At 45.5% G+C, this 72089-nt stretch overlaps 1 protein-coding gene across 2 annotated transcripts; it reads left to right on the plus strand.

Annotated features, from left to right (window-relative positions):
- Positions 1 to 7526: 7526 nt before the first annotated feature.
- Positions 7527 to 58097, plus strand: LOC135401330 (homeotic protein distal-less-like). 2 transcript variants are annotated; one of them, XM_064633674.1, is made up of 4 exons: positions 7527 to 8149; positions 21372 to 21443; positions 26580 to 26761; positions 56086 to 58097. In XM_064633674.1, exons 1-4 carry the CDS (start codon positions 7825 to 7827, stop codon positions 56572 to 56574), a joined length of 1068 nt encoding a protein of 355 aa, XP_064489744.1. In that variant the 5' UTR covers positions 7527 to 7824; the 3' UTR covers positions 56575 to 58097. The 2 variants fall into 2 exon arrangements, with proteins under 2 accessions (XP_064489744.1, XP_064489745.1); XM_064633675.1 differs by lacking the exon at positions 21372 to 21443.
- Positions 58098 to 72089: the final 13992 nt, after the last annotated feature.

Genomic DNA, 72089 nt, shown 5'->3' on the forward strand with positions numbered 1-72089 from the left:
GTCGTAAAGGGCGTATGTCAGATTATCGGGGGTCATATTAACGAGGGTTCACTGTATGTAGAGTGTAACGTCTAGCATTTGATCAGCTAATTCCTTCATTCATATCGTGACCCCATGTATTTGTTGGTATTCTACAGTTATTCCTTGGTATATGCCCGCGTGCTCCGACTATTGTTTTCTCAAAACATTATGAATGCATTCACTGTGACGGTATAGCATTCCCAGATATTTAGATGCCTCACGTGGGCGTCCAATATCGATCTCCACCAGCGGGGCGGATCCAGGATTCTTCGGGGGGGAGGCGTAATGCTTCTCCACATCGCATTTCAAAAATATGTAAAAGAAAAGAAACTTACGGCTAATTTTTTAAAGAAAAATCTTGTAGCAATGTTCGAAAGATCTTTCCGGGAACAGTACTGCGCGGTTGGTGTGTATTGTCAATTTGTCATCAAGTAAGGAACCTGTCTGTGAAAACAGGCGCGGTGGTCGTCGTATTGCCAACTGTAGGATGGGACAAGCGCAAGCTTGCCCACATCACGCCTCAAAAAATGAATTGTCATCAAGTAGGAGAGCTACCTATGGAGGTAGGATAGTGTGTGGGTAGTAACCATATAAGCAGGATTTTTACTTTTTGCGACAACAATGTCAGCAGGGATGACGGTAGGCTAGGAGAATATTACGCGGCGAAGTTCTGTTTCAAGGATGTGGCGCTCGATAGACGTAAGAATCACATTCTACCAGTGCCTTTTCCGACGCGATCCTTGTGAACCACACGATGGCGTAGTGGCGAAGCTTACGCTTGTCCCATCTGGCAATACGAAGGCTCCCCTCCTGCCCGGACAGGCTGCTCCTCTTTTTCATTTTATTTTTTAATGCAGACGTAGGCTCTGATAGTGGTGGTGGTGGTGGAACTGCCTGCCTTGCCGGGAAGTGACCCGGGTTCGAATCCGAGCGCCGGCTGTGCTATCTGGGTGTCTTTTCCGGCGTTTTCCTCGGTTTCCTGTGACGTCACACGATCCCCCCTCTCCCCACTGCGATAGTCGTGACGTTGCCCGCCTGAGCACGGCCGTCTGCCTCAGGGGAGGATAGTGCTTCCTGGGCCGACTTCACAGGAAACTCTGCCGATATTTGTCATAAAAGGCCCCGTCCTGAGGAAAACCCAGGGAAAACACCCGGACAGCACACTGATAGTGAAGTATGCAACGTACACCAATCAAACAGCCACCCTCTCCACCCAGAAAAAAAAAATAATAACTGACTTCTCACGTTCTATATATTTCGCTCAATTAGAACGGGGTGGTTCATTAAACTGTTGCCAATTTCTTCGATGATCGTAATCAATGAATCACGAAGCTCATTCATGCAAGCAAGCGAACACGTGAAGTGCAAATTATGCATTAGAGCCCAACCATTTAAAATATGGTGCTTTCCGGTTTAACCAACAGGCGAGTAGTGGGCACACGTGGATAGCCCGTTTCTGCTGGGGAAATGAGCTTCTCTATAGTTTCTGCATGCGATTGAGCGGCACGCTAGAGATACTATCACGGGTCATACGCATAACGTGTATATGGAAATATTGCTGTGACTGAACAATTTTATGTTCGCTGCGTGAATAGAGACGTCGCAGACCTGGGCGGGAGCTGCACGGAAAAAGGGCACGAGTGTAAGTTGGCCCCTTGACAGTCACGTAGGAAAGATTAGAGTCATGACGAACTGGAGAGCTTCACGCGATGACCCGACAAAAGTCAACTGCCTCCTGTAGTGTAAGAACCCCCACAGAATAATTATGCATTGGGTTGGGAATAATACGTAGATTGAATAATTATATTTTTACAGCGTTTCGTGTTTACGTTGATCTTATTTGTGATGCCACGTGTTGCATGCACCCTCTGTCTCGCTTGTACACCCGAAGTATCTTACGCTTTCCGTATTTAGTTTATTATACACCCGGGCTTTGTTTAGTTTGGCGTAGCGTTTGAAAGAGACCCGTGCCAAAACCACAGCGCACTAAATCACCCCAATGCCTAGAATGAAGTTGTCGGGAAATTAGGCCGTGAGTATAAGCCCTGCCCTCTTCAGACTTAGCCACAAGTTTAGACGTGAGGGCGACGCTGAAGAAGTGGATTGACAAACATGCAAATTCAACAAGTAATTCTCGAGAAAGCTAATGAGTGCCAGCGCCAGAGGTTTGAACCTGGACCCCTGATTACCGGTCATGTATAAAGTCATTCACAACCAGCTCGAGAGTCGTCGCAGTGACCACTGCTTACCTCACGCACATACGCCAAAGCAATCATTATTCTCTAGGAAATTGGACGTTCATCTTTTCAGTCAACTCAGCGTGATTCTCGCAGGACCTAATACGCTGCGAAGATGCTGCAAACACCAACAGAGAGACGGTGGCGTTGGAGACAGCTTGCCGTTGTTGGCTTCCCAACTCTGGGCATCGCCACGACTGTATAAGATGATGATGATGATGACGTGATGATGAATAGAAGACAGAAAGTGCGGTAGATAGGCTCAGTGGTTGTTCCATGAGAGACAGCTCTCTCTGAATAACGCCTCACAGCACCAAATCGCATTCCAATGGAATGTCGCTAAAAGAAACTCAAGGGTCGGTTTCTTGGTCTTCTGGGCGACTCAGGAGTCTGCTTCGAAAACGAGGTTGATAGTGTTTGCTCCCTGTTGCTGTAAGAAGGTATACCGTTATATGGAGTAACCCTGGACACCAGTGCCGTGCACTTGGCGCTCTTCTTTCGTTTCTGAGGGCCACCGGCCTCCGTCACGAGCTGTAGGGATTTCCTTCCCTCGTCGTCCTTTCATGTGAACTTTTTTGGAATGGGGTAGGGTCCTGCACTCAACGCAGAGAAACATCCCACATTATCATCATCCATTCATCTATGTTGTTGTTGTATATGGCTCTCGGTGCTTTCCACGATGGTCGTATTTAGGACCTTACTTAGATGTGCTGACCTTATTTAAATATGCTGACAATCGTCTCGAAATTGCACCTACAGCATCGGCGGTTCCTGTTCACGCTTTTCCTTTATTGCGTGGTCAGTCTTTTATCGAAGATCGTCGAAGAACTCCGTTCAGAACTAACACACTAAATAAGCTTCAGTTAACTCAAAAACTATCGTGCAGGATTGGCTCTGCAATCTGCAGTTAGCTTTTTTTTTCTCTTTTTCTTTTTTTGTCAGGTCTCTTCCCATTATGTGCCGTCCTTCCATCACCCGCTAACAAACGCTCAAGCCCCCCTATACACAATAGGAAACCCATTTGTACGGCACACATCATCGAGCCATGGACACCTCTGAATACACAGACACCCCCCCGTTACCCAGTCCCCCCGTGCTCTCTTCTCTCTCTCTCTTTCTCGGTGTCGTACATATATACGATGTCGCTTTCGTTGAAATCAGCGGGAAGAAGTGAATAACAACCCTTTAGGGCCACCGTAAAAGCGGTGAGAGTAAAGGTAGGCGAATCTACCCCGTCGAGCTAAGGGCCTCGCCTCTAATAACGAAAACATACTCTGCAAGGTGCCGGGGCAGACGTGGCAAGAACAAATGTATCTATTATCGAGCTGTAGACACAGTGGCGGCAAGTTGACAGCGCTCGTCAAGAGCAAGTGTCATTACCAGTTGAGGCTGGCCAATTACAGACAGGGAGAGCGCCTTTTTCTTCTTCTTTGTCTTCTTTCTTGGAGTTGGAGAGATGATCAGAGATGAGTAGCACGAGAGGCGAGAAGAGTTGTCGTGTGGCGGCTCCGTGTGTGGTGCGGATATCGTGGGAATGTGCGCGTCCCTCCGCGCCCAATTTTTAATTGTTTGTAATGCTCGTGTGTATTTTGTATGGCTGATTTGTTGTGCCTCAGTGCAGCGACGTTGTTGATACTGTTAACGGGTAACAAGGAGAGCGTATGATTTCATTGAGCGTTCGACCAATACAGGTTGAAACGCACCCTTGACAGCATCACACATTTTTGGGTGGAGGTGTGGTCAGCGTAAAACGATACAACACCTTGTCATTCAAATGGGTCAGTAAACAAAAGTTGCTGCTCTTCTGCTGTGTCCATGCCCGTGTTGATTCGCCACTCCTGCTGAGCCTCCTAAACTTTTGTATTCCTCGCGCGGCTTTTCGTAATCCACCAGTCTTCTACGTTAAACGCTTCTGCCCCAGCGATCCAATTACCCGATGCCAAATTCTTCTGAACTCGCTTCCCCCCACATGTGATATTTTCCACGCCTCAAGCGCATCCCTTAAACGCGACGTTATGTCTTTCCTTCATCAGTGAATTTTCAATCGTGATATTCTTTCCTTTGTTTTGCACAGTACATCGTCTCATTCCACCTTATAACTTATATGTGCTGCGCGTAATCTGTGTATTGTAGTTTTGTTGCTGATATTTCATTGCATGTACTGAGTGGTATATTTGTCTGTAAATATGTAAGTACGTATGCCGGTTATGTTTGTAATGTACCTCTGTTAGTATCCCACTGTATATGTACTATATATATGTCTGTACATAATTATTTGTGCGTTTATGTCTGTATTGTATCCACTGTGAGTTATGTGTATTGTGTGCGCCAACACCATGGCCTTAGCGGCCGTTCTTGGGCACTAATAAAAATATTATTATTATTATTATAATTGATGGTATTAAACCAAAATGAGTATATTACAAACGGGTGAATTGCACGCCTGCGTCGCTCGCGGATAACATGGACCAGAGCGGGAGTCCGCTGTTTCTACCATAATGCTACTTGTTTGGGAAGATATTTTCTTACTCCCTGTTAGCGCCGCGAAGCAACTGTGGCCATGAGCGCCGTGCAGACGCGGACAAGTGGAGAGAGGGAGGAGTGGGGGATGGGGGGGGCCGACTTCAAACGGAACTGTGCCGAAATTAATCTGGAAAGTCTGCCGAAGAAAAAAAAGAAAGAAAGAAAGAAACAGGGAAAACCTCAGAGCACAGTCAACTCACTAATTAACTTTCAATAATTAACTTTTCAATTATAAAAGCTACGAAGTTGTCCCAATGAGAACATCTGGTCCCTTCAGTCACCTGATACCGGAACAGTTTTCAGAAAAAGACATCCGTTCGACGAACCGTCCGAAAAGAAAAAAAAAATATCGTGAAGGGGAACACAATTTTTTCCTTTATTTTGTTCATTGCGCATCTTCGGAGACGCGTCTTTCCTTCACCCCCAATGTGAGAGGGTGAAGCAGCACAGTGCCGCCTCATGCGTCGAAGATGAACTTTAACTTGCGGAAGCAAAACAAAAACAAATGTACCGGGTGACTCTATCGGAATTGCCCTTTTTCTGTCTTCTTTTAATCTTTTTCCAGGACGCAAGAGGCGGTAGTGTGCACTTTCACCCTCTCATATTGTGGGTGAAGGAAAGTCGCGCCTCCGAAAATGCGCAATGAATAAAATAAGGGAAAAAAAAGGCGTTCCGTCACGATTTTTTTGCGGACGATCTATCTATCGGACTTTTGTTCTGAAAACGGCTCCGGTATCAGGTGACCAAAGGGAACCAAATGTTCTCATTGGGACAACTTCGTATCTTTTATAATTAAAAAGTTAAATATTGAACGGTAATTAAGACATTGCCTTAGGAGTTTGATACTGTCCTCCTAAGGAGTTCCCTTCAGCATATGCTATATTGCAATTGATTTCATCTCGGAAAAAGTGATGTATATGTATTTTTAAAGAACTATGTTCGCATTTACCCGGGACACCCTGTATATGTAGGGTGTTTCTTTTCAGATGCAACAAATTTTCATAAAAATGGGAGTAGCCTTAGGACGCTTTTACTTTCGTCATTGAATTACTCACGGGCCTGCTACTAGGAAGCCGTATTTATTCTCAATTGGGGGATTAATTAACAGAGATATTTCAACAAAAATTTTAATTATTGACTTTAGAGAGCACACTGCAATTGTAATATTAAATCCTGATCTTCACATGGTGCGCTCGAACCACTGACGAAGCACGAAAGTAATCGCAGCGCGCACCACAGACCTGGTTTTCTTTTAAATAATCAATCAATCAATCAGACCTAATTATTTTAGCTCTGCCGTCTGTTGCGCACCTCAAGCGGTCGGCAAAAGAGCGACAGTGACGTCGATATCTCCGCCCTCACTTAGCGTCACAGAAAAACGTAATGTTTCACGATCTTTATTTTGTTTTCTTTTTCTTTTTTGCTTGCAAAGAGCTCCGGCAGGGTGAAATGACTGATGCGGCAAGCGACTGTGAACACATGAAGCAACGAAAGGAAGAAAAAAAAATATATATCGCGAAACATACCGCGATAAGGGTTTGCCAACATCACGTATGACGTTAAGTGAGGGCGGAGATATCGAAGTCACCGTCGCCTCTGTTGGCGACCACTTTCTGTTTCCAGCGGACGGCCGAGGCGAAATACTTAAGTCTATAGCACGCGCTGAGATTACTTTAGTGCTTCATCAGTGGTCCGAGCGCATCATGTGAAGATAAGGTTTTAATATTACAATTGCACTGTGCTCCCTAAAGTCAGTAATTAAAAAGTTGATTAAATTATTTCTGTTAACTAACTGAGCAAACTGAGGTTTCCTAGTAGCAGCCCCGTCGAGTACTCCAATGACAAACTTAAATGCGCCCTTTAGGCAAGTCCCCTTTTTATGAAAATCTGTTGCAGATAAAAGGAAACACCTTATATATATCTCCTCGGTAGAAGTAATAAGTTCTGTATTCCTTCGACGTGACGCCAGTCACAAGTTTCCTTCGTCTGCGTTACCTTTAGGTGTTCACTGCTAGAAATTGAGGTCTGATAACTTAAATGTTGCAGTGCACAGTAAGGAGTATAGTGTTTATGCTTCTCGATAACACTAACTTCTAGAACTTATATCATCCAAAGGTTCTCGCGAGTTACCTCAGACACGTCCTTCGACTTCCGCACGCAACACCTAAAGCGAGTTTTCCACCGAGCACTGGAGCGGAAAATTCGGCCTCGACGAAAAAGGAATGCACTCAAACTATAGAGGGTCGAAACGCTGGAAGCGAGGCACGGCCAGATCGGAGTGGTTCTACCCTGTGCACTCTCCAACTTCAAACAAACAAAGCAGAGGCAACGTGACACGTTGGGGTTTGAGCATCTCCTTCTACAGACAGTGGGTACCGGCCGCATGCACGCACCTTCGCTAGCGCTTTTTCCACAGAAAGAGGCGGGGCGCTTCCGACGTTAGCGCGCTTCTTTTCAAACCGCGCTGGAAAAGAGAAAGAAAAAAAAAGGGTGCGTATATCCATCCATAGAGCGATATTTGCGGCGGCGGACCAATGCAGCCGGCGCAGCTTGCGTCCCGGCTTGGGCGGTGCTTGTCTGGCGCAGCCACCACCGCTTTGGTCCTGCCCTTTTCCTCCTTCTCTCCTTTCCTCTCCACCCTCCCCCCCCCTCGCGGAGGAAGGTGAGGGGAAGCCTCAGAGCAGCGGAGGCAGCAGCCGATTCACGATCCACCAAGAAAAACTCGAATGCCTCTCAGTTGAGCCGGAGAGGCCTCAGTAGCCAACACGTGCCGCCAGGACTTTCCCTGAAGCTAGTCGCGTGCTGTCCGCCCTGGTGTCTTGTTTTGTAACTAATTGCTCGCTGGTCGCTGGTCGTGGTGCGTGGGTCTCGACCGTGTGTGTGTTTTGTTCCTGTTGTGTTGTGCGGTGAAACGTCGTGGCCGGTGTCCGCACGGACCCGGGTGAGCGTGCCGGGTCGTCGTCATTTACTTGGCCAGTAGTGCAAGGACCCGGCCTCCACCACGCTGAACTTCACGGACTTCTCGGCCACCTACCCGACGAGCATGTCGTCGGGAGGTGCAGCCGATCCGCTGGACTCAGAAGTGGTGTCCAGCAAGTCCGCCTTTATGGAGCTGCAGAGCCAAGGGCTCGGTGGTGCTCCCGGACCTCACCAACCGTACCCCCTTCGTTCTCCGTACCCGGGCCCTCCGGGGCAAGGTCATGATGGTGCGGGGGGTTTCCAGCAAGCCCCCCGGGGGCTAGGGGCTTACCCATTCCCCATCAACAACGGACCTCTGCATAACTCTTACGCCACTCATCCGACGCATCCGTACCTCAGCACGTATCCGGGAGGACCGTGTGGTCCGTGCCCTTCGCCTCCTCGGGACGGTGAGTACCGATTCCTTCTCGCGGTGCCGCGTGGGGCCAAAGCGGATGGCCTCGGCAGTTCTTGTCTGCCTCCCGCCGACGGTTTTCCTTGTACGGCGGCCCGACGAGGCTTGCTTGCTTTCTTGCCCGCTCACTCACGCACTGGCTTCCCTTCTCCTTTCTCTTGACGTCTCGTCGTAACAAGCGGATCGCGCATAGACGGAGCCAAGGAAATTCGAAATACGGTTTAGGGTTCGCGTTTACTATAACAAGACAACAACAAACGCTCGGCACAACGCTGCACTGAAGTCTCATTGAGGTTCTTCCACGTGCTGAGCTTGAGGAGCGCAAGCAGATATCTAGTACATGATTTGTTAAAGGAAAATTTATTAAACTCAAGGACGGACATGATTTAGGCGCACATTGAATACGATAATTGAAGTGATCGCTTGTCACGATTTGATTTTTACTCGCATTTATGTAAAGGTGTTGAGAGCTTGAAGTCACGTTGTTAAGAAAGTGCTACAGATTAACATCTCAAACTACCTATAGGTTAATCTTTAATAAGCGCACAAAACTTCCCCAAGGTAATGAACAGAAGGGAGAGCGTCAAATCACTATCCACTATATAGTGTCGCCTCACACACCTGGTAACAAGAAGATACGACGACAGAAAAATAGGCGATGTCAAGTTGCCGGTGATGAGTAGATAAAAGTGTGATATTAAAATGTTTGGAGCAACTTATTTATTTACACATGGTAACAAGACTTTCGCGCACGAGACTGCACTTCTTCAGGAAGCACTGCACTTCTGAAGAAGTGCAGTCTCGTGCACGAAAGTCTTGTTACCATGTGCAAATAAATAAGTTGCTCCTACCTTTTAATATCACTCTTTGATCTACACCTGGTAACCTTCAAGAGCGAAGAGACTTTGCAAGATATCACCAGGATTAAGTTCTCACAAAATGAATCGGGAATAATTTGGAACCCCTTTCCTTTTGCATGACATAATCCAAAACTTCCTTCGGGGCTCCTTTCCGCTTCTCACGACCATGTCTGGAAACACAGTGGCACTGTTTACGAACGCTCGCAGCCATTCTCGACATGAACCCAAGCGTACAGCACTGGGCCAAGGAAACTCCTGCTAGCCGAAGCGTTGCGATGCTAATCGTACTTTCCCCTCCTCACTATTCGACACGCCGTTATAGCTAGAAACTTTTCTCTTCGTTGTCGTTCTTCCAATGCTGGCCACCCCTTGTTTGTGCATCGTCTTTGTGCCCTCTTCTCAATCGTAAAGGCTTTCTTCGCTGCCACTCTACTCTGTCCTTGAGAAGGGATACTTGTCAAAGAGAGATTATTAAGACGACGTGCCGGACGCGCGCAGGATTCCGTGGCTTTTTGTAACACTCCAATCAAAGCCGTGGCTGCCTGTTATTTCTTTACCCTAGTCTGTTTAAGCTCTCCCATATATAAAGGGCGAAAAGAATTTTAGTCACCGTGATACGCGCGAAGTTAATCCCGTTAGTATAGGTAAGTGAGTGTACACGGTGAAAGTCTCGAGGATGCCACAATGAGACGCTTCCTCTCGTACAGTGTTTGGTATTGTTGTGGAATCCCATGGAATGGGATGTTGGAGAATTTCGAAGGACATAATAGGAAGGTGACGAGTGACTTAAACCTTGGGGGTTGGAGGCTTATGGCGAAGGAAACGTTACTTGCGTGAAATTTTGTGCACTCTCGATGAAACAAGAAGCGTTACCACTATTTCACCTTCAGGTATGTGCAAAAACTGCGAGACACGGACTAACAGACACAAACACAACAAGTCCTCGTTGAGAACCTCGTTGTGTTTGTGTCTATTTGTCCGTGTCTCTCTGTTTTTGCACCTTCCTAATCGTGCACCAGTTAGTCTACGCACTCTCCTTGTTATTTTACCCTTTATTCTCCATATTCTTCTTCATACATTCAGCCATATATCCATGAGACGAGTGCTGCACAGTGTAAATTGAGTGCTAATGTCCGCCAATACGGAACGCGTTCCTTAATTGTTATTGCATAAGGGAGCGAACTGGCTTGGACTAGCTGCCTTCCAGTATTACGCCTGTGCTAAGAATGAACGGATAAACGGGTAATAAAGTCATAGCGGAATGTGACTTGAAAACTGTGCGCCCCCTTCTATATACATTCCCTATACATAAACCTTGCACGCAACGAGGCGTTCTTTCATCCTTTCTGTTTCATAACATTCTGCACGGGATTCCGCGCGTGAAACAGCGCGTGACAATATTGTCGCAGCGACTGAATGAACCGCTGTTGTACACAACTCTTGTTTCCTTCATTCTTTTTATTTACTCTTACGTTACTTTTCCTTTCTGCCAGTAAACCGTAAACCACATGAAACGATGCTCCTGATGATGATGACCCTTTAGAGAGCGTGCCGTCCCCCCTCCATCTAATGACGATGCATCAACCTCATCGGAGCATTTTAAATGGTGGACACACAATTACCTGCGCGCGTGTAAAAGGCCTGTCATTCAGGGATGATTATTTAAGGGCGACGCGGGCCACGCGTAATTGCCGTCTTCCTGAAAAGGTGTATAGGCTCTACCCTTTTCAAGGGCCTGTGACATCACTTTCACCTTTACGAGAAGAAGGATAATGTAACAGTGTGCCGTAATACAAACACACTTTTATACGGAGACGCTTATCCGGTCTTTCGGCTTGTGGGAGTATATATACTCCGAGCGACGAGAGATAATTTGTGCAATTTGGATGTCAACGATGTGTAGTAAAAGCCGCAATTGTGACGTTGCGGCGTTGCAGCTTGTGTGCCGTCGGGTATACTTTTGATCTACTACCGGTAATGTGAGTATTTAGTTTTCTTCGGTGCATTCGTATGTTTAGGGAGCGTGAATTTTATTCTTCTTCATTCGGACTTGAGACGTACGCGATAGGTTGTGTATCTAATAAAGTACAAATTTATTTTATCTTTTCGCAAATATTTTTTGTCATAAATCTTGCCTTCATTTCGAATCCGAGAAATACTCCAATTGTGTTTATGCTGAAACTTAACGTGCGATTGCTACACACAGGGTTCCTGGTTTACGGCATTTGCTGGCAAGTGCCGTATAACAATCGCCGGATCTGTTTTTGCAAATCAGGTATTCCCCCCCCCCCCACCGCCTCAAAAGTGAAAAAAAAAAAACAAAACAAAAAAAACACACACACACACACATATGAGAATAGAGCACCTAAACTTGCGAGCTGTAATTCAAGTATGTATACATCGACAGCGATGGGAAGTGTTGGAGAGCCATTTCTTTCTCGTCTTTACATAAGGGTTAAAAAAGAAATTCAAATTTTGTATGACGAAATATTCTCAGTTGTCATGCGCATTGTCTGTCCTATCGAAAATGTGTGCTGTGAACCCGAAGGAACCCGTTGCTGTATCGGATAACGGCATGGTGGTTGCGCGAACGTGTAGTATATAACAAGTGCTACGCGTTTGTGATCTCCATATTTTTGTTTCATATCCAATCCAATCCAAAGAATCCAAATTTTGCGTTTTCCGCATCCAAAAAAAAAAAAAAAGAAAGAGAGAGAGAAAAAAAGAAAAAAAAAAGATTGTTCCCTTCAATTGGGTTCTGCGGTAAATATAGAGAGGGCTACTAGTTTCTTTTTTTTTTTTTTTTTTCGTAATATAGTACGACCATCCGAATTCGTGCATTTATTTTTAGATTAAATATCACAGCCGCAAACATCGATTTTTCTATGCCAAATAGATACCAATAAACACACGCCAAATTTGCGTAAAATTATCACCGGTAGCCAGAAAACCTAGCTCTGTAACGAAAACAAAGACGCTGTGCAAGACTAAAAACACGAAACCCAATACACTGCGGAACAAAGTGTAATTGCTTCCTATAGTTTCATGAACACATCCAAGCCTTATGCACATAACGCATGCGAAAAACAAAACTTCATGAATACATACTAGCACACGTTCACGAAGTCCACGTGCGAGGTCTAATTACGTTCTCCTTTCCCCGATCTTACGTAACTCTCCTGGGAGACAAACCAGGACGTGTTGCAGTACCCGACGACACCCCATGAATCTCGTCACATCGCCTACATGCGAACATGAATTTTCAACGCGGTATAGCGCTCGAGAAAGAGGTCAACCTTTAATCAAAGTCCATCGGGCGGACTTTTTGTTTTTGTTTTTTTTGTTTGTTTTTCTTTGCACTGAAACCACCGGCTGTTCCGGCGAAACAACCTTCGTCCGGGACCGCGCAAAGACAATAGCCTGTAGAACAACAACGAAGGGGCTACAAGAAAAAAGAAACAGAAAAAAGAAAAAGAAATTGAGTACGAAAAGGAGGTGTTATTTAACATTGTGTGCCGATGCAAAACTATGCAGTATAGACTGTATAGAATGTGGAACGGTTGCACCAGGGACGCCGAAGGAGGGGTGGTATAGCGAGGCAGCAGGCGGCGGAGGAGCACGATTATTGGAACAATTAATTACGGACTGATTGTCGGACTATAATTATTTGATTAAGAAGCGCTGTTTATCAAGCTGCCTCGAAGCCCGGCGAGCGCTAAAGCATTTTCGCTCTAACATCGTGGCGAAGTAAAATGATTTGTGTGAGGCAGGGGTATGTAGCCGCGTCTGTGGTCAACACTCATCAACGCCTACAGCAACCGCCGGTTCCGGTGCTGCGGGCCCGCATCGGGTGCCGGTCATGTGGAGCACTTGAATCGAAGAGAATGGAATTGAAGTAGAAAGAAAAAAAAAAAGGAAGCGTAGGTGGCACTGGTGCGACCAGGTGCCAGGTGGACTGGTACCCAGGACGCTTGACGTGTGAAAGCACAGAATGATTTAAAAGATTATTTCAGAGTATTTGAGTTTGTTAGGGGTCGTTCGTACGAATCGTTGCTGAAGTAATAGTGTCTTTCGCGAACTTTATTCGTTATTCTAATCGAAGGCTGCATGAATCTTGAAAATAGTTCATTTTGTATAGCAGCAACTGTATAGTGCGACTGCGTTCAATAATGAGCTTTAGTGCGTCGTACGCTATTGCTTCTGGGTACGTAAAGGGGGAGGGGTATGTTTATTACGAAAGAAAAAAAAAGAGGCAGGCAAAAAGGAAAGGGATATAAGGGATAGAGTTATGATTCTGCGCACTGCGCGAAGCACTCTTTATGTCTTGCGCGTGCGCTAAAACCACCAACGGTATCCCTATCGGACGCAAGGGCGATAGCGTATGCACTTGAACTCTCTATTCGACTAACTATTCCAATAAAATGGCAGTAATAAGACCAGATCGAAAGTGAGTGAAGAACGCACCGCAATATAGCTCAATACGAGGATGGACTCGTTTATATCTACACTCTACGAAAAAAAGGAGTATTTTTACTCCTTTTGGGGACTAAATGCATCGCCACAAAAAATAGTCCCTTTCGGGAGTAAATGTACGGGAGTAAATGAATGTCACAGAGTGGAGACTGCATTTCAAGCGCTGTTGTAAGAGTCCCAAGTACATAATTCGTGTGCATGCATGAAAATACTGTGAAGCAAACCGTCAACCGCGATATATCGAGTGATATAAAATCTCGCGCCATACATAGGGCACAATTTGCGAAGAAAGATGCGCCGACTGTTTCTTACTCTGTGTGGCTGGAAAATTGCTACGTCGGCTGAGTTATACAGCCTTATGCCGTTCAAATTGACCAAGGGCACATATTTACGTAGTCTGTTGCATTCAGGAGACCATTCGCGAAGTTCAGTGACAATTTGCAGTCCTGCGGGAGTAAATGGCGGGACTAAATGTCGGTTTAGGGGACTAAAACGGGGAGCAATTGCAGACTAGGAGAGTAGAAGCTGCAATTACTCCCCATTTTACTCATTTTATTCTTAGAGTGTACAAGATGCCCGTCTATATGAACGTACAACGTGATTGCGTGCATACATACATTCAAGGTGCACCCATTAAGGATAAGCGCACTAAGCTAGTTCTTAATATCGATATGCGACGTCTGGTCTCTAGCTCTTGCTCTTTGTGGCACCTTCACTCCATAATCCACGTACCGCTTATTTGGCGTTGCTACGCGGCTGTGGAACGAAACATGGCACGGGCTGTGAAGCACACAATGCATATCTTGTAGTCGAGACATATTTTCGAACGGAAACCAATATACCGAACACTGCACGCCATAAAGGTGGCATGTCTCGAATGAAAACCAACGTCCCCCCTTTTCAGCCCTTCGTTTTTAGTCATATTTGGCGTATACGATCGTGTTGGTGTTGACTTTTTATCGGGCTGTTTGTTTGTCTGGTGTGGCGTCATGCTGCTCGAGGAGGATGGCGCATCCTAGGAATCAGACTTCCTCACGAACTCTCCGTTCCAGTAATAATAATGATGGTTTATTGAAGGATAATAAGAATTGGGAGTTTACGTCGTGAGACAACTGAGGTTTATTGAAGGAAAGTCGAGGCAAAACAGTGTAGGAGACTTTACTTGACAACAGACAAAAACAAACACTAAAGACAGTCAGAGCAGAATAAAGAGAGAAAAAATGCCCCAAACTCCTTCCAATACAGTTGGTTATCATTTATTGTTTACCGAAACAAGCTATCTGACGGTGTGCGCAATATACTGTAAACAAATGGACACTTACTGACAGAGCACCCCGCTGTGTCATAAAACAACCCATTAGCACCCACTATACGAACACAAAGATAGCTGGTGCGATACCCAGAAGCTTTAGGTAAGAGTATACGCGAGCAGCATACGACGTAACAAGTTTGGGAGCCGTATGCGATATCAAGATAGCGAAGGAAATGGGTTAGTTTTCCGAGCACGTTTGCCAGAAGCCTGCATGTGCACTGGTTCGTTACCTGTCTTCTTCTGCTTTGCTCTCTGCCCGGGCGCTCCCTTTCTACTAATGACGAATCGTCTCTAACATGTTATTTGTTAACAATAGTATTATCCTGTACACAAATAATTTTCTTCACCAAGCGCGAATTATTCACGTGCACAAATAGTTTCCTTCAGCAAGTGCTAATTATTCGTGTACACAAATAGGTTTTCTTCAGCAAGTGCGAATTATTCACGTACACAAATAGTTTTCTTCAGCAAGTGTAAATTATTCGTGTACACAAATAGTTTTCTTCAGCAAGTGTAAATTATTCGTGTACACAAATAGTTTTCTTCAGCAAGTGCAAATTATTCATGTACACACATAGTTTTCTTCAGCAAGTGCGAATTATTCACGTACACCAATAGATTTCTTCAGCAAGTGTGTATTATTCATGTACACAAATAGTTTTCTTCAGCAAGTGCGAATTATTCAGGTACACAAATAGTTTTCTTCAGCAAGTGTAAATTATTCGTGTACACAAAAATAGTTTTCTTCAGCAAGTGCGAATTATTCATGTACACAAATAGTTTCCTTCAGCAAGTGCGAATTATTCATGTACACACAGTTTTCTTCAGCAAATGCGAACTATTCACGTACACCAATAGTTTTCTTCAGCAAGCGCGAATTATTCATGTACACCAATAGTTTTCTTCGCCAAGCGCGAATTATTCATGTACACAAATAGTTTTCTTCAGCAAGTGCGAATTATTCACGTACACAAATAGTTTTCTTCAGCACGTGCGAATTATTCATGTAGTAAACGCAGCAAACAAAAAACAAAAAAACATACGGAACACGAAGACTGGAGTAGACGGGTAGAAATCCAGCGAACCGGTAGGGAAATGTGGAGGGAATTGCCTCAGGACGAGAGACGCCGATATTTCGAACAAAGACCGTTCTTCTTCTTTGTTCGAAATATCGGCGGGTCTCGTCCTGAGGCAATATTTCCTCCATAAGAAGACTGAAGGATGGCTGAGTGTTCGACTCTTGTTCCGTACGTTTTTTCTTGCTGCCTTTACTACATGAGTGAAACCAACCTCCCCGCATCAACACGGTAGTTGCGAATTATTCGTCTCGATTTATTGTCCGAATAGCTGAGGAACTGCAGTATTTAATCGATGATTATGCGTGAATTTCTGACAGAAAAATTACATGTTGCAAAGGTTACCAGGTTGCCAAGGTTCTTAAAAGCCTCTTTGTTTGCTTGCTTTGTGTCATCATCATGGCCATCTATGTGTTGAATACACTTATGTGAGCTACTGAAAGACGCCGATTGCCTAAATTGACACGAAAAACACACGAACTCAGTGGACGTGGTTACATGGATATCAGGGTATACCTACCATGTGCCTGTACCTGCGAAGAACTCTTCCACAAAAAGAGCATCGAAGAAGGTGACGCGCACTTGGGCAGGTTCAAGAAGGGAAGGCAGCCCACTGGTCTGAACAGTGAAGTGAGCGATTTTTTCTGGAAAGCAAGTTGGCACATATTGCCAACGAAAGACAAACTGGCCAGATGGGGTCTTCTCAGCAGTCCCTCATGTTCCAACTGCGGCGCCGAGGAGAATAGTGACCATGTGCTACGAGAGTGTGTCATAGCAAAGACTCTGTGGACACTCGTGTGTCGCCGCTTTTCCATTCGGTATCGGCCTATGCAACAGACGAGGACAAGGTTCGAACAGCTAATCATGATAATGACAGCTTTTACGCTTTGGAAATTTCGCTGCACAGCCGTAGCTCAGAATAGAAGAAACCGCCTGATGCACCCTAGACTCTCCATGGTGACTCAACTGGTGACAGACTACTTAGAACACAGACTGTTTTTGTTGGGTGAGCAGGAGTTTTTGCGACAGTGGTCCTGCCGCCACGTTGCTCTTCACAACGGACGTGTACGACTAACGGGGCTCATCTATACATAGTGTACTTCTCTTAGTTAGGCAACCATAGGTTAATGCACTTATAGTACGTACCTTGCATTTTTTGTATACTGGAACTGGAGAAGGTAAATGACATCGTTTTGTTTCTGGGGGATGGCGGCCGTGTGGCACACTGGTCAGATTTTTCTGCAGTCAGGCTTTGTGATATTTTGAACATTTCGTAGACGGGTGAAATAAATATTCTATTCACCTACCATGTTCGAAAAACAGGAATATCACAAAGAAAGGAAGTGACAGACAATTAATCTTTCTATAGCACCAACTTAACGAGACGACGCATGCATCGACTCCATGTTACGCGCATCATTAAAAACCCATCAGTAAAATATGGTTCGTTTCAAATAACACGTCAACTATACATTCCACACCATAACCACGCACGTATCATTCTTCGCGTGTGCACCTGAAGCCATCTGCTTTTCTCAGAACCCGTGACTGTAACACTTGCGCTGGCAACGCAACAAGTATGCCATGACAGTGAGAGCGGCCATTTCGCCAAAAAATACATATCCCCACTTACGTGCTCAAAATCGTCTGCTTTTCTCCGAAGAGGCGATAGCGATGACGATGCGACTAATGGGGTTTGCGGCGGCGTTATCGTTAGCGGTTCGTGAATAAGGGAAAACTGTGCTTGGGTGGCGCGGAATCGTGTCGGTACTGACCCACCGCTAGCTCAGACGAACACCATTAGAAGCCCCATTGTAAAGTCATGATGCTCTTCCCAAGTCGTTTCCGTTTAGAGTACGCTGCCCAAAATGCCATCAGTGGCATACAGCGCACCGGGTGAAGGCCAAGACCACATTCTTGCTCTCGTGCGCTCCAAGTAAGGCGATGCCTGGAGATTTCTCGGATAGCTTGGTCGTTGTGCAGCAAGTTGAATGCGCCATGCAACGTGTGCCGAAACCTAGAGTACAGTAAGGTGCTTTTTCTATGCAGCGCTTCGATTCGCTACGCTGCAAGGACACACACAGACACAAAAAATTTGTGTACTCCTACACATCATGCGTACGTTCCGTAAGTCGTACTGCTTAAATTGTACCTGTTTCTTTGTCACAGATTCGTGTCTTTCTATTTTCATTTTTGCCTGTGGAGTAGGTTCGAAAACTGCTCTGTCTCTGTATGCATTGCGTATGCTCCAAGGTAACGCGATGTCTTTCGGTGATAAACATCCCACACATCTAGCACTATACTGCCTACTCTGTAATTTTTTTACACCTTTCGGGTGTAAAAGCTTGTCCTCTGGCTAACTCCGTGGTGTATTCTACAAAAGCTCTCAATTTCAGCAGGATGTTCCATTTAGAACAGTGTTGCAGAAGGGTGTTTTGAGAATAGTATTTTTTTCGCACCGTTATTACACCCTTCAGTTGAGCATGCGGAATAGAAAATAGGTTCATCTACAAATACAGCCCGTTTTACACGCTGCGTGGTGTAAAAACAAATTACTGCTTCATCTAATGCGCTCCCAACTACTGAGGCCTGACATGTCGTGTCTCCATCGCTATACCTTAATGCGCTAAATTCACGAGCATTCGTTTGATCCAGCTACAAAACTAAATCTGTTGATCTTTATACGCTTCACCAACAGCAACGGACACCCCTGCCATCGGCGAAATGGATTTCGCTTAAATCGGCTGATAGAGTGGGCGTCAATTTTCCAGCACGTAGAACTGTAAAAAAACAAAAACAAAAAAAAAACACGACGCTAAAAAAGGCAAAAGATAACACAGAAAGTATAAGGTGGCGTGTACGGGCAGGGCCCTGGTTCGCAGCTGACGCACCTTACCACGGAAATTCATGGGCTACTGATTATGTATCAAAAGGCGCCACGAAAGTACAGCGGGCGACAACAGTTGCCACGCTCGGTGCCAGGTGTCGACAAGTCGCCAGTGTCCACTTCTTTATGGTCGATGGAAACACAGTCCGTATGCATAGAAAAACTGTACGACATTTTCGAAGGGACCAAATTTGAACCTGCAAATAATTTGAACCTGCAAATGGTTTGATGTTGTGGTGTTTTGGGAAGAGGCGAGGCGTCGTGTCACAGAGACAGTCTTTCGAAGAGTATTGTTCATTAAAAGTCGTCAAAGACGAATAAAGTGCCTCGAAATGTAGAATACAAAACATCGAGCAGCAGTGGTAATTAATGTGTGCGCTACAAAGGGCAGAATAATGGTAAAGGCGAACATGTGGCGAGGTTTCTACAAAACACATAATTAATCAGATTGTGTTCATGTACTGTAAAAGTGAAACAAGGCCCTTTCATGTTACTACACAGTACACAACAAACAAATATAATGATGCTGATGAATGGGGAAATTCACCACCTGCGTTGTAACTATTGTGCACTTGTAGTCTGCCCGTAAGTTAGTAAAAAGCATTAGCAAGGTTACTATTACGAGTACTATACCCTTCAAGCTCTTAGGGTATAACATCGTGTATCGCGATATATAGTAGACTATGAAACGGAAGACTACAAGTGATCTTTTCACTCCACATTAGAAGTAACGTGCACCTTGTGAAACAAGAACAATTTAAGAGCTATAAAAATACAGCTTTGACAATAACAACAACAATAAATCAGTAATGACGATATAGTGTATAGTGTGTTATGTGATGTGTGTTTGTAATTAAGAGGCGCATAGTAAACATACTGAAAAACTATTCGCGGTTATAGTGGAAATTACGTATTTCTCAGTAAAGCTCCGAGTTGTTGCACTTCAACCTCACCTTCCTCATATCAGAAAACTTCAATAATATTTCCTGAAGTTTCCTCCTTGGCTGTTCGTGTGCAGAAAGGATGAAGAATGAACAACAGCCATTCTATACGTAATCTGAAGACACCGTCTCCATTTCGTGCGAAAATTCTCCAGACTAGAAATCACTCAAGCGCGTAAGAGTAATTGCAGTGTCTGGCTACTGAATGGCGGCTGCTTCCCTAGAACCTCAAACTGCATATCATGTGTTGTGAACGTAAAGTACAACAATTACACTTCAAACTTAAAATCATCGCGCCAGATAATCCCGAGCTTTATGTCTCGTAAAGTGTTTAGATTGATATTGATTTATAATCGTACGATTATATACGAAAGGCCTGTACTTTTCGAGACTCTTTTTCGGAAGTCAGCGATGGGACGACAGGTCGTGTTTGTTCTTTAAAGATGGTGCGGCTGCCCCATCTCATATTTTCCCCTTTACAGGTTGCCCGATCTCGAAATGCGCTTTTACAGGAGACACCAGATGGTGAAAGGGTTCTAGATATGCAGCCTATGATGAGATATGCGCGTCAAAAAGAATTCTACAGAACAGTATATGTGGAGATTTCCTCCACTAAGACTCCGCGGCAAAGAATCACTAAGATAGAGAGAGAGAGAGGGAGAGAGAGAGAGAGAATAATTAAAGAGAAAAGAAGAAAGAGCTGCTGACTAGATTGTTATACAGAAGCGCTGTACATATGGATATCGACATCTGTAGAATTGACAGGGAAAATATGTAAATATCGCTTCCTCCTACACCTATTCCTTCAAGACCAAAGAGTGCAATGGAGCTTATTGTGGCTTGCAGTTCTCGTTGCGACATGTACCTGAATTTAGGGGGAAACACAAATGGACAGAACGCAGAAACGAACAACAAAAGGCACGTCGGGTGAATTAGTTTCTGTGTATCCGCCCGTTTGTTTTTCCTCCGATCTCAGATATATATACGCCACGTGTATGCGCTATGGATTGCTTGCATATTACGTTTCTGCTTACATTTGTCGTTATTCCTTTCATATAAGCGTCTGTGTCCAATATATTCGCTCGAGTGTGTGTGTGCGCGCAGCTCATAACTCAGGCGATAAGCGCGCATTGAACATGCGACATGAACCTCCCACAGTAAATCATTTTACACCTTTTTAAGCACATGCTTGTCCCATGGCGCACTCAATTTTTTACACCATCAAATATGGGTGTTTTCTCAAACACCATTTAATTAGGTGTATTCCTCATAAAACACTCTTAAAGTTGGTGTTTAGAAACAAGAACAACCTCAAAAAGGGGAGTATTCTATTGAAAACACCCCTTTAGGATGAAGTGTTTTCTGGCAAATACTCCCTCTCAAATAAATATAGTTATTTGAGAGGTAGTATTAATTTGGGAGGATACACCTAATTAAAGGATGTCTCAGAAAACACCCACATTTCATGGTGTAAAAAAAGGAGTGCGCCATGGGAAGAGCATGTGCTTAAGAAAGGTGTAAAATGATTTACTGTGTGTAGCGCGTGATTACATGCAAAACGTTTAATCTGTGCAATACGCGGGTGGTGGGATTGTTTCCAGTGCCTTGTTTGTGTCTGTAGTGTTTGACAAAGTCAGTCCTAGTTGAAAAAAGGCAGTTTCCGCGCAGGGGACTGGGGACTGCGGTACTGTGGACAGCTGGTACACCTTCCCAAATCCGAGGACATCAAAGGAAAACACGGTAAACGAGCATCATGTGTATACGAATAACATCACATTGAAGAGATGTCTGTATTTGATGGGGCAAATTCCCTATATCAAGTTTCAACGTGGTAAACTCCAAAATTACGATTGCCAAGTGATCATTTCAGATAACCGTGTCGTATAACGTCGCAGTATATGTAAACCTGCCTTTTGTGATAAGGTATTTCAATTCCCCGTGTTTGATTGCATAAATGTCTGGGCATATCCCGTAAGATTGGCTGCATCGCGGATTGGAATATATAGTACAATCTCGAAACGTAATTCTGTAAGCAAATCATTCATCACGCAAGGCTAACTTGGGCAAACGAACGCGTCACAGCCGCTGCCACCGCCACTGCATATTTTCTCCCTTTGGATAAATTCCATAGGGCACCGTTCATCTTGTCTTAAGATAGAACGATTATGTTATCTGACGCAGCTAGTTAGCGATCAACTGACGCACATATTATCTTCTGCATCATTGTGGCCTGCAAGCCTTAATCTCCTCACAATCCTAGTAGTGTCGTGACATAAGACGTTTTATCGTCCATACAGCGTAAACACCAATAGACCTCTACCCGAGAAACGTCATCATGACGTTGGTAGACACACTGAAACCGAAACTAACCGAAAGGGGAAGGCTGGGTTCCACGAATGGACACGTGTTCGCTATCTCCTATTGAAAGAAAAGTAAGACCGGAGGTCACGTCCCTTTCAGGGACCATCGTTATCCTCTCAAGACGGTGGCTTTCGGGCGCGACCTTGTTCGCCCCTAGCTTCGAGCGTAGTTCACCTCTACCAAATTGGTGGCGCTGTCGAACACTATGACGTCATTTGTTTACAAACCGGGAGAGGTCTATTGGAAATAACGGCCACATAAACGCATCCACGGACGAACTCTATGCCTTTGGTCTTGTCTTGTCCAGTCTTGTCCTTCGGCTATCGTTTGCAAGTGAAGCAGAACTGCTACGCAGTTACAGTAGGGTTCCAACAATGGGACGACCGTGTAGCATGAAAAACACATTGAGCGCGGAAAGAATGCGCGGAGAAAGTCAATGTCAGTAGCGTCGTTAGAAGGTGGACGCTGCATTTCGCCTTCGTCCGTTCCATTATGGGGGTGCCTTATGGTCATTCCCTTCCTTTCTTTCAGTGATATCCCTTTTTCTTAATGCCAGTCTCCACATCTGTCTTTACTATATTCCTCGCAGACTGTGTATGCGTTACATTTCGATCCCTGAATATTGTGAAACTGATATTCAGAAGCGATGTTGGGAGAACATCCTATTGTTGTTTCGCGAAGTAAGATGATCTCTTGATGATAAAAGTAATACGTCGAATGTAGATAGAACATCTGCAATTCTTCGGAAGGTCATATAGCAGCTATGGGAGTTTCTATGTTGGTACCGATCCACGGAGCCGTATAGGACAGTACCGGTGCAGTCCACGAACGCGTGGACGTCGGACATCTGCTGTCCTCCTCAAGCAGTGGCATGAGCGTCTTTCTAGTTAACGTTGCTCTAAGTGATATCCTCGATTCCGGTATGGCTTTATCTGGTAATCATTTTCCTGCTTATCGATCACCCCATAATCCGTGACGAATTGAATGGAGAAGTAAATACATAATATCGATTCTCATTGGCTAACAAGGTATAAGCTATCGTGGAGCTCGCGGTTTTTCCTGGGTTTTCCTCAGACGCTGTCAGACGTGTGTCGGCACAGTTCCTTTAGAAGTCGGACCAGGACGCACATTCCCCCAGAGCGTTAGTCGTGACGTTGCCCACCTCTGTGAGGATGACAACGGTGAGCTCTTTCACAAGCACCACCACCACCACCACCACCGCAGCTTGCGTTACCTGGCGGCAGAAAGTGCGACGGGTTGTCTTTCTCTTCAGGTCTCTGCACGATATGAATGATTGCGATAAACCGATGGCCTCTATAAATGTAAGGGCTCCTTTTAAGGTTTTACTGTGCAGAATTTAATACCAACTCTAGTCCATGTTCTTTATCATTCGTCCATGCTTGTGCTTGTAGATATGAACCATTTTTCGTGTGCCGATATTTTAACCCAGGCGGGCCACGGGCAAATGAACAGTGAATGTATGGATGAACCTGTGAATCGGCCTTGTCTGAAGCTTTATCTTTCTTATTCTCCTGCTATATGGTCTTGATTTCTGGGGTTACATAACGTCGCTGCATAAAAATGCACGACCTCAACCAAAGAACTAGGACATTGCTCACTGAACGAGCTGTCAGCCATAATAATAAGAATTGCGTATCTTATGGATGGTGTAACAACAACAAATAAGTGATGATGATGTAGTGGGATGTTTCGCCACTGATTGATTGATTGATTTTTGAAAGAAAAAAATGGAGATGTTAGTCTCGAGCCACTCGGGACTGGCTACTCCAGGACGCGTTATTAAGAAAAGAAAGAGAAGCTACACAAAACTCGACGCTGCGGCGTCACCCCATCCCATTGCTTGACGAGGAGAAGATGGTGAACGATCTTATGATGTAAATAAAAGGAGCGTAAATAGTGTTTACCGTTGTGTATAGGCTGACTCACCTCACGTGAAGATCTGTTCCAAATTGTTATAGTAATTATAGTGTTTGCCCTTGTAGCCTCTTTCTCTTTTCCTTCCTTCCCTCTTTGTTGTGTCTGTTTTGGCAATGCTAACGTTGTGATCATATCTATCGCACGATATAAATCTCCTGAAACGCCTTCGAGTCCACGTCCACCATCTTTATATCCTGATAAGACAAACATGAATCTATAAATATGTCCCGTCAGAAACCAGGAAAGAAAATCCAGGAAGGCTGACTCGTCCGCCAATCCACATCCTCCACTTCTACGTGGACCTGTCTCTGTCGCATGGAAACGTAGCTTGCTCCATTTTCCAGGTGCAGCGATTGTCGTAGCTTTTCGAGGCATATGAATACGCTTTTCTGTAACGGTGGCACAAGGCTAGAAGAATGTCCACGCAAGCATCAGTGCACCGGAGTCGGTGACTCAGTCGGCAGCTTGTCCGACTGCTGACCCCAAGATCGCGGGTTCAAACCCGGCAGAGGACGGTGGCAATTTGGTGGACAGGTACAAGTTGCTCAGACGCCGTCTTCCGCGAGGGACGCTAAATGTGGTGTACCGGATGTCGAGATTTCGGTGCAGAACCCTCAGATAGGCAAAATTAATCCACAGACCCGACCACTGTGACGTCACTCATGATCGCGGTTCTCTCGCGACATAAAGGTCTATACTATATAACTATACTTCGCTCATCTAATGTGTCACACGTAACAGATGGGGTACCGGAGCCCCACCGGTGAGACCACAGGGGTGATATAAATCTGCCATTTTTGAAACTATACCCTCAAGCGGGTGCTTCTTGCAAAACCGCCACCTTGTCCAGGTCACACGACATAGAAAACGTCATTTTGAGGTCATGTGACATTGTCTGCATGTCGTTTTACCGCTTGCCGACAGTTCTCACTGGGTCGGGACTAACCTCTCCATATTTTTCTTTCTTTTTCCAATCTAATCCAATCCAAGTATTCAAACAAACTGCTTCTCGCCTGCTATGCCTGCTAGCATATGTTCTACACTCATTCTCTACACGTGTTTTACAATACGTTCTACGCACATTTTGAAACTCTTGGATCCATCCACACTCTGTCCAGTTCATTTCATCGCAACTGAATAAGATCCGAAGCGTTCCAGACATTTGTTATTCCGTAGGTCATTTACTAACACGCAACCGTTCCGAGTCACATTTTTCGACCACTAACCGTAGGCGGTGACTCTGCTACAGTACGAGCGGTATCAATGTAGACATGTCGGATGAATTATGCGTCGCACTGATGGATATTTACAATAGCCACATTCGAATCATGGCTGAAGACAGCATTGCAACCGATCACGAAGAGCATGCAGCAAAGGGATATACATTATAGGCTGCGCGAAAGCAAAGCTGTGGATCGCGCGCAGACTGCAATTAATAAGGCCCTGAGGACGGTTACAAAAATCTCCCTTTGATCAAGATATGCGGGCTATTCTTACACACTCTGTTATTTGTTATGTTCGCTTTCTTCGGCTCGAGTTGCCTTTGTTTTCTTGTTTTTCTTCTTCTTCTTATTTTCCTTTTTTGTATTCGTTTTATTATTTTTTTCTCATCATGCGCCAGGCCAGAAGTCCTTGAGCGTATTTCCTGTTTCCGAGCCCCCTAGCTTGTTGTTGTGCATTTCTTTCTTCCAGTCGTCCGTGACGAGACCGAGGAAGAAATATAAGAAAGCAGCCGCGCTCTTTATCGTACACAACGACACACGTAACGCACACGTTCGAGGTTTTTTCAGCAGTATCGGAAGCTGTCACGAGCGCATAGATATAGTTCATGCTCGGTCATGTTTGGTCATGTTATGCACATCTCGTGAACAAGTGAAACAACTATTCTATTTAAATTCAGTTCAGAACAAGACCTGAGGTCTGTGACGTGGGTATCAGTTCAGTGCTTTGTGGTTCAATGAGCGGCTCTGATAGTGACATATAGGTCGAACAGAAGCAGCGACGCACAGTAATTTTTGCACCTTTCAGGTGCAAATGTCTTCTCCTATATGGCTTTGCGTGTAGATATCACACCGTACAGAAGGCTGTTTTGTAAAACACCCTTCTAAATGGTGTATCCTACGAAAGGCACCGTTTCAACGGGCATATTCGATAGACAACACCATTGTGTGTTACTCAAACAGTGTATGTCCCACTTAAAACATTATATTTGTTTTATTTGTAAAGTAATTATTTATTTTATTTTAAAACACTATTTTAAACAATTTTATTTTGAGAATATAAAAAATTTCGATATAAAAATTTCGCAATATAAAAAGGTGTTCACTTGCAAAAACACTGCTTCTCCCCCCCGCATAAGCGTGCTCGAGCAGCCGAGTTGCCAGAGCTGAGCAAACATATGCATATTTTACGCTAACCCACCAACCGCTTCTTAGAAACCCGCTGAAAGGTGCAAAGAAAATTACCGTGGGCATTGCCGAAGTCACCTATCCTCATCAAATTAGTATTGTGCTACTTCTTCCTCATTTTCGCTCAGATGATATACAAGTCATTGAAGTGAATCGCTTTGCGTTGCAGACAAATCTCAACTGGAAGAAACGCTCAGGGTGAACGGCAAGGGAAAGAAGATGAGGAAACCCCGCACCATCTACTCTAGCCTTCAGCTTCAGCAACTCAACAGGAGGTTCCAAAGAACGCAGTACCTGGCACTCCCGGAGCGGGCGGAACTCGCTGCTTCTCTGGGACTCACGCAAACGCAGGTACGTTTTTAATGCCGGAGTCGCATTACACACCAGTCGTATTACTTTTATGCGGCGGTTATGAGATACTTTTTCAAGATCAGGGCTACATGCGTTCACACCGTCATATCTGACGACGCGTTTCCAATCTACCGTAGTTAAAAATGATGATGATGATGATGATGATGATTAGTGTTTTTACGACGCACAAGCATCTAAGTCGAGAGTGCGCCAAAACACGCGCATAAAAAAAAACACAAGAAGAAAACAGGAACCACAGACACCTTTAACCCAGACTTCACGTATGTTTTCCAACTATTGTAAATTTCGAAGACAACCAGTCGGCTTTGCGGACTTCTTGTGAACTCTCAGTACTCCGCCGAAACAACCCTTTTCGAGCTGGTGCGGGGAAATATAAATATACCCCCCCTAACGGCGTCTACAGGTACTTTCACCCTTCGGCAAGGATTTTCTCATCTATACTAGCGCTGTTGCTGAAAGCTCGAGTGGCGGCAAAAGGGGTTTCAGACGCTTTAGCCGACGTAAATAATGGTCCGCTTCCCGGTAGGACCTGTATAGAGGAGTACGGCTTCGGTCAAACCTAAACTTTTCTGAGAGCCTCTGCTCGTTTCGTCTGCATTTTGAAGCTCGTATTTTTCGTCATCTGGTTTTACAACGGTATCCGCGGTTTTATTGAGGCAGTTGCCGCACGTGGTTCTTGCAGACAGGTGTTTATCGCGTAATGAACTGCGTTGAAGGCGGTGTCGGTTACAGGGCGCCGCACTGTTGTCGCTATACAGAATAGGCAGAAATCTGTGCGTATTTGCCTTTCCTGCATGAAGGTGATGATACTGAGAAAAATGTTCCAATGGCTATCGGCTGACACGCTGTTCGACTTTTCGTCGCTGCTGAACAACCTCCTAAAGGTATTATATCCCCCACAGTGCTATGCAACTGACCACTGCTTCCGATGCTTGTCCTGTGGGAACACGTGCTTGCTAAAGATCTGTTTACAAGTAATCAAATGTCCTTCCATCTTGTGTTGTCGTACGGCCCTTTGCTGCTGTTCTCGTTTCTCATTAAGGTTCGTCAGAAGCCATATTTTATGAAACACAACGCTTAAATGACAAACAGTGAAGCAGCTCCACACACGTTTATACGAGGGCCACCTAACCAGCATTTCTAGCATTTCCATCCAACGTCTTTGTGCCAGCATGGGCTTTTGTCACGTGAGGATTACGTCCGTGCTGAATAAATTTCGTCTCGAGTCATCTCTCCCTTCTGCAGCTTCTATTTTGCATGGCATTTCTATCACAAAACCGACAGCCTACACCGAAACAGCACACCACGAAGCGAACCAACCACACCATGTCGCTGCTAAGAGAAAGACCCACCGGCGAACACAGAGGCCGGCGCGCTGCCGCGAAAAACTTTCTCCATCGCTCAAACATTGAAAAAGAAGAAGTAGAAGAATATATATATATAAAAAAAGAACCTTTCACATGCCGTATAGAGCCTTGGACATTTTCCAACACGCCTTCGCGTGATAGGAGCACGGAGACGTCGGCTCTCGGCCGCATGCATAAGGACGTCAATCGCCGTTTCCTTGGTCCCGCACCGTCAGAGGGTCTTGAGACTTGATCCGGCTGTGGGCGGGGGAAGCCGGAGAATTTGCGAGTGATCCGACAGCGGGGCAACGAAGGGCTGGCGGCGTTTAGGGGTCTGGCCTCACCACCAGACTCAGCTTCAAGGATACATACACACAGCGAAGGAAGAAAAGCTCAGCGCTGATGTGTATAGTCTTTATACGCTTGGGTGAAGAAGTCGAGGGATCGAAGGACTCTGGTAGGCGGGTACGGTCGATCTTTTTATTTCTCTGCACGGCATGCAAGAGGCAGTGATGTGAGATTTAGTCTACAGGTATATAGCTCTGATGGGTGTCCTTTAAGTTGGTGGGCGTTTCTGAAGACTTTCTGGTATTGTTCGTGATCAAACTGATGATATCTCCGTTCTCAGGGACGAACCCTATCCTTCGCGTGCATGTAATGCTAAATCATCAAATCATATCAACCCGGTGGAAAAACTCCCCGTGACGTCATCATTCATACTTTAATGGTCATTGTTGGTGTTCCCAGTGAAGCAGTCTTGGAGAGCAGTACTCACAACAAAAACAGAGAGTGTGAATGCCAGAAAAATATGTTTTTTTACAATTTGAAGATTTGTGTCTAGCTATTCGAAAACTTCACGTCATCGTCCTCGTCATCGTGTATCTGTTGTTGCTGTTATTCCTACGGACATCGTGCGACATGACCTAAATTATAAGAGAGCCTGACGTCCACGCATGGTGGAAATGTCGAGGTCATCACACCCTCACCGTGAACGTAATAGCTCAACATTCCGAATCGCGTCGGTATGAGATGGAGAGAATTTGCCTTTCAAACTTGTTATTAGAGAGTCACCTACAAAGCTGGCTCCTAACCCCATCTCATCATGCGGGGCATTACATCAGTAAAATTTATTGACAGTCGTCCTGACGGTGGCAGCTCATGAGGCTAATGACAGGCAAACGTACAATCATCCCCTGCAAATGTGCCGGTCGCCCGACGTTGTTTCCTTCCACCTGTGCTTCTCGCCGTGGTTGCCCCAGGGCTAGTCGTGACTGTCCCTGTTCGCATTCTGCATCGCCCAGAAGTTCATCTCAATTTGCTTATCAGTCTGGGGTCATGCTCTTGCTACACCTTCGAAAGGACGGGATACTTCAAAACTCAGCAATGCTATGGGCAGTTCGGTCCCTTTGGGAACCTCCAGCCTGTACTAGATCGACTGAAGGAATAGCTATACTTTCTGCACTACTATGTCAATATTTTATTGGAATTCAGGAAAGTTAAGTTACCAGACAAGTTGCTGGCTGAATGGTAAAATGAACTGACATAAATTAAACCCAAAACTTGAGCGAGACTGGATGACTAAGAGCATATGGCTAGGGGTTCGCCTGCAGTCCTCGTTCTCAGCACGAGTCCACCGTATGTCGGCCTCTTAGGATGTCACTGGCCTATAAAATAAATGACGCATTTTTTAAGGGTTCAAAGTTACGCTAGCGACAGCGTTTGTTTGCGGTGTATAGGAGTAGCCGATACGCTAAATTGTCAGATGGGATATGCACCGGAACTGTAGCCGCAAAAATTCCACACCGACGACGATGTCCGGCGTCTGCCTGACGTAGTGAAGATAGCGGTACAGGTAAAATCTGCAGGAACAACAAGCTTGAGTCATTAATGCACGGGCGCTGTGGCAATCTTTAAACTCTAGAAAGTTCATAAGTGATTTCTTGATAAGTGGTATCTTCGATTAGCATCAAGAGTTCAGCAGTTGCTGCTTACACCAGTGCCTCGAATGCAACCCTAGATTTTTTTTCCTCTGTTGCGATATCTAATTATCTATCTACTAAACTGGAAAGATACAATCGGCATTCTAAGAGAACGTTACGTAACGATCTCCCGCTTTATCGTTAAGGTTTGACCGTTAGAGTTTACATATGTTATCCTAGAATAAGTAAGAAAATATTGGACACTGCCATTTCTCTTCATATTACTTAATCATTCGATCATTTAATAATGCATTTTAACGCCATTTTTATAAAAATACGTATCATTCAATTAATGTCACTTAATAAACTTTATCATCTAAGACTAGCAACGGTTATCTCATTTCTCTTTCAAATACACGTGGACGCTATCCACTGCGCACACGGTCGCTCACAACTCACTACCACATCATGCTACGATGCACCGCACGTTCCAAACGCACAGGACTTTCTTGCAAACAACTCAAACAATCCACTCCTCAATCATGCTTTGCCTGCACCTCAAGGTCTACAGGCTCTCGAAAAAAAGATAGAAAGAAAGAAGCAAGTATCACATCATCGAAGAAACAAATGAAACCCCGCAGGCTCGAATTTCTAACGCATAATCAGACTGAATTCCCATCAGAAAAACCGGGACAGCGGGCAGGCAGGCAGGCACGCCACACGATATATACGCAGACGAGTTTCGCTTTCTTCAAAACCGCCGTATGCGTCGGCCCTCTTCCTTCATCGTGCTTCGTCAGCTCCACGATCTCACGCTATCGTACAGGCCCGATATGCCTGGCGAACAAATCTGGCCGGGTTTGGTCGTCCTTGTGCTGCGGAGGCTGGCATGGCAGCCTGATTAATTAATAAGAGACGCCAAAGGGACCACTGCTATATCTATATGCTGGACAACGGGAAAAGTAATCTGATACCGCGAATGGGAGGTGTGCAGGCAATATTTCATCTGGGAGGGGGAGATGCGCCAGATAGAAGAAAGAAGCAGGAAAGAAGAGTAAATCAAAGCGCTAATTGTGCTTGCGTCGGAGGTGTGACGAGAGTGGAGATGGGAGCATTTTGGTATATATTCGTTCGCTGCGGCTAAGTGATACGCGCCAATGCTTTGCTTTCGTGTACGTTCCTTTTCGTTAAGCTGCAACCAGCTTCGTCTTGGCTGCAGGATATTTTACAAGACCGAATACGTCCTCAAGCACGGCACGCATACATGTGGGATGCGTTTATTTTTCCTGCAAAACATCGCCCATTGGTGCATCCATACGAAATCTTTTATTCTCGGAACCTACGTTATACCTCCTCTCAAGTATGGATCTCACTAATACGCCGAGAAGGCACACAGTTATTGTTTGGGTATACATTTTTTGTTTTGTTTTATGACACACACATTCGTGGTGTTTCACACTGTACAGAAGGGAGTTTTGTAAAACACCCCTTTCAACATGGTGTATTCTACAAAAAAGCACCATGATCAACAACAACTAAATCGTGACTATGACCTGGGGTGATTCACACCATCATCAAAGGACACATATTCTATGGAAAATACCATTTCAGGAGTTGTACCCCATTTAAAACACTGTTTCGGTTATTGTATTCCATTTAAAACACCGTTTCAGGTGGTGCATTTAATTTAAAACACCATTTTCAGCATCGTTACTACACCTTTCAGTTGCGCCTGCGGTATAACAAAGGGGGTTGCAAAAACACCCCTTTTTACACGCTGAAAATTGTTAAAAAAAGTTGTTCTTTGCCTTAGTTCGTATTCACGACCACGCTAACCTACGTTCGCATAACAGTAGACCTCAGTAACAGCAACGGACATCACCGTCGCCGGAAGCATTTGCGGCGCACGCTGCGGCAGTGTGAACCTCAGCCATGGCTTGCTATATGTCCAGTCATGTTGTTTCAATGAAACTGACCCGAACACGTACAAGCGCATACCTATTCAATAACGCTTGGCGAGTTGTGCCGTCCAATACGGAGATATCATTTTCAGTCCGACCTCGAGATTTACATAAGCCCAAGGGCAGTGGGAGAAAAGGCCCCCCAGGCCAACTCGCTCCTCACATGCGCTAATGAACGCAGACTGTTGTAGGATGTATTTCGCAACGCGCAACCGGCCCGGTGGCTTCTTTGCGAAACACCACGCGGACTTACATCGTGTGCATAGGACGCCCATTTTTTTGCTTTCCGTTCTTCGGAAATGGGCCCGATATCAATGAAATTTCCGGAGTATAGTCAAAGTATAGTAGTGATATCTTAATAGGAATATAAAACAATGGGGGAGTTGAGTTGAGCTGATAAGAAAAGAAAAAAAAAATGGAGAAATAGGCACTCATTACGAGAGCCGGCTTCTCCAGGTCACTTAGGAAAACACAAATAGCTATCTACAATAAAACGCGGTGAAAGCATTGGTTGTGGTATTTGGTGCTGTGCTATGTGCTTTTTGCGTTCTGTGGGATGATTCTGGACAGCTGAGCCCTTCTTTTTGATGAAACGGTGGCGTGCGTGACCTCTCGATTTGTTTGCGCCTTCTCACATCAAACGCATGTCCACAGTTGTTGGTAAACACGAGTAAAGAGGATGCTCCTCGGGGCGTATACAGTACAGCGTAACAGACGAACTTTATTTCTACGAACTTTATTTAAACGATAAGAAAAATGGGTTCACTAATTCTGCGACTCATCTGATCAGTCAACAATACAATAGTTTGTCACTGCCTTAAACTCTGCGGTTCTAGAAGATACGTACATCTGAAACGTTGACATTAATTAAGCGCCATATCGAGAAAGGAAAGTGTAGATGTTCAACTCATTTGGAATTCTGCCGACATGGGCTTAGAGAAGTACAACGGAAAATCCGAGGAAGTAACAGCAGCCGGAGATTATGTTATTTCCTGATACGAGCTATTCTTTGTGCCAGACTCTTCTCCGTGAATGGACGAAAATTACAAAGCACGCCCCACAATAACAATTGAGTAAATGTATCAGGCTCTCTTCATATATGACTCCATGGTGGTAATTGCCCTATCTATATATGCATATTTGTGGCGTTCAGTCCAGTGTAGTGCGCCAGTGTGCGCTGAGTGTAGAAAAATCGAGTCAATGTAGATTACACCGGTTCGCGCAGCCGCGCCCGCTAGGCGGTGCGAGTGTCGACTAAAAATAAGTAAAAACCGAAACCATTTTGAAGTTCCAGTTCTTCCCGCGTCGTCCATCGTGCCTACGTGAACCTACAGAACTCAGAGCCTACATACGTATGCAGGTATACTGCGGTTGCAGACAGCAATCCTTCATATCATGACTCTTCAATGCGTTCTTTTGAAAGGAAATTTCTGTACTTTTTCCTCTACTTTCCTTCGTCGAAGTTTTCTTGTTTACGTGTCGAACGCAGCGAAATTTCGGTTTGAATCACGAAGACAGCCTTGACGTAACTATGCCGCGCATGAGACAAGCGACGTGCCTGATATACCCTGCGGACGAAGGCTGCTGTCTCAAGGAGGAAGGAAGGAAGGAAACGAGGTTTGCCCGTACAGCAGCTGGACTGCCAGATTGTGCTGCTGACACAGTTTGCTTTCAAGCTCAGCCATCCGATTTTAGTTTGCGCTTCACGGATGGGTTCAGTTTCGGCGAAAGCAAGAAAATTTCTGGCTCCGTGCTGGGCGCTTCCACAATGTCCTTGACTCGCGGTTGGCTGCCTGCTGGTCAGTCTTGCATGCATACCCTGTAAAGTATATGCCCATATCTGAAAGGGCTATAGGTGTCGATAGGGAAGCGAAAAGCAATGACGTCTGCGTGTGAGAAAGGTATGCGCACCTAGGGACACATACGGAGAGAGCCCCCTGGTAGTATTTATTTTCTACGAAATGTCACACAGCTTCTTATTCGATGCCACCTTTTGGGGGAAAACTCACGCCTACACATCGCAACAAAAACAGCCCCCGCATTAAACGAGATGCAAATACTTACAACCTCGCTAGTCGCTCTCCAACGATTTCACCTATGGGTGGAGTTCCACCATTGGCTCCTGCTACATCAGAGCCCTCGCAAGACGAGGCTTTTGACACGTCTCCGACAGAGTGTGGATAAGGCCAGCCCGCTTGAAGCGCTACACACGGTTGTCTTTGACGAAATCGATAGCGCAATGCCAACTGCGACGGGGGAGGTCTCCAGTGACGCCAGAGGCGGTGTGAAGAGTCAGCGGGAGATGGCGAGGTCCTGCTGCGCTGTCGACAGCCGCCTGCCTGCCTTCCGGTTCTCCACGTGTAGATAAGTGGCGCTTCTGCGCTAAACCGTGCAACCGGAAGACTTCTGGACCTTCAGCGGCTGACTGCCCGCGGACTTGCTCTGTCTGTCGTGGCGGACCGATCAATTAGAATTTGGGTGGGGGGAGGTTGGGGACTTTCTGGGCAAGATGTCAAGCTCAACTCGAAGCGTAATGTTAAACGATAATAATCTCTTTCGTGAAGTTGATGAATGTTCTAAAAAGCGCTACATCCCTGTAATTTGAGGCGGCCGTAAACAAAATTTTTCAAGGGGTTGACGCATAACGATCGCTGTCGTTGTCCCCTGCGACTTTCTTTGGCGTTCTTTTTTTTTTTTTTTTTTCACCTTTTTCGCTTTTGCAATTTAGTTGTTGTTATGTTGTTAATATTAATGCACTTCTTTCGTCAGCAAGGACAGTCACGTAGGGTCTTCTTAAAGGGGTTGTAACACTTTGATAGATGTGGTTCGTCACAAAATGAACGCATTGTACTGCATTCCAGAGTACTGAGGAAAAACAATTATTCTTCTACGTGTCGTATTTGGCGACATACAAACCCTGGAACACACGAGCGCAGACGCGGAGACGTCAGAACTTCGGCCACTCCCATTGGTAGCCCCAAGCACGTGACCTCTCTGGCGCTGCCTCACTGGCGGCGACGCGACCAGAGCTGGGCTGAGTTTCGGTATTCGCAGTGGCAATTTTCTATACGCTTCTATTACAGTTTTTACTGTAAAACTTCGAATGCAGGTTCACATCGGTGCAAAGGACCGTCTTTCGCATAATCTGGGATAGCCTGGGATTAGACGTGTCGCAACCCTTCTTAAAACAGAACTCCACCGCACAGCACGCTGAAGGCGAACCCTTGCACCGAAGTTCTCACTCCTGATTTGTAGAAAGCGCGGGGCGTACGCCTTTTTGTGACAAATAACATAACTGTATAAGAGTTACAAAAGGGCGTACGCCTTCTCTTCAAACTGGGAAAGCGAGACTCTCCAAACTGTAGTGAGTGCGGCGTTGTAGAGGACGTAGAACACATCCTTCTCAGGTGTCGGAAATACGTTGATGCTCGAGGGGTTTTAGAGGCGAGCCTCACTCGTGTGGACTCCCGAGCCTTTGACATCGCGAAACTGTCAGGTCCTCCGTCGTCCGACAAGGCGCTGAGGGCATTTCAAGACTTTCTACATACAACCGGGCATTATGGACATTTTATGGCTCGCTGAATGTGTGCTGTGCGTGTCCTCAGCGATTCCGACATTTTACACTCACTTGGTCGAAACTTTTGAACTACACGTTGAACTCCATCAGTTTAACTCTCTCATCTGTTTGTACTTTCTCTGTGTAAGCGTACTGGGGTAGCCGGTCCGTCTTCGTCGTAACTCACATCCCCATTTTTTTTCTTTATCACATCACCATCACCATCCAGGGAAATATGTCATTCGGGCTGATGGCTGGCTAGGAGCGTGCCATGCGTAAGAAGTTATGTTTCAGGAATGCAGGACGGGGTGTCACTGCAAATCTGATGATCGGTGATATTTTCGGTGTACAACTTGGATATGTTAGAGTGAGTTCTGATGTCTGATGAAAACTGATACCTGTTTTTCGTTTCTTTCTTTCTTTTTTTTTTTTTTTTTTTTTTTTTGAACATTGACCGAAAGGACATACATTCCAAGTCTATGATGATTTTGTACAGCGTTCGATATTGTTAATCTGCATTGCAAAGCCAAAATAATATTAAGCATAAATAAAAGCAGAATTTGGGCAGCTATAGTGAAACAGTCTATATCTCTGTTGTATGCATTTTTGTCTGTTTCGTCTCCCTCTGCATGTGTCCCCTGTCTCTGGGTTTTTGCGTTTAGCCACGCACCAGCAATAGTCTGTGCACTTTCGCTTGTGTCAACCTTTATGTGTATCACTTAAACCGTCGCTCTAAGACGTAAACTTGTAACGACGTAGAGGGAGGAGAGGAGAAGGGACGTTGGAAAATAAAACAAATTGTATCTGAATTTTGGAACAGTCTGAAATTTTCTGCACGTCGAGCCGGACGTTATACGTTCGAAATTAACTAATTTTATATGCGCACGTAACCTATGTGAACAACTAGTCGAACGGTCAGATGTAGTTATATGTCCAAACAAGTAACAACACTTCACTTTACGCCACGCTATATGATGTAACTAAAGCAGTACCAACACGCACTCCATCCCCGCTGTTCTCGTACTTTATCACGGTAAATTCACGCACATTTCTTCTCCCGACCTAGCAAGGCATATTCTCCCGCCTGCCCATGTAAACGTTTCTCTCTCTCACTCTCCTCCCCCCCCCCATCTCGCGTGTGTCGCCCCCATTAGCAGATTTTGAGCGTGAATCGATCCCCTTTCTTCTCTCACAAATTAGCATAATTAGTCGCCATATTTGGCGATGTATTTCGTCATAAAGAATAAGGAGAAGAAAAGAAAAAAGGCGAGCTGGGCGTTGCTCCTCAAGTAGAGGACATTCATTCCATAAAAGTCTAGTGCAGAGTAAAAGTGCGATTAAGGGACATCAGACGAAGTTGGCGTCATCTATTTTTACAACTATAAATAGTCTTCTCCTTTTCTTTTTCCCTTCTAACTAATCAGGTACGTGGAGGTTAATATCAGACACCATAGATTGACGTACTGCAAAAAGAAAGAAAATGTTGATGGGTGTATACCGGGAATGCATAAAGGGATGGAAGGGTTTTGTAATATCGGCATTATGCATAATGAGAATGGACGTACATATCGCCTTGATGATGTTTCGAATGATACACACTTCTGCACGCGTGCATTTATGCAACTCGACCGAGAGCTGGATCACAGGCCTTTAATTTTTTTTTTTTTTTTTTTTTTCACACCTCGTTCTTTTGTAACAGCGGTCAGCTCTTTATTCATGTCAGGGGATCAGACTTAATCAGAATTTCTGACAGTAATGGACGTTTTCAAATTACATGACGGTCCGCATTTCGTACCAGGTCCTGCTTCCTGCTTGAATTTCATACTTTGAGATAAAATGGAAGATGTGCGTAGTGCGGGGTTGCCAACACAGGTATACTTGAGTAATAGAGTAGCTGTGCACCGCGTCGTACCTGCCTTTTTTATTCTTATTATTATTATTGGTTTCATCTACTACGTTTACGCTCACGTGAGCTCTGCTGGCTTCCTTCCGCTTCGGTTCCCAAGTGGCAGGAACAGGAACGGAACGGAGCGGAAAAAATCCGGAAGTAATTCCGTTTCCTTTTTCCTGTTCCGCCCATAACCGTAGCGTCTTACATCCCTTCGTGGTACATACTTTGACCATTGTTTGCACGTGCCAAAATACAAATACGTAGCTATAATTTCCTTTTTGCTTTTGAGTTGAAGTACATTCGTAAGAACTTCTGACCTGACAAGCGCACAAAAAAGAGAGAGAGAGAGAGAAGATAAAAGTTTGTTGCATGATATGATATTTGTGTTATATGTCAACAATTCACATGACAACATGTCAGTAACGTGAATTGATAGAAGACAGATGCCGCCAAGACATGTTTAATTTTTCTTTTTCCTCTTTTGCGTTTTCTACACTTTTTGATGATACACCTGGCTACTACCGCTGCGTTTACTGGCCACCCAATAATTGCTTTTAAATTTTCGTTTTGCCTGCGTGGCAATCCCGAATACAAAATGTACGATGAGGAAAAAAAAAGAAAAGAAAGATAAGCAGCAGCACGAGAGAATGGAAAATACACTAGAGGCTCTTTTTTTTTTCTTGCTCCAAGGTCACTTCTGGGGAAAAAAAGCAAATCTGTTCTCAACACGAACTATAAATTTGATAAGTCCTCAAGCCGTAACCGGTTGGAGCTGAATCTTTGCCGGTGGCCGTACCTATTTTATTCTCTCCATACATACACACTCCATAACCCGGTATGCCGATGAATTAAACATCCGTCATAGTCTTGTTTTTGCTAATCAAAACGCCTGAAGCGCGCCGCATCCATCGTAAGTTTTCCTACTCAAGCAAGATCGTGAGAACGTATAAGGTATGTGAAATCGCCTCAAGTATACCAGCGTACACACGCGTTTCGAGACCTTCCCGCTCGTTGCATATAATCTCTACAGCAGTAAAAATAAACGTACTTTGATATCCAACATACATGAAATGTAGTCAACGCATTAGCCATTGGATTGAGTCTTGGATTGGATTGGATATTCGGCTTGAAATTATATTTCTCTCGTGGACATTTCTCTCACACTATACAGGGCTCTGCAAGTGTAACAATATTCTATTATATCTAGTATCTATAATTATATCTGTATTATATCTGATACATCTAAACGCTTCCTTGCTACACCCTTCCTTAACCGGCTTCAGACGTTCTTTTCTTAGCCATAGTCCATATATCCAATATCTACTATTCAAAAATATTATATTTATTATCTACTATATGTAGTTAGTTAGTTAATAAATTAGTAAAATAAAGTAAACCTTGGAGCTTTCAGCAACCCACCATGGGTGCTACCTGCTCCATTGCAAGAGCTGTATAGCTATACAGGGTGCTCAAAATTAAGCTTTCCCGAGCGCTACGCAAACACAGCGATGACAGGAAACGGGATGATAACTTTACGCTACTTGTGTAAGAAACAGGTGCTGCTAATTATGTAGCACCTGTTTCTTACTCAAGGAAATGAAAAACTAGCGCCAGTTTTCTTTTGTTCGCCTATTTATAAAGTGCTTGTGAAAGCTTAATTTTGAACACCCTGTATGTATATAAATACTCCGGCTGGATATTTCATTCTTTTTTAAGGGTTCCATCACAAATTATGTTGTCACACTCGCTCGACACTTCGGTGGCGCTTTGCTAAAACTTCTGAACCTCTACTTAGCACTTAAAGAAACAAAAGAAAAAAAATGAAAGAAACCTTCAAAACTGCCGGCATCTACTCCACCATAGTTATGGGTATACCCACAAACAATTTGTCACCTTCCTACGCTGTTTCCCATCCCATCGTGCGAAGATCACTGTTTGATTTCCACTTGTTGCGACGATATTTGCCCTCGAGCACTTGAATGTCTACAGCGCCGAAGTGTTCCGTGTGTGTGTTCAACAAACGTTTGCGGGGAGGTCACGTGCTGCGTTGATGGCGGCTCGCGTTTGATTGATTCTTGGCCTCTGGTTTCGCTCGAGTGGCTTTTTCCACTGCGGCAAATACGAAAGGATACGAGGGTACAGCGACGTAGGAAGACCGAGTGCATTGTAGTTTGAATCTGCGGAGAGAGGCGCTACAAAGGCGTGCGTCAGAGCTGCCAGCACTCATTCATAGAGTGGTTTGCGTGCATCCGCTCAGTCACTGCGTGTGAAGAAGCGGTTGTGGGTATATAGCGAAAGAAAGAAATGAACGCGGTCGAAGTAGAACAGAAAAGAGATTGGTTGAATACTCAAGATGAAGAGGCCGTCATACGGGTCCTGTCGTGTTTCTGCGTTGAACGAAGTTCAATTGGTAGACATGGGTTGTATAGTCGCATGATGAAAGTGCAGTTAGACTTATTATAGAAAAACAGCGATTATCTTGTGAGGCGGAAGACTGTAGAAGATGGTGATGGCGATGTGATATAGAAGAGTTTTATTCAAATACGAGCACCTCGCAATCTTCATAACTGATTCCTTTAAATCTCCGGCTCAAGATCTGCAGTATACCTTCAGGTTAATATGTGTGCTATTACAAAGTGTAGCACAATGTTCCTTCCGACAGTCTGAGCAAGGTTCTTAGATCATGTCGCGACAAAACAACAGAATATGAGCAGCTCACTCACTCTGCTTACAAAATACATCGGACAGCGTTCACAAAATTCGCATTTACATTAATGTAATTCACTGTTACCACAGTGAATTACATGCGCGCAGAGTCCTGTCTCATCCGTTTGTGTCTGTCCTTACTCATCTCCCCCCATGCCCAGGGAAAATGTTACCGACAAATATTTTCTTATATCACGCAATCCTTGTCGGTTGCCAGGCGACGTGTAACTGCAAGCCGCAGGATACTGAATCACGAGCTCTCACGCGCGCACAGTATATAGTATAGCTGCCTGCTAAACGAAGTTCCGAAAGGCACGCCGTCACCTTCACCCAGACAAGGGGCAGACCTTGACTTTCTTCGAATATGATCGCTTGTGATGCAGGAGGAACAGGCGGAAAGAACAAGAAAGGCGTCCAGAATGTAGTAATAATAACAACAACAACATGAAAAGCCGCTCACGACTTTAGCACGCTCATCAGAGCGGGTGAGCGGTGCACGACTTTTCCCGAAGGTGGAAGATTGGAAGGACAACCTTCATTACTGGAGCTCACGTTTCCTTTCGTGGCAGAAACAGCGGCGGAAGTGGCCAAGACGGCCGATCAAATTCCACAACTGACACAAAACCTTACTCAGTCTTCTTGCTTCTTTCTGTGCATGGGTCTCTCGTGCTGCCCAGTCGGCGGGTGAACCGAGCAGGCTACTCAAGTTCTGAAAGCTTGAACTATAGGACATATAACACCAAAAATAAGGAGCAAACACGAAAGTTTTTGAAGAAATTTAAGGTAATACGAGGGAAAGCAAACCAAAATCAACAACAACAAAAGTCTGCGCATGAAGATGGCGGCCGGATCGATATGTGAAGGCCTATGATACTGTGCCGGTACCTTTGTCGGTATCTGGTCTGATAGCGGATGTGGCACCGGGAGCAATGCCTCTGTGCAGTGGTTCGTTCCCCAAGAAGAGGAATAAAAAAAGTTTAAGAAACTAAAGAAAAAAACAAGGATTTGTTGATATGTGTAATCAACGACAGATATACGATGATGACCACATGAGGCGAGGTGCATCGGGCGTTCGGCGCTGTGGTAAAATATTTCAGGAGCATAGAAGCGCGGACAAAGCGTTTTGACGCATGGTGTCAGCACAAACTAGTGCGGTAGACCGGTGCGGTGATCCATAGAAATCTTGCACACACATGAATTACTTTAATAATTTCATAACATTTTTCACGTGTTCATTCTTCGTGCTGTCATCGCATCATCACTAACCCCACCAACCCGTGGTGGTCTTCAGGCGTACATACCGCTTTAGGGGTACAAGTTAGCTAAGGCAGCTGTCACGGAGTCTCCATGTTATTTCTAACTCGAAGCGAATCCAATCCAATCCAGTCAGGTGTGTATTTCGGTTGTGTTTTCTTCATCTAAGTGTTATGAATGCTGGTCGCTTCTTTTTGGAGTGAAGTGTGCAAGGGGGGAGGGGGTGGAAGAACGTTGCAGGAATTAAATGAAAAGGGTACGTGTTTGTATGACCTGGTCGCATAATTACAATTTATAACATTGCACTCCCAAATATTCGTCTTCGAGCAAACCTAAAGATGATAAATGACCAAAGACGACTCACGCATAGCAGACACACAACTCCGCCAGAGCACCCACGTACAAGAAACTTCTTCTCTTCTGAGTTAAGATATAACAAAGCAAAACTATAACGAGGATGAACCTGACGATGCCCTGAAACTTCGCATCGTTCTCATATAAACCCAATGCCTGCGTGTCCCGACACAATGGCCGCGTGTTTAATAACTGTCTTCTGGCCGCCGAAGCCGCCGCCGCTCCGGAAGCTGAACAAGTCAGCTCTCCTCTCTATCTGTCTTCCTTCAGAGTCCCGACTCCCAGCAAATTAGCCGAGGAAACAACCGTGCAAGATAGAAGTTATTGTTCTTAGCACGTTCCGCGAGGTAATACGGCCAAGCTTCCTTCACGATTATATCTTGACTTGCGCCTCTCTATTTTTCTTTTGAAAAGCCTCGCACTATGCGTCCTTTTCTGAGAGATTTTTTTTATCTAACTACCGAGCAACATTAAAGCGGAAGTTCTCATTAAACCCTCTTTTTTTATCTTTCTCTCTCTCACTGTCTTTCTAGTTCGAGTTCAGCCAAGCGTTGCGCGGTTGTAACAGATGCTCTAGCCTCGCGTGCGTTCGTTCGGGAGACACACAGATGTGGCGCCTCTAGCGGCGGGCATCTGGCACACAAAACAACAACAGCGCCGCGAACCAGAGGTGTGAGCGTGAGACGAGTTTCGGATTCAAACAAAGGTTAACTGGGTTATGACGTCGTTTGTAATTTATCGTCGCGACGTTTCGTAAGGCTGCAATTAAGAAAGAGGTGACAGCTTTGGTCGAGCAGGTTGTGGGAAGTGGTACGACCGGCGTCCTTTCAATGCCTTGTTTCCGTCCAGTGGGTTCGAAACGTGTTTTCATTTTCGTCTGCGAAGACGGCTAGAAACGTTCAACAGAGTGCCCTTTGCATTGGCGCTGTGGTTTCTTTAAAACGAACGCATGTCCCTTAAAAAAAAAAAAAAGAGCAAAAAGGGAGAGACAGAATAGTATGTCCTTTTTGGGGACTGCACGCATTGCCACGATCGTTAGTCCCTTCCGGGGTTAAAGGCTGGGAAGTTGTATGAAGTTCGGGGACTATATGCAGTGCTTGGGAGTAAATGTCAGGGTCAGGGACTAAAATCGGGAGTAATTGCAATCTAAATTACTAGAACCTGTAACTGTTTTTCAATTTACTCCTTTCCTAGAGAGCTGGGTGCCCTCGTTAACTATATTACACGTGCCTGGCGTGGCTAAAACTACGAATTAAAACATTAATGAAATTAAAATTAAGCTAATTAAAACGTATATCCCTCATTTTTCCTTATGATGCATCACTTTTTGTTTAGTTTTTAGTGCATTGAAAGGGCTAGCCCAATTCTCATCCAAGGACTATAAATTTATTTTTAAATTTACTGATCAACTTATCATGACTGCTAATTAGTCTAGTATGTGGCGATATTGCAGGATGAAGGCAGGAAACTAGTGCAACAGGAAATGAAAAAAAAAAAAACTTATTTGCAGTCACTTATTACGCGAAATGTACTCTTGTTGTAAACATAGGCAGTTTGCCACCCACTACCAATATACGCAGACGCGTATTCTGAGCCCTATGTAGGTATGAACAGAGTTGGAACAAGGAGCAGTGGGGGAGAGCCACCTGTGCCCCGTTGCACGTGGGATGCATTTCGTCCACTCCACACGCATGCACGTCAGCCGGAGAATATCGCTCGGGGCAATAAACTTGTAATGTCGCTCCAACTGGGCCTTCCAGTATAAAAACACGGCAATCGTTCAATGTGTTCCGCTGTGCAACCTGACAGTTTGCCAGGTGTTTCTCTACAGAGTAATGTTACCAGAATGGTTTCAGTAGATAAGAGCCATTGTCACGACGTGTCGAATATTACTTAGTTCTGCAGAGTAATAAGATAATTACGGAAAGAGATATGTTGGCAACATAGATAACCCATGATACACACCTGTGTAAGAAGGGTTGCGTCAACCAATGAAAAAGGGCTTTTTTTTTGCGGTTTTTAAGAGAACTTGCTTTACGGAACTGACGTAATGCTGCAGTGCATTAAAATTAAAGAGGAAACAAAAAGAAACACTTCTATTCAAGTTGACATATCTTTTATGGCCTATATCTGTCATTAACGTTTCCACATCTGCAAGAGAAGCACGGAACTTTCTGAAAACATTACGCTACAAATGCATTGCTATTTTTGTATAAGGTGTATCGGACCTGGAACTGTGTACAGTGACGCACTTCGTCAGTCCTTGTATTCGTAGAAATACATTTCTGACTGCAAGTCTACCTGCCGTACCCACCCTTCAGAGAATACATTTTCTAGTTTGTGCATTCATTTTCCGCGGCGTTTTTTGCCGAAGGCTGTCCCCTGGAATGACCTACAAAGCAAGAGCGGCCGCGGTGCGGCCGAACAGGCGGGGTGGCAACCGCAGCGAGAGGGGCCGACCTCTGTGTGCCCAACGCGCGAGGTGCCGTTTTCTTTGTCCTGTTTGTTTTTATCCCAGAGTTACTTCATTTTAGTCTGCCCGTAACTTCCTAGGATCGAGGTCATGCTACCCGCTTTCCCTTGCCATTTTTTTTTCATCTTTCCCCTTCCGACGGCGCAATGAAGAAAAAAACAAGAAGCCCGGCAAAAGGGGAAAAAAAAAACGCTCTTGACGTGCAGTTGAGGTATGTCCGTGAAGTTGAAGATGGTTATCGAAATCCACCATTCATTCTCCGAGCTCCGTGCAGTGTTCAGGGAAGGATGGAGTTTATCTTTTGAAGCGGGAAAGATTTCTGCGGGAGATACATGTACGAGAGAGCTGCGACCGGCCATCGGAGACGGGAACCCCGTGGTTAATGGGGCTCGGGGTGTTGGTCATTGATACGCTGTAATTGTTTGCGGCACGTGAGGTGGTAAATTGAGATTCGTCCTGCGTCACGAGAAGGTGTGAAGCGTCTCGTATATGTTTCGACGTCACGGAGTCGTTAAGACTGTGGTCGGTTCTCGTGGCCGAGATACTGAAGTCGGCAAGGAAGCTTATTCGCCATCGAGGAACATTCTACGGCTGTGTAGACAACACACTGTAAAGGTATTTTTATTCGCGATGTATTAATTTTCGCGAATCGCGCAATCTCTCATTCGCGAAGTTATCGCGAGTATTTAATTTCGCGATTCCGGGGCTCTTTCCTTATTCCGCGGGATAAACGTCAAGCTATACGTTCGCGAGTACAATTTTTCGCGTTCTTTTTAGTGATCGCTAAATTCGCGAAAATTAATACATCGCGAATAAAAATATGTTTACAGTATATGTATGTAATGTATGTATGTATATGTATGTGCGTATGTGCGTGCGAATGTGCGTGTGTGTGCGTGTTACTTTACACAAAGAAGTTAAAGGCGCGAACATCTGTTTCACTTTATCGTGGATGACAGTGCAAACGAAAATGCCGATTTCTAGCCAGTTTTCGTGGTAATGGTCTTCTTTGTAAAATGTAGAACCCAACATCGACACACTTCGGAATGTTCGAGATAGATGACCGTATCAACGGTGTCGAATTGCCACACCACTTGAATCTTCAATATATATATTTTTTTATTTATCAATCTCTGGGACGGAAGAGGGGTGTGGGATATGCAAAAGAAGGTTACGCAGAGGGGCTAGTCATAGAAAAAAATTACGACCTGCTACTGTGCATTCATGAATTGTCAGCTGCTAGCAACCTTTCGGAGATTGCTAACATGCCATGGATAACTGCCATGATATGGCGTGGATAACTTCACAAAAGGATATAAAAATACAGCGATATAGGCAAATGTCATGTCGCCTAGAATAATAAACATGTGGTGTGAAATGCGAATATTATGTCCAAAATCTAAGGGACTCACTCTGTTTTTTTTTCCTCTCTCTCTCTCTCACACACACTCTCTCCTGTGCCGCAGCCGAATGTAGAAACCGCGTTTTCCCCGCTTATGACGCACGCAGACAGTCGTTAATCCCTTCCACTTGTTTTTATTTGCTCATGCGCGTAAGTAACGTAACCGATAAATCCAGCTTCTTTTTTTTGCCCGCACAGGGTCAACTTTGTTATCGCATCTCACATTAGGAGCACATCGTTCATTGCGGATGAAAAATTAATGGCCGATCCTATCGTGCGCTGCTGCAGCGCCGCTGGGTGGTGTCTTGTAAAAGTCTTGTTCATAAATCCGCGCGGCGTGATAATGAAGTTTTGATTCGGGGAAACGCGCCGCGGGGGGAGAGAGAGATGGCCGCAGCATGATGCGTTTCCGCTGTCAGGTTATGTGGGCGATTCGAAAGTAAACAGTGGATTAATCGAGAAAGCATGCGGAAAAAGGGTGTACGTGTAAAGGTACAAAAATGAGTATCTCATTCAATCCATGTCTTACCAGACCATGTTTGATGAACGTGGAAGGAAATGCAGATGGTGCATTCGCAGGGGGACTCAGAAGTGCCACGCTGTTGACAAAAGTGGTCTTTGAAGCGCTGCTGGATCCAGGCGTGAACTCCGTGAGAGGAGAACATTTCAAAGGGCGAGATATTATTATCATGCTGTGCGGCTCTAACCATCATTTGCATCGCTTTAGCCCTCTGGTGTACGCTCGAAGTATTTGGCGTGCGCCATTCACATTATGAATCAGTCAATCGAATCAATCAATCAGCCATTCTGTCGAGGTCCATTTCGTTCTATTCGAACGTGCACTGTAGTTAGTGGTCACGCATGATTTCAGCATTTCGCGTGAAGCAAGTATAATTTCGATCAATGCACTCACTGGTGATGACTTCACTGTTCGCGCGTTATTTTTACGTTAAAATTCTTCACCTACATTATTCTTTTTTCCTTCCCTCGCGCGACGTCCATGCAGGCTGTCACTCTTTCCACAGGCAGATCAATTGGAAACTTGGTTTTCTGACGACTAGCGCCTTGCATTGTGTTGTTCGAATTTACTGCCGCTACCGGCAAAGAATCAATTGAAGCCCTCGAGCGTTTCCTTTTTCTTTCTTCCTTTTTTTTTTTTTTTTTTCGCTTTCTCACCCGGAGAAGAGCGTCGAACTAGCGAGAAAATTGCTTTGGCCCGATCTCGCCGAACAAATGCGCGGCCAGTAGCTGGCAGGAGCAAAGAAGAGAAAAAGGGGCACGATAGAGAAAGAGAAGTCGCGGCAAAAAAGAAGAAGAAATGTGGAAACAATGGCCGAAGAAATGGACGAACAGGAGCTATGAGGAACAGAAGCGACATGTGACAGGGATGGAGGTTGGGGGAAATGACATATTAATTAATAAGCCACGGTTTTACGTTGCGAGGCAGGCGTGATAATGAGTGAGACGACGCCACGGATGATCGTCCTGCGGATTAATTTCGACCAGCTGAGGGCTCGTTAACATTCGTCGAAATATCAGCACGCAACACCTTGTATTGAGTCATCAACCTGCTGGTGTCCTAGGCGTGTGTTCAAGCCCGCAACATTGGGATCTGCTGGTGCACATCAACAACAACAACAACAACTAAATCATGACTATGGCCTGGGGTGATTCACCGCTTGAGAGCAGTACCCTACCCCATTACACGAGAAGCATGAGATGTGACATCAAGCACATCAAGCCACCGCACCAAGATGCAGAAAGCCCGCTTGTAATGCCTCATGAACAACGAGAATTAGCCGAGGCAGGCAACAGACATGGACCACACGAACTCACATTGATTGATTGATTGATTGCATTTATAATGCCTCATCTCACTCCTTCGCCACGATGACATAGTCGTAATGTCGTCTGCGTCTGCCTGAGCCAATCGCCTCAGACAATTTCAAATATAGGCTTTCTCTGGCTGCCAGTAGCTGCTGATGAGGCTGATGGCGGCTATAGCCAGAAAGAGCCACTGAAAGCACGGTCGGGATTGGCAGACTCTTAATGGCTACTGATTGTGGTGGTGGTGGTGACGGTGAAAGGGCTCGCCGTTGTCGGCCTCACATATGTGGGCAACGTCACAACTGACGTCCTGGGGGAATGTACATCCTGGACTGACTTCTAAGGGAACTGTGCCGACATATGTCTGAAAGCGTCTGAGGAACACAGGAAAAACCCCAGACAGCACAGCAGTCACCAGGATTCGAACCCGGGTACCTCCCAGTCTCGACGTAATGGCTACTGAAAGATGGGGGGGGGGGGGGTGCTGAAAGAAGGCATTTAACTTCAAGTTAGCCATTGGCGTTGGCCACGTTTAATCGTCTTCGTCGTCGTCATTATGCGGTCGCGTGTTTTTCGTTTTCCTCCGTTCAGTAAGGAAAAAAGCGCATGGTACCGTAGCCGTGGCAGGTCGTAGAAATTATCTGTCCTTTACCCAACGTGTCGCCAGTGTTGGCAGGTCTCGTCTCGTCTACCCGACGTTATACCCCTGTGGTGCGTACCATAGATGTTTTCAGTTTGGTGCCAAACGACAGCGACGAAGGTTGTCGGCTCATTCCCCCCTGGGGGCGACATTCTTGAAGTGTACAGCATTGATTCTACCAACCTTTAACGGGATCAGTAGACGGACACATGAGCATGAAGGACACAGATAGCAAAATATCTGTTCCTCAAGTTCAAACTAAAAAAAAAAAATCTCTGTTTACGTACACGATCTCCGTATCGCAATTTATTCTTCTTCGTCTTCGTCACCAACTCATGCACCGAATCCGTACAAGGTGGAGGAAGGGAAAAGTAGCATTCAGGACAGATCGCAATATTTAAAAAAAAGAAAAGAAAGGAAGAAAACGTTGGCGTCGTTGTGCGCGTTAGCTTTGCATACATGTAGGTGAGAGGGCTTTTCAATATCGGCAACTGTGATATGAAGCAATAAAAATAAAGCAATACAGCAAGCTGTGAAGTAATAGAGCTACAATCTCAGAACTGTATCTATTCGATAGCCTGAGCCCTCAGTACTCTCGCGTCTCAATTTTCGTTGCGATTGCGCCCACGTTTTTTTTTTTAGAAAATTAAAATTGCTCGCCAAGTACGGCAGCAAAACTACATTGCATGCGCATAACACTGTCTGGAACAAAAGAAGTCGGCTACGTAGCCACCGGGAGCAGCAAGCCAGTCGGGAACGTAGAGAATTGAAAATTACCGGCAACACTGTGTCGAAGTAGCCACCAACTGCGCATTGCTCGGCACGTACGGCGGCAAAACTACATTGCAAGCGCATAACACTGTGTCTGAAACAAAAGAAGTCGGCTACGTAGCCATCAGGAGCAGCAAGCCAGTCCGGAACATAGATCACTGTTGCTTGACGAATTGGGGATTACTTCCCACCAGACATCGCACCGAGCCGTTTTACCGCAATTTTTGTAGCAAACTAAAAATATTTCGCGTTCCTTGTCACTTGTATAATTTGTTGCGCTGGGTTTACAAGCAACAAGCTGTTAAACTATAGGCCGGCACCATACCCCTACGGTACCTTTAAAACTTCCGCTCACGTTAAAGAACCGTTACTATGGGGTGAATTGAACTACATAAGCGTACTGGAGTAGCCGGCCCTAGAGTTGGGCCAACATCTCCATATTTTTCTTTGTTTTACCAACCAACCAACCAGATCTACAGACCGAGTGTATAGGCGTAACTCACTATAACTGTCCCCTTCCAATGTAAAATCCCAAACTGTTGTAAGGCATAGAACCCACGGACCTATACTCCTTCTACACTATTCTGCTACTATACCCTATTCTATACCTCTATCGTTCGCGGTAAACGCTCTAGACGAAGCCGAACGCTCGCACGTACAGCTTGTTGACACCTTTATCGTTCCCCCTCTTAACAGAACTATTTACACATGCAGCTGGATGTAGTCACGCATTTCGCTTTTGGAAAGCTGACATCGCGTGACAGGTCGTAGAAATTATCTATCCTTCATCCTGAAAGGAAAAACTGTGGAAGAGATTGCAAAGCATGATGCCCTGGTAATCTCTTCTTGAAAGCACCACGGACGACACAGCGGGAACTAGAACCTGCTGGGAGGGACGTGTCTATTGGGATGGACAAGAGTGCCAGAGGGAGCTTGACTTCTTTTGTTGTGGTGTCGGAGGTACGCAGTCAAGAGACTACAACCAAGTGGACATCGCATTCACTGTGTGTGCTCTTGCTGAAAAGACGCTGTGGGAACAGGGCTTATCGAGATGCAAACTCCACGGTTGAAGTGCATCGCTTCGGGATCGTCGGGGAAGGCTGCCCGAAAATACCAAGTAGTTCGGGAAGAGCAGGGAAAGCACACGCGCTGGCTTACGCGAACTCGCCGTGCTGTAGCTACGTGCGCGTTTATGTGAGAGGGTGTGAATTCTTCATCGGTAGAAGCAGTTATAGGACGATGTGACTTTTGCACTATACAATTGATGAACATCTTACGCATGTTGAAGAATGAGGCAAATTATACATGGTATGTAAGCCTTGTGCTCCAGAGTACTTAGAGTTCCAGTGGATCAATTAATGTATATGCTCATAAAGACTAATTCAATTCAGTTAAGTGCTACATTTGTTCTGCTTGGGTGAGGGATCAAACATTGTGGCATTCTAGACCATGCTGTAAGACGAGCACTTATGACTTACATGAAGTGAGCCGACGTGCGGTATGTGGGGAGATTGGGCTGCTGTCGGAAATAAAAGGCGAGTGAGCTGACTGGTTGTCAGGCCCAGTCCCCCACGTTCCTAATTTTTCTCACACTGTCACTCTGTTGTGTGGTCCACTATTGTCTCCGTCACCCAAACAGCGGTAGAGGGGCCCCCTCATCAGACATCCGGACCTTCCTGACCCTTCCCTCGTGCTACAGAATGCGACGACTTGTCAGTCCCTGGTAGTCTTCTTTAATTGTCAACACAGAACTATAGTAGAGATGGATTTTGTAGATATTAGGTGGTACCGATAATATGGTACAGAGAAGGGGCTGTATTATGTCACATGTATACGCTCTGCTGGTCTTTATTTACTTATATCGTGCAACGAAACTATTGCCAGAGAAATGATTCGTGGCCTATTCATACTTCAAAGTATACCTGATTGATTCTGTCTCATAATTTCTGCGTTTGGTATCAATATATCAGAAGCGGATTATATTATCTTCGGTTGTATATCTTTTTTGATTTTGCGCCGTTCATCTTCATCACTTCACTGATCCTCCTCGCTTCCTCACAGTCATCTCTTGTATTTTTGTTGTTGCTCATTACTTCAAGAATGGGTTATTAGATGGCGGTATACCCCCTGTATTTCTTGCGCATCATCACCGCTATTGTGCATGCATGCAGTTCGAACTGAATGGCGTAAGAGAAAAAGTCAGGAAATTTTTGCACTTTCTCCTCCTTATATAGTTGCCCCGTGTTAGTTGGAACTCGTTTTATCAGGCTCTCCTTCCTGTTATCGCCCTTCTCTCTTCCTGGAGGCTTTAGGTTGCGGTTTATTGTTTCACAGCTGAGGACACTTGCATAGGTTATCCGTGTGGAACTCCTCCCACGTCTTCAAGATGGGCGTTGGACACTGGGATACTCTTGATCGATGCTCGTGGGGCCACCCGACGGTAGAAACCCCGGCGAGGTGATCCATTTTCCCAAGGAAAGAGAGAGAGGGCAAAAAAACGTAGTTTCCCTGATGCATATGCGATACGACGGCTGCTGGCGTAGTTAGACGACGGTGCCTCATATCCATACTCTCGGAGTATTTTATACCCCGGAGGGAACTGAGCTCCTGCACATCTGCATCTATACCCTGTTCCCGTGAACAAAGAAAACGTAAGTAGGGAAAGACGAGTACTTGCCCAAGTAAGCTAGGTAGTTAAGGTACTATTTCGGGTGGCTTAATTAGTAAGCTCTTGTCGGTGGTTGTCCATTTCTAGTTAGAGCTGTCCTATATAGCATATGGCAATATGTACGTATAGCTTTTCTGTGTAGCTCGCAGCTGATGAAATTTTTGCAAGTTCCCTTTAGCAAGTTGCGTAAGGAAGCTTATGTACGGCGCATATCAGGAAACGTTTAAATTAATGTACACGTTAATTTAAAATTCACAATATCGAAAATTGGCACTATAGGCTCACTTGTTATGAATATTATCGCCGCCAGTCGTAGAACACCCCGTCATCATTCATCACCCATGCCGTTGTTGTTGTCATTGCCTCATACTCGCTAGCACCGCAAGCCAGATGGGGAGCACTGTATACAACCGAGCATAAAAATCATGACCAAACCATAATAAAAACCATCATAAAAGTCCCTTACATACGGCGTGAGCCATGGACGCAGAGCATAAATTGTACCTATCTCCACACGTCATTAAATGAAAAGAAAAAAAATCCCTGCGATGCTAATCGCATTTTCTGCGCCAAATCGCAAATGTCAATGACTTCTGCACTATTTCCCCGGCAATTTGAGAGGAATAATTGCGCATTGCTCCCACAACAACTGCGGGTCCATTCCCCATGCCGACTGTGCGACGTGGAGCTTTGATGGCTCTGCGCACACGTCGATACCGTCTCCCACATATGAAAGGTTTCATATCCATTTCAGTCATGTCTGAGCGAAGCTAATTGCTAGCCTTGTATTACCCATGCACCACCAACCTGCATGCGTATTCGTTTGTAACGTCTGACTGGATCCGTCGGCAGCACTGCATGCGCTTACTAAGACCCAGCACCTCTGCACCTCGGAGGGCAAATGGGCTGTTGTAGCTGGATACGCTTTCGCCGTGGTCGAGCATGGGGTCGGAATTCACAATGGATACCCACATTACCATGAGTGATGAACGGTGGAGTGCTCCGGCATTCGTAACGTGGCACGAGTCGAGCTAATAATTGTGCAGTTCCGTCTGCCCATTCGTTTGTGGACGCTTGACACATACTGATATCGATGCATGCGGCTCATTGGTGAGGTTGGCCGACAATTAGTAAATTAAGCCTGGGACGTCTGTCTGTCTGTCTGGCCTGGTCACTTAGTCTATATGGCGTTTATTGGTGCGGATTTGGCCATCTACGTGAAAAAATAACTGGTCATGTGGAGATATTTTAAGGTTGGAACATATGTTGTAACTACCAGCTTGAGTAATGTATCTTGTTGGGCGTAAATATACGGCTACGAAAGTTTACACACCTCTGAACGGCAGGAGTTTCTGTAGCTGGCGGTTGCTATTACGGTTTGAGTTGTGAGTCGGGAACTATATAGACTCGTATCACTCTGTCCTGGGTTCCTAGTCACACTAGTCACACTGTTCATAGCGTGATGATGATGATGATGATGATGATGACAGCGAAAAAAAATCTTCATCGTTAATGCGGCAGAAAATATGGTGCTACACGTGGCTCATTAATCTGAGCATCAACGGGTTGGCAACTTGCGCACGCACGTGTGGTATACGTACAATCGGTTGCCATTCAAGCATCAGAATGATGTCATCGGTTGACATAACATTGATGCAGGGCAGGCCAGTCAGCGGCGTGTAATTTCCCAATTAGAGCAGGACAACCCATGTATACTTTCCATGTTCCACTTTGAGACGTCAAGGACTGTCTCAGGCGGCGTCTCGTCCGTTCTAGATGCGGGCTAAGAGGAATTACGCCATTGCCTCGGGGCCAGTGCGTTCTTTCTTCTTTTTCTCTCTGCTTTCATACGTTGATCGAACCTCTATATTATCACGTGGTGCAATCTGGATAGCCGTTCCTCATACGCAACTACAGGGCTTCGGGTCTTCCGTGGGGAAGTCGATGCATGCGTGGATGCTGAGATTGCTGTGGGCTTGGCTTCCGGTCATCCTGTTCGTACGGTGCACTCTGTATTATTGTAATGGCGATTCTTGTTTGTGCCATGCAATGTCCTGATATTTTGGGACAACCATTGAAGCAAGTGAATTGCCATGTTTTGGCTTCTCCGCGTAGGTGCAGGAATTGAACAAATCTTATTATACAGGCTGTAAGGATCCGCTGCTTCGTGAAGGTCTTGTGTTATCCTGACCTGCGCTTTCTCACTGTGTACTTCGCCAAAGTACAAGTCGCACAAGTTACTTTCTGGAAGACGCATTCTGTTTCTATAGTTGTTTGAACGACAAATCCACTAATTAGTCACTGGTGTCAACTTATATTTCGTTTCTTATCTGTTACTTTTTCTCCAACAAGAAACATTTGATGATGATGTGCACAAGAAAGAAAAAAAGCTGTGAGGACGTGAGTTGGAACTGGTCACCAGTGTACCTCTGCTCTATTGCGACTAAGGAAATTGAATATGAAAAATAAATTTAAAATAAATGAAAAACGACAAAAATCGCCATTCGAGATGTTGCCATTGCCTGACTACTTGAAGCCTTCCATGGTGTCTTCACGCAAGGAACATCTTGTTCGAGGCAAAGAAAGCTTGTGCAATTTATTACTCTGCACGATTTTGAAATTTTATCATCCAATACCCGTCCATTTGTACGAATACAAATTAAAAAACCTATGAAAGTCTGACACCAGCAAGCAAGGAGGCATTGCTCTCTCCTCGGATGAGCATCCATTCGGTTCATCGCACCACCACCATGTCCATATCAGAAGAGAAGGATTTTTCTCTCTCTCTTCTCGCTACAGATACTCCAGACATCCGACAAGACTGCCCGATGTCCAGCTTCTACTTTCACAGCTATCCTGAAAGCCATCCCACATCGTGGAACGCTTTGAGGGAATGCGTCCGATTGTTCTAGAAACCATCACATCTAGATACGTTTCACCTGCTGCTGCTGCAGCGGAAGAAGCACCATCCCTGAAAGCATATAACGAGACATGGCAGATGATGCTTAGTGTTTCTGCTGCGCCTTTTTTTTTTTCTTTATTGTTGCGTTTTTTGTACTAAGCCATGAAGAGTATGCGGAGAAATCGCAGTGCATGTTGATGACCGTGCACCATTTGGCTTTTTTGTTCGTTTGTTGATCTCTCTTCCTGATCGTGATCTGGCTGCCCCTGTGGCGTTCTTGTCTTCATGGGCGTTGCAGGCATCTCGCTGGCTGTCGGCACCGGGAAAGAAGTGTCTGCATGTGCAGCGCTGCTTCGTGTATGACGGACGGACGCCGGCGATCCGCGTACTCGCGGAATCCACGCCTTCTTCTGCCAACAACTCTCTTCTTTTTTTCATGCTGTTGCGTGCTCTGGCTTTCTTCTTTGTTTCCTTGCCCCTCGTCTTGGACCTTGTCGTGGGCTCTGTCTGTTTCGAGTGAAGGAATTGCGAAAGCAAGGACGCGATCCTATTGTGTTGCCGATGGAAGAAGTATGTATATAAAAACGTGAAGGTTCAGGAAAGTGACGTACGTAGTTTGCCTCGCGGTAGACGATTTTTTTCTTTATCTTGTTTTCGTTGCAGTCAAGGACGTTTTTGGTTCAGCGTAGAAAATGATTTTTAGCGGCGCAGAAGAAATGTGTTTGGTGTAAATACACCATCCAATTCGGATCTCTTTTATTTGAAATAGATTTCGTGGTTGATGACCAATGTTGACCAATGTTGGCGCAACGATTTTGATATTGTCCGTTTTCTAGGATGTTACGGGTCATGACACTTTCACGTCGAGCACAACGTCAATGATTTATTTCGCTTTTGTCGTTTGTTTCCCTTCTGTTTACTTCGTTGTCGGAATATTGGAGACGTTATATTTGATGGAACTGCAACAAACGAACCGGACCTATCCAACCACGTTCTTTAGCTAATCTCAAGCTTCATGCTTTTATAGCTTCACATTCCAGTGCGTTGCGAAGAATTATAAAGCTAATATAACAACGTTATGCACTGGGACATTTTTCCCATCTTATTAATCAGTGATTTTTGGGACGTAGTCCATGAACCCTATATTAAACATTGCACACCACCGCAAAAATTCGGATGGTTATTACACTAACTCCTCCCTGGTGATTATGCTGTGGTACGCGGGCAAGGAATGTTATCAGTGATCCGCAGCTTACGTCGTCAGATTTTTTTTTTTTTTTCTTGTTCCCATCATGATGTTTGCACTGAACCTCATTTCCGCACACTCTGATGCGATACTAAGTACAACCTCATAGTACTTCAAATATCTCGTAACTTTGCCATTCTTAATCGTGCCGGATGAACCTTTAAGAAAAAAAGAGGAGAAGTTGTTCCCTGCAGGATGGGACCTGGTATCCCCTACAAAAAACCACTCATAAACGAAAGAAAACAGAGTTACGGAAACAATTAAAATGCAGAGCGTATAGGTCAGTTTTTCCTCTTTTATGCTGGAGGTGGGAGCTGTGTCATGGGGCTGGTTTCAATAAGATTTCGGAAGGACGTTATTCTAAATATTTCGCTCTTGTCCTTTCAGGTCAAGATCTGGTTCCAGAACCGACGGTCAAAATACAAGAAGATGCTCAAGGCTCAGCAGCAGGGTGGCGGCGGAGCGCCCCCAACTCCGGGTAGCGGTAACGGAGGCGCCAACGGAGGCAGCGGAGGCGGCGCTGGGACGCCTCGGACGCCCACACAGCCGCCACACACCCCTAACCCGGCGCCAGGAACTCCCGGACCACCGTCGTTGGGTCCTCCGGCTTCTGCGGGCACGCCGCAGTCGCCCAGTGAACCGTCACCCGGCCCTCAAAGTCCACCGATGCCCAACCACCATCATCCGCACCCCCATCAGCATCACCAGCACATGCCTCCAGGCACGGCGACAAGTCTCACGCCGCCAGCCATGTCGCCACCACTCAACACTTGGGACATGCATCCTGCTAAAGCGGTCGCCATGTCAGGTTATATGCCGCAGTACACGTGGTACCACCAAGCGGACCCTTCTATGAACCAACAGATTCTCACCTAGCGGTGGTTTTCTAAAGCGGCTTCACGTGTATAGGTGGTGTTTAAAAGGTTGAACTCATTGCGTGATTTGAACTCCGGGACTCCGGGGCTAAGCGACCGCCGTGGAGGACTGTGGTCTCAAGCTTCGTTCAAACTGTGATCTCTCTCGTATATCTTGTGGCCCGTTGTTCGCCGAGTGGTGCTGTGCCGTTCTCTCGAGTGGTGTTCGATAGTGTGGTTTTGAGGAGCTGCCTCAATGCACAGCTTCGCGCTCGCCAGAAATCACATTGTACGGTCTTTCGCCAATGGAGACCTTGGAAGGTACCTGGAATTTGTTCGGAAAGTAGCGTTCCAAACGCTTGCCGCAACTGCAGTCTTAGATAGATTGCAATTTTATTACATATTGGACTACCTCAATCTTTTGAAGCCAAGCGGTTGCATCCTGATTACCATTTCCTTTCTCTACAGAAGAAAATGCCGACCTAAAGCAAACTTGAAAGAAAAAAGGAATGTCATCATGGGCATGCTACGGTATGAGCTCATCAGCTCATCTTTCTACGCTTATTTCTTTTTCCATTTCCTTCGTTATCTTTCACTATAAGTGCTATAGAGTGGCGGGCATCCTTGTTGGTGAACTCTACATCTCCACGTTTTTCTTGCTCTCTTTTGTTTCCCCCAATACAATACAATACTGTATGAGCTCAAGTACAGCACAAACTATTTATTAACTAGAACGCTGCCATCAAGCGCCAAAATCAATAAAAAAAACATGAATTAATATCTCGATGAGTGGGTATTTACAGTCGAAAAAGAAAAACAGAAAAATCACCTGGCATAACTATGAGAGAAACTTAATGTACCTATTTATTTATATTTCGCGCCACTCGATTCATTGCGTGTGTCGCAAATAATGTCTCTCCGCGTCATCACTGCCCTTCTTAGTGAGACCAAGCGTTGACAGGAAAGCTTTAAAGGGGCAGTCCACGAGCGCCTTGACCACGCCACCTGTCGTCGAATACCATACACATCCTCCTCTTGCTAACCCTCCCCTTTCCCTACACGCTTTTGCGTTACTTGGTATTCTGACGTAGAGTCCTGCTGTATACTCCCTTCATCTCGGTACTGCTAGCAGTACCGAGCTTCCAAATGCTGTTGTTTCCTTTTTTTTTTTTTTTTTACAAAGCCACGGAAGAATTTCCCGCCAGCATGCGGCGTGGCAAGGATGCTCCGGGGCTGTGCCTTTAAGTGGCGTTATTTAAGTAATGTAACATGTGTAGAGAAGGAAAGGCTGAACTTACCGCTGCCACGTGTGCCTGGGCCACAGATTGTACATATTCGCACACGTGCAAAAGCATCATGTCATCTGTAAAATGAGATTTATGAACATGAGAAGAGACGTTCATTAAAGTTGTACAGGCGTGAAGTCGAGAACATTCCTTGTCGATGTTCTCTCTGAGTGGCGTTCCATGTGTCCGATGGTGTATATTATTTTGAAGGCGTCTTCAAATAAACGTATCTTATGGTTGTACAGAACCAGAAAAGTGAGACAAACTGCCTCGTGTGTTGTTTCCTTCCTATAAACTGCCATGCTGGAATTCGTTTCTGGATAAACGATATTCGCTCCTTCAGAGCGATGTACTCTGGAGCATGAGTTACAGGTACGATAAAGCGGTGGATTCACAATCTCAGAAAATGTGTCTGATAATCAGAGCCTTACACTTACGTCGCTTTTCTCTTTTCTTTTTTGTCCCAATCGCGCTCGTAGTTTGAGAAAATTAAAACGGGAAGCTTCGGGCAACACTGTCGAAGTTTTCGCATTGTTCATGAAGTTCGGTGGCAAAACTAAGCTGCGTGCGCATAACACTGGGTCAAAAACGAAATGGTCGGCTATATACGTATAGCCATCAGGAGCAGCAAATCATTCTCTGGAACATAGATGACTGTCGCAATTGAAGAGAAAAAGGAATGCAGCCGTTATAATTGAAAAACGTGATGATTGGAGCATGGTCACAAACAGACAGCGTAATCTTCGTTAGCACAAGCAATGATCACACATCGATGCACTTCAGGACTACAAACACTATAGCTATCTTTGGGCGCGAGCACAAAGGCAAACGTAAAACAAAAGTGAACAACAATCGCCAAAAATTCCCTTCCTCTCTTCCCAAGACTAAGTGTCTTGTCAGCCGAAATACTCGAACACCTTTAGACATGATAAGAAACGCGAGTTGCCCAGACAAAAACACCGACAATGTTTGTACGGACAATATAGCGGCAGGCCGACTCAGACACCTCGAAATTTCTGTCCGGCGAATACTACTACATCTTGCAGACGACAAGCATCGCAGCGGCGTCCCGTCCACCTGTCGAACCTGGAGCGGAAAGATGGCTGCACTTCTTGTTCTTCTTATACACAAGGACGCTGTGGGGACGACAGGTGTGTTCCTTTCGACCGGAAAGACAGCGCCACTTTATTTGTTCGTTTTCATTCTCAGCTACTTCCTCTCTTTGTCCTCAAAGAAAGGGAAGCAGAATATGATTTATTAGACCCGCGATGTTTTCTGAGTGCACGCGATCGCTAAATTAAGGACAAAATTTTACCGTCAGTCTCGTGCGTGTACCAAGACTACCAAGAAGCTTGATGACCATTACGATGCTGCTGGTGGAGCATGCGAGAGTATTTTGTTGCGAGTTAGTGGAGCGTGCATGGCGACATATAGGGTTGCTATAGCACATATACTCGAACAATGATTTCGAGATGTGACGCGCCACTTTACTATTGAATTGTCTTACGCATGTATCAGAGCTACACTCTAAGAAAAAAAGGGTGTGAAAAGACGGTAACTTCTATAGTTACCACCTAGGGTCAACATGGCGTCTGATAACGGGTGTAAAAGAGTGGTAAAAGCAATTATCATATATCCAAATGTCCACAAAAAGGCGTACACCCCCCTTACTCACTGAATCAGAAGCGATAACGCTATAATTCGTGTCAATGTTTGGCGGACAACGTGCTATGCGGTGAAGTTCTGTTTTGAGAGTGAAGTAGCAAGTAGAACTTCGCAACCCTTTAGCCACAGCATATGCGACAACAGTTACCTCATAAGAGGTGCAACTGCTCCACCCTTTTTTTCTGAGAGTGTAGATTTGTACAAGTGGCCCTTTTTTGTGGATGCCAGTGTCCCAGAGTGGAAAGAGGATGAAAAGGTAAGAAGGGCGTCAACAGAATGGTAACAAAAAGGTGAAGTTTCTCAAAAATGGTTGTTTATGTGGAGTGAGGGACAAAGAGGATGCAGAAGATGTGAAAGTGCAGGGGAGGCGCAAATAAAGTTAAGATCGTTCCAGCTCGTCCTGTACTCGGAAGGGAAGCCAAGGGCAAGTTGCTCGAGCAAGAACATGCACTATAGGGTTGGGCTTACCGGGTAGCCCGAGCAAGGCTTGGCGCGCGGACAGAACCGGGCTCGGGATTCACTTTGTCGGGCCTCCACCGGGTTCGGGCCTGTGTTACGCCACTATTAGTTAGCCACGGTTACCTTTTATGGGCATCTGCTCAGTAGTTGACGGGTAGAGCCCGACCCGGGATGCCGAGAGAGCCATCGGGCTCGGGATGGACCCGGGTCTGGTATGGAGTCATCGGGCTTGGTACGGGTCTAAGAATGCGGCTCGTTCGAGTTTTCGAGTTGCTCAAGTCCGACTGAAGGCTTCATTTATGCAGAGTGGAATGCGGAATTAAAGGTAACGGAAAGATATGTGGGCCCCGGAACAATGTACATCTTCAGCGCTCGGCTTCGAGTCTAATAGGCTACCGAGCAATCTTGCGAGTTTATCAGCATGATGCACTGCTAATGTTCTATAATAGCACTACTTTTTCTCTCTCTTTTTTCTTTCATGCCAAGCGCGGTTGCGTATAAAAGCACAGCCGCGGCAGTATGCACAGCTATATACTCGATGAAGTTACGTCTACAGATATCGCGCCTAAAGACACGGGACATATGCAGACATCATGTATTAGCTAACGTGCGCGTGCTCCAACCTAAAGGGTTCAGTGTGTCGGCAAAGTCGACTTCGGCGTGCTGGTGGAAGATAGAGAGCTAAATTAACGTCTCGTGTATCGATCTATCATTCAAATCGCAATCATCCCTCCTATATCGGTGCCGTCTAAATGAGGCACCGGTACAGAGGCAAGTGGCACAGTTTGAATATACTATACAGAAGTATTTCACTGTGTACAGCAGGCGTTAGTGCAGATATAGCTCAACCATGCAGCTTATGCTCATGCTCAAGCTCATGCAGATTATGATGTTGATTATGATGTCCACACATCTGTCCTTGCTGCGCCTGCGATATAGAGAGGCACGTACGCCAGTAGAGACGAGGGTTGCGGAATGGGGCCACCAATTCCATTCCAATTCCATTTGTGATAATTCCATTCCTTTCAATTCCTCGGAATGAAAAGCTACGGCCAATTCCCACTCCTGGAATGGGCTTGGCAACCCCATTCCATTCCGTTAATTCCATCAATAAAGGAACCGGTAACCGTACGGCTAGCCAAGCAGCCACCGGGGCGCCCGGACCATTCCATTCCAATTCCATTCCTGCGTAAAACTGCCTACTTCCATTCCCATTCCATTCCAATTGCATTCCGAGCTGTGATAAATCTGGAATCATACCGGGATCATTTCAACTCCGCAACCCTGGTAGAGACTCTGGCGCAGCAGTTTATCCAGAATCGCAAACATTACAGCTATGTCGTAAAGAAAAAAAAAATTGGGGGCATCGCCAAAAATTGGGGGGGGGGGATCTGGAGAAATCACTGCTCTGCTGCGCCTTCTGTGAAAAAACATCGACAATGTTTGTACGGACAATATAGCGGCAGGCCGACTAAGACACCCCGAAGTTTCTGTCCGGCGAATACTATACTACATCTTGCAGACGACAAGCGTTTATGCTTCATCAAGGACAAATTATGCTTCATCATATAAGATTGCATCAACCGATTGCATGTCGGCATATCGATCAAAGTGTGATATGCTGGGACGTTATACTACGCGATATCAATAAGTATTCCAAGAGGCTCCGACACGAGCCTCTATTGGCCAATACAATACACTAGAGAAACGTTAACTTGAAAAAAACTGTTAATAAAATGGCAGTTACGTCAGTAATCTACCAAAGTAACGGAACGTTAAAACAAACGTCACGCCCTGTTGGGGTAACTTTTATGTCGTATTTACTCCAGCCTTGACTTTTGGGTGTTTCACACTCTAAATGCGTCAAACCGATACCCAAAGTGACGATGGAATTCCCATGGCTTTACACACGACGCAGCTTTTACTCCGTCCCTCCACTACACACCATACCCGCATGGCTTCCTATAGAAACACGCGATGCTGCTCTTTGGAACACCTCCTTTAGCACCTCTTACACGGAGCGGCATGTTGTTATTAATTTGTATGGGATATGCACACGTCAACAATGATCGGTGTACCTACAAAGCGAGCGCGCAGGGAGAGCCAATTTAAATGTGGGTATACAGTCCCCGAACGTCAGCCTGCCGTACATTCGCGGTGATCCGCTTGCAGTCTATCAATGTTAATTGAGCGTGTCGGCGTGTGTTTCCGATGTTGTAGAGACAAGTATCTAGATATGTATCACTGCGTGACGGCCACCCACCCACAGTTCCCCGAAGCCGCTTTCAGTCATGGAGCTTCATTCATTCAGGACGTCAAAGATGTGTCACATGGGCGTCATAAAATATAGATTAAATTTAATCATTGCACACTGTGTAAGAAAGAAAAATATGCTGTATCCTGGCATCGTGCCGAACAAGATTAAATGCGGTATCTAATGTATTGCCGTCACGTGGCCATATCACGTGATCACTTCACGTGGTGGTTGGCCCTATAAAGCCACGGACGGACCTACACTGTGGTTGTCCCTGTCAAAGGTATAGCTTTAATATGAGGTTTTCATATGTCACTTCGAGACAGACTGAGGAGGGTCAAGGAAATAAGAGCGCAGAGCCTCCATCTCAGGGAGTGAATTCCCGCAGTCAGATTCGACTGCCACCTCAGTGCATAGGCTCATGCCGCCAAGGAGGACCACTGGGCTTTTATTTTATGCTGTGTCGGACAGCAACTGAGTGCTTGACATTGTCCAATCTAGCAAGGCATCACAGGAAATGTCGGGGGTTGTCTCATCTCTCACATCATCCGTTCCCTCATAATACGTTCGCTGCTCTGGTCAGGGTCGCATTATATAGCTCCAATTCCGCGACAGAATCTTCCGCTGCCGATAAAATATTCTGCTACGGAAGCTGGCATTCAGCATGAATCGCGGATAAAGAGTAAATGTAAACGAGAAGTCTGTGTGAACGGGCTAACTTATACCTTTACCACGCAAACGCCTCCGCGACACTGTACGCTGCGCGCGGCCTCTTGGCATCATCGTCTGAAGCGCGCGCAGACTTGCAGCATTCCCCTTCCAGTTCTGACGAAGAGGCGGGGATCTGACGCTGTTCCAGACCACAGAACGAAATCCGTATCGCCAGCCAGCTATATAATGAAGTAACACTACACCTCGCCTCCAGAGTCGGTAACGGGAGACACCCCGCTGTTGCATATCTTATTATTTGTTCCTCCCCGCGGAGTTGGTTAGCATTCGCTTCAGGCCGATAGTTGTAACTGGGTGTTGGTGTTGCCAGTCTTGTCCGTGAGTTACGCACAATGTAGGTCTTTTCTTTCTTTTGTTTTCCTTTTTGATGTGCGTAAAATGCTGTGAAGTAGAGACGGTATTTATGCGGCTCGTGTGATGGTTGTGAGCACAAGGCTAAGAATGCGTGTGACAGCGTTTATTTTGGTCTGAGGGAAAATATGAACAGGACGTAACAAGATCGACGAAGCGTCAGCGCTGTCCTCGAATTTAACTCTTCTAATTTTGCTGGCATTGTCTCATTGACAGTTGTCTCACTGTCACTTTTTCTTCTTGGCCTGTCCTTTCATTTTCTTCCCAGCCACACTAAGACAGATTTATCTCTCGAATACGGACCAAAACAAAGTACTACGTATTTCCTATGGGGGGAAGTTTGCGTGCATGGAAAGGAGGATGTAATATGTAGTATAACTAATGGCAGAGTATCGACTCAACTTCATCGATCACTGCGAAAGATGATCAAGACAGAGAGCAACTCGCGTCACCGCTTCTCCTTTTCGGTCTGAGATCCTTCTTTCTGCCTTTACCTCTAGTGATTGATTGATTGATTGATTGATTGGTAAGAGAAAAAAATGAAGATGTGACACATAACAGATAATGTGACTTAGCAATTAGCATCGCTCAGGTTTGATTTCTGATGATGATGATGATGATAGGAAAAAAAAAAAAGGAGATTTCTGTATATCGTATACCTGCTGCGTTGTCGCAGGACATGAAATAGTAGTGATAACATATAGTTGTGCTATACAGTTCTATACTTGCGATATTTGTGAAGAAAGAACCGTTTCGTCGATTACTTTCATTTGGAGCACATGAAACGTGCTCACATATTACAAAGCACATTAAGCATATACGCTACGTACTTACCTTCTGTCTCATCCACACCTTGAATTAGTTTATTCAGCGCGAAACATACAGTGGCAGAAAGTGGGAAACGTGCACCGTAACGGGAAGAGACAGTGAACACACTCCGGTCTCTTACGTTCCCTCAAAGACTTTGGGCCTATATGTGCTCAGTACCCATATGCCATTCCCATAATCAACTATACCTCTGCCCGATATTCCCGTTGGACTTTGACTAATGCGAGTGGACCTATGCTTCAAAGTAAGGACATAGAAATTATTACACTAAGCCTTCTCTTACGTTATTTGTGCATGCTATACTGTTACAATGCTTGAAGCTCTTTCTATTTGCACCCTATATCAACATCATAGCACCTATGCAAGGAGCGCTGCCCCAGATTTACAAAACAGCGTCCGGAGAGTACCTGTGTGAGGTACTTATATGCGCACCTAAATGATGTGTGAAAGTATCTGTGTGACTTGCCCATAATCATACACATATAAGACGTATATATGTCAAACTTGCACGACTCAAGATGAAATAATTTTCCTCTGAGACTATATCACGTGTCATCTCATCCTATATCCATCCCCAGGGAAGCCTCTTCCATTGAAGAACTGCGGGCCGTCTTAAATTCCGCCATTTTTACGGTAGCGTGACTTTGAACCGACTCATTATGCCGTTGCATGATAGCTGCTCTCCCTGCATGAGGTACCATAACAACTCTAATCACCACCATAGAGCATTTCCCCTTCCCCCCCTCCCCCCACGGCGTGTATTATACCGCGGGGGCCAATACAAGACTCACAAAATGATGGTGATTACGTGTCTCCCAGCTCACTTATATATCGGTCAGGAGCCCTTCTATGATGATTCGGGATTATTATGAAGGCCTGTCAAACAAAATGCCAAGCATTGGCAGGATGAGCGACGGAAAAGCCGTCATTAGGCGTACTTTTATATGTTAATTAGACGTGCGGCTCGCCGATTGGTGGGATTGGGCTCGATTGTGTGATTGCTCGTTGATAATTTCTACCAAATTGTTCACCGAGGTGCGGTTCCTCCATGTGGTCTTGCGTCGTCGTCTCAGTACGGCGTGGATGGTACGCCCGGTTGGACGTACGTTGTATGTCCTTCCCACGAAGGATTCCGAAGAATACGTCTCGTTAGCTTGTGTGTGTGTGTGTGTGTGTCTAGGCGCAGTGATTGGAGCAGTTTGTCTTCATTCGGCTCGTGTGCCTCGCTGCAAAAAAAGGATGAAGTTGAGCGTGGCAGTTTTGAAGGACGACGTCGTGTGGGAGTGTGAATGCCATGTTCAACTGGTGCCCGCGGGTGTCGTGCTGGGATGCTGTACTGTGTGAAGTGATGTGTGATGAGAAAGCTTTCTTGGAAAGTGTGTGCAACCGGCGCAGTGTAGTGCACGTGCCCTGACGTCCCAGTCAATTCTTCGTCGGTCGTGTGAACGGGTCCGGTATACGGTGGTCAGTTTTATGAGAGACTTTGCTCAACCACATTTGGAGGAAAACAGTGGAAACGACACCGTATCTCCGCGGCATCTTCACCAATGACGTGCGTGCGAACAGTGGCGATATTCATGAACGACGACGTTCGAAGACACTCCGCGCAAGGGTTGCGGAATGGGGTCACACCCTTTCCATTCCAATTCCATTCCGAGGTATTGAGATTTGTGATAATTTCATTCCGTTGAATTCCTCGGAATGAAAAGGTATGGTCAACTCCCATTCCTGGAATGGCCTGGCGGCAACCCCATTCCATTCCTTTAATTCCATCATAGAAGAAAAGGGGATTGGAAACCGTCCTGGCAGCAGTGCTTGAGGAGATTGACATTACCCAGCATGGAAAAAAGCACAAAGACAAGAGAAGCAAAGACAAGACAACTTTGCTCTTGACCGTGCGCAGGTGTGGTGCGTGAGTGCAAAGGACGCGGGGGCAGAAACCCAGCGGGTTGAAACCAAAACAATACCCAGACCATTCCATTCCTGCGAAAAAATGCCTAACTCCATTCCCATTCCATTCCTAACTTCCATTCCACATAACTTCATTTTCATATTTCACATCTCATGCTTCTCGTGTAATGGGGTAGGGTACTGCTCTCAAGCGGTGAATCACCCCAGGCCATAGTCATGATTTAGTTGTTGTTGTTCCATTCCTAGGAGAGTTTCCTTCATTCCATTCCAATTCCATGCCGGGCCCTGATAAACCTGGAATCATTCCAACTTCGGAGTGTCAACTCCGCAGCCCTGTCGTCACAGCGCTGTCACAGCGCTGTCGTCACAGCCGAAGCCTCGGTCCTCTTTGCAGCTTCCTGGACTGAGACCACGGGTTCAGTGAAAAAAAGACTAATGCACTGGCAAAGGGTAATGTGGAGGAGCAACTCCTCCTCTACTTGACGCATTTATCTCACTTTGACCGCGTCCTCGTTATCATGACCAATCGATGTCGAAACGGCACTGCATGGCATTGAAGTTGAGAGCTTTTTTTTTTAACTTCCGCATTTTCACCACGGATTGTCGATCAACCTTCGAAATGAGAAGATGGGATAAAACTTGGGCTAGTTGGCGTTCCATGTCTAAATGCGATAGGGAACCCCAGTGCCGAGACGAAGACAACGGACGGACACCACAAAACGACGGCACATCGCACTGAAGACCGGTGCGGTGGGGGTCATTGCACTCTGTCGTCGCTGTTAGTGTTTGTCCTTAGTCTTCGAGGGGTTTTATCGATACATTTCCAAAAAGAATCGCTTATTACACGTCCGTTTCCTGTTCGTCAAACGTTTGTTCTTCTAAGGTAGCTCAACTCCATTGCAACCCACTAGCCCCGCGCAACCCTGTAGCGCTACAGCTAAGGGACCGACATCCGCTGCTGAGCAACGCTGCCGCACCTGTCCTACGGCGCGTACTACACGAGCATCTCTAAAAAGAACCGATATTCCGGACGAAAGAGCAAAAACCTGCACCGTGCCCGGCGGCGGCACCGCGGATCGGACCAGACGCTGTTCCAGGAAGGACGAGAGCAAGATGAAAGGAAGCTGGTCCGGCCTTATGAAGTGCCACAGGAAAAAGACACAGGCAACCTCCTCGGAGGAGGCGTGAGAGAATAAAGGAACCGCAGCTACGTCATCGCCAACTATTATCATGGCGGCGGCGTCTGCCTGTCAGGCCTCTCGCCTCCCTGGCGCCAAGAGCTGCTCTGGCTCGCAGCAAGGTCATCCGCTGTGAGACACAACCCTTTCTGTCCGCCATATCTTCCACCCCACTCCCCCTCGTCCTGCTTTTGTGCCTCTTCTGCAAACAAATGAATGGAGCGAGTGTTGTGTGTGTGTGTGAGAGAGCACGGGTCAGCCCCACGGCGAGGAGTCCAGGAAGTGCAGGGGTCTTCCCTTGGGGGTCCCTGAGTTCGAAGCTGTATGCCATGCACGAGATTTCTCCGGGGGTTGTACCCTGAAAATGTTTGTTTTGGTGGGCAAATGGAATAGAAAGAAAGTGGTGGATTTGTATGAGTACAAAGCGAAAGAGGTGTTGTGGATGGGTGAACGTTGGTGCAGCACGAGGACTTGTAGCATTGCAGTGACATTGTCATGGATGGACACCCTGGATGACAGCAGTATATCGCATGTCCCGCTTCACTACAATAGGCGCTCGTAAAAGAAAAAAGTACGTAGAATAGCAGAACACTGATTATACCCCGCAGTGATGTGACTGGTTGAGATTAAGTGAGGAGTTTCTCAAACGTATTTGAGGTTCCACCATCCATTTGTAACGTTTCTAAAAGAGGATAAAAAAACTATTTAGTCCGCACAAATACTCCTACACAAATGACGGCTCTTCCTTCCGCCTTATCACACAAAATATAGTTTTTAAAAGTTTAAAAATGTAAAAAGAACTTTCGAAACCACTTCGAGACCTTCGCGAACCTTAGGTCCATACACGCTGACGTTTTCGTTACTTCACATATTTTATACATACATTCAATACAAAAAAAAAATAATAAGAAGCAAGTGCTACTGCCCACGCACACGAAGGAAAAAGGCTGAAAGAAAAAAGAAAAACGCGAGAAAGAAACTCACATAATTAAAGAACGACAACCGAAAAGCAGCAGCGGCAACAAAACCAGAAGAAGGGCGCATCCTTCACGCAAGGAAAGCAAAATAAGAAAAAGTGAAGGAAATGTAGGCACCACCAGCAGGTATGGATGTGAGAGACGCCGCTTGGGAGATGCTAATGGACCGATTCCGTGCTAGCACGGTGCACCAAAAGGCGGAGACTCTCGCTTCATCGTCTGTGAATTAATAATGGCGCACAGTGTGCCGTTCTTCCTTTCCGCACCCCCTGCCACAAGTTCTGCTTTCACAACGCGGTTGTAGGCGCCGAAGTTTTGGCGCGCGCAAAATTTTGATTACAATCCTATAAATGTTAAGCAGACGTATAGCAGGCGGTGCGCAAGAGAAAGTTCCAGTTGAGGGTTGTTGTTGCTTTCGAAGCACGACAAATTGCTTTGTCGATGTTCCCGGCTGGCCGCGTTCTATACGCCGTGTATCGTGACTGATGAGGCTAGCTTTACGCGTGGAGAATTTGTATGCAGGTTCGATGTCACCAGATAATTTTTTGTTACTGTTACTCGGGCGTTCGGCAAATTACGGATACGACGTTACGCGAGCGTCTTATGCGTCTATTGTGGTGTATACGACGTCTGGAACGTTTGAGCTCGCACCAAAGGAAACCTGTAGACTCTAAAAACAGAGCTTCACCGCATAGCACGCCGTACGTCAACCGTTGTCAGGAATGATATAGGGTTACTGCATTGCTCTGATTCGAAGAAAGAGGGGGCGTACGTCCTTTTATGTCAATGTGGATAAAGATGGTAATAGACGATTTTAAAAAGATGCTTCGATCGTCTGCTTCGGTTATGGTTTACCCCAGCTGACGATGCTACTGCGCACACCGGGAATGCGCTCAAAGTTCCCATGAGCCCTTGCATGCTACAGGTGGCGCTTGCTTTTCTGAAAAAGGTCTATTGACACAAAAAGACGCTTACATCTCCTTCTCTCTTGGAATCAGAAGCGATAATCCTACCATTCGTGGCAATGGTTGGCGCACAGCGTATGCGGTAAAGTACTGTTTTTAGAGCGCACTATGTAATGATGAGGCTTGTGCGAAGTCACAAGACATCGTTGGTTGTGACCTGTTGTGGTGATTGGGGAAATACTGAAGTGCAAACTCAACAGAAACAGGGTGGCATTTCGACTGCAGTTTCTTCAACCTCAACTTGCTTCTACTTTCTTCAGCAACTTTATTCAAGTTCGCCGCAAAACACTCTGAAGGCCGACCATTGCGTAGAATGATACCCTATCACTCCCGGTTCGTTGGAAAGCGTGGTGGGTGCGCTTTTTTGAGACAATTAACATAGTTGCATAAATGTAACCAAAAAGAGTACAATGAAAAAATGGCTAGGAAGCAAGCGAGCTGGTGAAGATGATGCATGCTGTAAAACCCCTAGACTAGGGAACACGAAGGGACAGGAGTACGCCTCCCGTTTTCGACAAATCAGGGGTGAGGACCATGCCATTCTGGATTATGGAGGGCCATGGAGCGTGTTATGCGCGAAAGTTCTGATTGAAGGGTGTAAAAAAGCCCACACGCTTAGAAATGAACCTCACCCCATAGCACGCTCCTAGCAATCCGTCATCTCGAATGATATCTTATCTTCCGTGATTTGTTGAAAACTGGAGGCGTACGCCTTTTTTGTGACACTTATTTTGTGTGTTTATAATTGTCACAAAAAAGGCGTACGCCTCCCGTTTTCAGCAAACCAGGGCAGATGACTATATCATTCCAGATGATGGTTGACTAGGAGCGTGCTATGCTGTGAAGCTCATTTTTCAGAGTGCACACTTACCCCTCTACAGACGGTCACTGTACCGTAAGGTTTAAACCTCAACACGTCTTTAGTAACCATCACATTCTTAAAAATTAACTTCACCACATAGCACGCTTCTATGCTCTAGAAGCAGACCTTCATCGTATTGCGCCAACCGTTGTCACGAATGATACGGTTATCGCTTCTGAGTTGAAGAGAGAGGGGGGCGTACGCCTTTTTGCGGCAATCTGGATATATGAAATTGCCACAAAAAGGCGTAGGCTCAGTCTTCCAATCAGAAGCGATAACCCTATCATTCGTGGCAATGGCTGGCGCACAGCGTGCTATGCGGTGAAGTTCTATTTTTAGAGTGTAGCTAACGATCATCCCGAGTGGTATCGTTCTTACTCGCTGAAAGCAGGGGCGCACGCCCCCGGTCGTGCTATGCGGTGAAGCTCTGTTTTTAGAGTGCAGATGGCGTAGGCTCTCGTAGGCTGTTTGTCCCCTATATACCTGCATATATACTCTCCTGTGTGTCGAGACATCACAACATGCAAACTCATGCGTATAGAGGACCATGCAGTACGATCAAAAAGAAAGGAAAAAAATACGATAATGATAAAGAAGGCAAGAAGCAGACGAAAAACAAGCAGCCGAGTCTTTCTCAGACACGAAAGGGCCTTTCTTCTTGAAAATCTGAAGGGAACCTGAAGAAAGGGAGAGAGAGTACAAGACAGGGCGATGGTTGCTCCACACGCGTCCTTTTGTTCGTCGTCTTTTTCATTCTGCGCTGCTTCAGTTTATGCTTCGTCAGATTTTTGTTTCTTTTCTTTCTTTCTTTTTTTTACTTTCATGTGCGTGTGTGTGTGTGTGTGTGCCTTTCCTACACTCTATGCGCCCCAAACACGCAAGTCCTCCTCATACTTGGAGCTGCCGCCGCGCGAGTGGGCGCCAAGTATAAAATACTTACAAATCGATCAAGCGTTCCTCCGCGCATGACGAAGGGGGGGGGGGGAGTAAATAAATATAACGTAAAATACGCCCGAACATGAGCGAAAGAAAAATGAAATGAAAATAAATAAATGTAAATTGAAAGGAAATGTAGTTAGTATGTGCGAGCAGTTCTTATTGATTCCCTTGCCGTCTCTTAGGGTCCGTAGTTGGTTTTCATGTCGCTATAATAACATGAAATTGGCAGAACTATCTTAGCACAGGACATCACCGCATTACACGATCCTAGCCAACTATAACCCCCATTAACCCCATCAACTATAACCCCCATCATTCCTCCCCTGATCTATTGAAAACGGGAAGCGTGCGTCTTTTTGTGACACTTATACGCCAACTACATTCACCAGAACTTCACCGTATATAGCACGCCCAGCGCCAACCATTGTCACGAATGATAGGATTATCGCTTCTCATTCGAAGAGATAGGAGGGACATACGCCTTTTGTTGGCAATTTGGATATATCTAATTGACACAAAAAGGGGTACACTTCCTTCTCACTTTGATAAGCCTATCATTCGTGGCAACTGCAAGTCGGCCTGGTCACCAACAGCACCACACCTCGCCACTACTGTTACTGTCGCTTTTTCACTTTCCCCGCCAACACGAAGAAAGAAAAAAAAGTTTCGGCTATGGCCTAAATGCCTTGTATAACATGGTGTGCTGACGTACAATCGTCCCACCTTTTAACCCCGACATCCTGTTGTGACCCAGTTCCGGCAGAGCCCCAGTTAACCATATGTGTCCGAAAGTGCCGTGAAAGCCCATACATCAAACATAATTCTGCCGGATCTCACCGAGCGACCGTAAGCGTCCAACACTCGTGATCATGGCCTCGACGGAACCCGGGACGCGTTTTCCAACAAGAAAACCGTGGGAAAGTATCTTGCGCAAAGCAAAACGACCGTTTACTGTCCCAAACTCCTTCTGCAGAGCAAAAAGGCCAGGTTATAATCAAAAGAACACGAGGCAACCATGCCAGAGGACGACAAGGCGAGCAGAAGCGACTGAGTCTGGCAGCAGTAGCCCGAAGGTATTCTCTGAAGCTGGGGGACTTCAAATAATACGTTGAGGGAGCGAGTAAATGCCGTAG

The sequence above is a fragment of the Ornithodoros turicata genome, chromosome 7 (assembly GCF_037126465.1).
Source record: "Ornithodoros turicata isolate Travis chromosome 7, ASM3712646v1, whole genome shotgun sequence".
NCBI classification, from domain to species: domain Eukaryota; kingdom Metazoa; phylum Arthropoda; class Arachnida; order Ixodida; family Argasidae; genus Ornithodoros; species Ornithodoros turicata.

Bases quoted from the DNA above. Each gene is read 5' to 3' on its own strand.
- LOC135401330 (XM_064633674.1), top strand. From the start codon at position 7,825: ATGTCGTCGGGAGGTGCAGCCGATCCGCTGGACTCAGAAGTGGTGTCC. The intron at 21,444-26,579 runs GTAAACGAGCAT...TTTGCGTTGCAG, and splicing joins GGACATCAAAGGAAAACACG to ACAAATCTCAACTGGAAGAA. The intron at 26,762-56,085 runs GTACGTTTTTAA...TTGTCCTTTCAG, and splicing joins TGGGACTCACGCAAACGCAG to GTCAAGATCTGGTTCCAGAA.